Source organism: Sminthopsis crassicaudata, chromosome 1 (assembly GCF_048593235.1).
Source record: "Sminthopsis crassicaudata isolate SCR6 chromosome 1, ASM4859323v1, whole genome shotgun sequence".
In the NCBI taxonomy this organism is placed as follows: Eukaryota; Metazoa; Chordata; class Mammalia; order Dasyuromorphia; family Dasyuridae; genus Sminthopsis; species Sminthopsis crassicaudata.
Window position 1 is genome coordinate 390,427,271 of NC_133617.1, and position 72,089 is coordinate 390,499,359.

The 72,089-nt window shown below is 37.7% G+C and overlaps 2 protein-coding genes across 13 annotated transcripts in view; both read left to right on the plus strand.

Moving 5' to 3' along the window:
• Window positions 1-11,430: 11,430 nt before the first annotated feature.
• Window positions 11,431-52,450, plus strand: LOC141549777 (zinc finger protein 165-like). 6 transcript variants are annotated; one of them, XM_074279678.1, is made up of 5 exons: window positions 11,431-12,277; window positions 27,617-27,733; window positions 29,137-29,687; window positions 35,546-35,732; window positions 49,897-52,450. In XM_074279678.1, exons 3-5 carry the CDS (start codon window positions 29,265-29,267, stop codon window positions 50,862-50,864), a joined length of 1,578 nt encoding a protein of 525 aa, XP_074135779.1. In that variant the 5' UTR covers window positions 11,431-12,277; window positions 27,617-27,733; window positions 29,137-29,264; the 3' UTR covers window positions 50,865-52,450. The 6 variants fall into 6 exon arrangements, with proteins under 6 accessions (XP_074135779.1, XP_074135778.1, XP_074135782.1 ...); XM_074279677.1 differs by having other exon boundaries at window positions 27,617-27,701; XM_074279682.1 differs by lacking the exon at window positions 11,431-12,277 and adding an exon at window positions 24,915-27,432.
• Window positions 52,451-68,201: 15,751 nt separating this feature from the next.
• Window positions 68,202-72,089, plus strand: part of LOC141549779 (zinc finger and SCAN domain-containing protein 16-like) — an 18,144-nt gene continuing 14,256 nt past the window's right edge. For 2 of the 7 annotated variants that reach the window (XM_074279688.1, XM_074279689.1), the window contains exons 1-2: window positions 70,547-70,933; window positions 71,512-72,017. In XM_074279688.1, the coding sequence (XP_074135789.1) occupies window positions 71,592-72,017 (426 nt within the window). In that variant the 5' untranslated portion in view covers window positions 70,547-70,933; window positions 71,512-71,591. Of the gene's footprint in view, window positions 70,472-70,546; window positions 70,998-71,511; window positions 72,033-72,089 lie in introns of those variants that run through there. The other 5 variants (XM_074279683.1, XM_074279684.1, XM_074279685.1 and 2 more) reach the window with 5 other exon arrangements.

Below are 72,089 nucleotides of genomic sequence, written 5' to 3' on the forward strand. Positions count from 1 at the left end.
AAAGAAATGTACCCAGGGCCCAACTTGGGCCTTTCCAAATGCCATCCAGGCCTTTCCACATTACAGTGGAAACAAAGTTGTTGTCAAAAAGACAAAAAAAGTCAGACAAAGTTAGTCAGTCTGTCACTTAACTGCACTTTCTGTGTATGCCCAAAGTGCATTGCTGAGGTAAAATCCAAATAATTTAAAAATGTAAAACAGAAAGATTTTAAAAATGTAAAACCAAAATAACTTTAAAATATAAAACCAAAATAATTTAGGAATGTAAAATCAAAATAACTTTAAAAATATAAAATGAAAAGAGTTTAAAAATGTAAAATCAAAATTTAAAAATTGCAAGCAATCATATATATGTATTGTCACATCTTGTGCATATCCCAAAATTCCCTTCTCTTGTTTAGAAGAGAAGCTCTTGGGGATATAGTCTGTGCAGTAATGACTTTACTAGTAGGATTATTAGAAATGCCAATGGAATGGACAAAATCAAATTCAATGCAAAAACATCTAAAAGCAAAATATTTATAAGCCAATCCATAACCTGTCTTAAATGCATATGAAATTTCTACAATGGAAAAATGGTTGATCCCATGTCTAGCTGCTTCTCCAGATTGGAATAAAACTATAATGTCCATTGGTTTTAAAACATTAAATTTCAAGGTCCACTCTGAAAATGGATATGTAGGGTATAATATTTATCTGAGTACTTACTTACTCGCTCTCGAAGTTCTTAAAAGAGCTGGTACCTTTTCAGGGGTCTGCCACTCATACAGATGAGAAAAGGACACTCAGCTATGAAAGCTTCAGTCCCTGATATCCCTGAATTCTTTTGCCTAAAATCAAAGTTTGAATTTCTGATACCGAATTGTACTTCAGGAGTGTGAATCAATAAATCTGATATTACTTTTCCTCCTGGGTCAAAGATCACACATTGTCTATCTATTCTAGTGATTAAGACAGCAATTTTCCAAAGCATTCTAAACATTATAAACACTGTTATAAGTACTTGTAGGGGGTTGGGAAATCAAGCCCACCTGTGGAAGTAGAAAATCCACAAGGTAAGAAAAGAGGAGTTCCAACTCTCCAAAGACTATCCTAGTAGTTTTATAAGTATAAAACTCCACTCTCTCTAACTGCAAGGTCTTATCCTTGTAAGGTTTCTTAGAAATTAACTGAACTGTAGTTTTAAAATTTTTCTGATTATAGTCAATACACCACAATTCCTTTTTGCCTTTCCTCCCTTAGCTATGATCCCTTTCTTGCTTGGTTCCTCCTCCTTTTTCTCTAATCTGCACAGAAACTTCCATTTCTTGCAGCTAGATGGATGACTGTGACATCAAAGAGGAGGAACCAATCAGATTCATTGAGGAAGATACTGCACTTTCTCAATTGAATATTTAGTTTTCCTCTTCAGCATCCTTAAGCTCCCTTTGCTGAGAAATGGTGCAAGGTTGGTCACTTTATGCTTCCAGTCCAAGGATCAGCTCCATCTTGAATTCTCTTCCTCTGACAACCAAGACTCCATTCTCTATTCCCTTTGAAGTCCCATCCAGGTCCTACTCCTTCATACCCCTGAGTATCTCCAGTCCTTTTGAATTAAATGTTCTAAATAAAAGCTCTGATTACTTTCAAACTTTGTGAATCATCTGGACATAGAGCCTGTGCTTGGAGAACAAGGAATAAAGAGTTCGGGGCCTACACATGGCTATATCCCCTGAATACAACATTTAAGTATTTTGGAAGGAAAGGGGATACTGGATATGTCCCCTATCTTAAGCAACTAGATGTGCAATGGGTGGTAGATATGGAGTCAGGAAGACTTGAATTCAAATCCAGCTTATATACTAGCAGTGTGACCCTAGGTATGTTATTTATCCTCTACCTTCCTCTGTTTTCTCCAGTATAAAATAGAGATAACACAATTTATCTTGCAGGGTTGTGGTGGGGTCAAATGAGATATTTGTAAAATGTTTAGCATGTAGTATGCCCTATATAAATTCTGTTCTTTTCTTCTCTTTCCATTTTATAAGGAAACTGAAGTTCATTCATAGAGATCAAATGATTTTCGACTGCTTCCAAAATTGGCCTTCTCATTTGGAGATGAGCCTTAAGGGATAAAGGAAGGGAACAAAGCATACTTAAAAAAAAATTTTTTTTTTTAGTTTTTTATTTACAAACTATTTGCATGGGTAATTTTTCAGCATTGACCCTTGCAAAACCTTCTGTTCCAACTTTTCCCCTCCTTCCCCCTTCCCCCTCCCCCAGATGGCAGGTAAAGCAATACATGTTAAATATGTTAAAGTATATGTTAAATACAATGTATGGATACATATCCACAAATTTATTTTGCTGCACAAGAAAAATTGGATGTAGAAATAAGCTGAGAAGGAAAACAAAGCGAAAAGCATACTTTAGACAAAGACTAAAAGACTCCCAGTCTAGCAACACTCAATTTACTATGATATATTGCTAACCTATATGGTAAGAGCTGTAGTAGTTTTCCAGGGATTCATTACTGAATATAATATATGCTAATTGAGTGCTGTCTGTTTACAGAAATTTAATCCTAAGGATCAAATATCCAGGTAGAGTTCTTTGATTGGCTGGAAGCCCTATTTTGGAAAAGAGTTGAATCTCAAGGTTATACTATGGGGAACAGGGTCTGAGCAGATATTAAGTAGTTGTGTCCTGCTTTTTAGAGCTCCTAAGTTGGGGTGACAAAATATATTGTTGCTTTCTAGAGCCTCCATATCAGGGTGGTTAAAATATCCTGCTTTCTAGAGTCCCCAAGTTGGGGTGACATAATGTATTGTTGCTTTCTAGAGCCCCCACAGCGGGGTGACTAAAATATACCTTTCTAGTGGAGAAGTGATGAAACAAGACTCCTGAGGATGGTGAGAAAATGGAGTCCATTTATTTCAAGGACTTTCCCCTTTATATAATGTAACAAAAAAATTACTGTGCACATGGGACCACATGAACAACTTGCTATTGTACATAGTTTGCCACCTGGTATCACTTTACCTCCTGCTATCACTCTGCTTCAATCTCAACACAGATTGTCACCGCCCCCTGACTTCTCAGAAAGGACGAGAGCCCTTAGAGGAGATGGGGAGCCGAATCAGACATTGTCAGCAGGTTCCCTCTGGGTTGAAGGGTCTTATACCTTATCCAGAGTTCTCCCACTGATTGTGACCCTCTATATTATAAATAAAGGATCTCCCGAGAGACAACTAATATCCAAGGGCAATAAAGAGTGTGTGTTTGTGTGTGGGGGGGAACTTTTGGGACTACCCAGAAGATGGAGTTTACAATCCCAAATGTAGGTGTTTAGCAACCACATCTGCCAGTTCTGTCAGTTACCTGGCATGTTTCATCTGAGTCTAGGGATTAAAATATATCAAAGTGCACCTAGGTCACTTTTCTATTTAGAATTAGGACATGATATAAAAAATTAAGAAACGTGGACTATAAACATAGAAATATCTTTCCAGGAAAATATCTCAAATGAATGAATAAATGAATAAAAACTACTAAGTGCCAGACACTGTGCTAAGCTTATCATCTCTGTAACACTCTAGACATTCCCTTTTTTGACCATTACTCTTATATATGTCTGGTGTTTCCACTGATTATAATGTATACTTCTTGAGAGTGGGAATTGCCTGAATTTTATATTTGAATATTTAATGTTTATGAGATTGAGGAATCTTGTTTAGAGTAGTTTAGTTGTCAGGATTTATTACTACTACTACTACTAATAATAATAATGGCATTCTCTTCTGAAAAGAATAAAAGCTATTATTTAAATTTAAATTTAATTTTTTTTTGTTTCATCATCTTCTTTTTTTTTTCTTTTTTGCTAAAGCAATTGGGATTAAATGACTTGCCCAGCTAGGACACAGCTAGGAAGTGTTAAGTTTCTGAGGTCAGATTTGAACTCAAGTCCTCCTGACTTCAGGATTAGTACTCTATCCACTGCACCACCTAGCTCCTCCCAGCATCTTTATTTTTTAATAGTATTTTATTTTTCCAAATACAAATACACGTAAAGATAGTTTCAACACTCAACTGTGTTTTAAATTTTTTCTCCATTTCTCCTTTACATCCCTCCTCCCCAAGAGAGTAAACAATCTGATATAGGTTAAAGGTGCAATCATTTTAAACATATTTCCAGATTTATCATGTTGTGCAAGAAAAATCAAATCAAAAGGGAAAAAACCATGAGAAAGAAAAAGCAAGCAAACAAAAAGGTGAAACTACTAGGTTTCAATTCACATTCAGACTTATAGTCAGTCTCTCTGGATATGGATAGTGTTTTCCATCCCAAGTCTATTGGAATTCTCAATAAAATACGATTTTAAAGTATTATAAAGTATTAATGGATCACATCTTTAAATCTCAGATATTTAATCAAGAATTCAGGCAGGAGGGGCAACTAGGTGGCATAGTGGATGGAGCACCAGCCCTGACATCAGGAGGATCTGAGTTCAAATCTGGTCTCAGAAATTTAACACTTCCTGGCTGTGTGACTCTGGGCAAGTCACTTAACCCCAATTGCCTCACAAAAAAAAAAAAAAAAAAAAAAAAAAAAAAAAAAAAAAAGAATTTAGGCAGGAAGGGTGGCCAGGACAGTACATGCATATAGATGTATAGGTTTTTTGTTTTTTTTTTTTTTTTTCCTTTTTTCCCTTTATAATTAGTAATTTCATCAACAGGGCAGATGGGTAGCCTTTTGGATAGCGTGTCTATCCTGGAGTCAAGAAGACCTGAGTTCAATTCTGCGACACTTATAAGCTATGTGACTCTGGACAAATCACTTAATGGTGGCCTCAGTTTCTTCATTTGTTAAATGAGCTGGAACAAGAAATGGCGAGCTACTCTAGTGTCTTTGCCTAGAAAACCCCAAAAAAGGATTAAAAAGAGTTGAACATGACTGAACAATAAAAATTTCACTGACAGAGATTGTGGTTGGGGGTGGGGAATAAAAGACACATTTGATCAGATCAAAAAAATGTCAAAAGAGTAGTTGAGTTTTAAAAATTGCAATGTCAATACAAGTAGGCTGATTTCTCAAAATAAAAAATTAATAGATCTGAAGGGAGCATCCAATAGTATCTTGTTTTTATATACACATGCATATATAAACTTTGGAAACATTCAAAAATTTAGATGGAAGGCAATTTGGGAGAGAGGGCCCTACAAGTCAGGAAAGGTTTCATGTAGAAAACATACTTACATTCTCCGATTGATAAATGGTCAAAGGATATGAACAGACAATTTTCAGATGAAGAAATTAAAACCATTTCTAATCATATGAATGTTCTAAAAAACTATTGATTAAAGAAATGCAAATTAAGACAACTCTGAGGTACCACTACACACCTCTCAGATTGGGCAAGATGACAGGAAAAGATAATGATAAATGTTGGAGGGAATGTGGGAAAACTGGGACACTGGGGCACTGATACATTGCTGGTGGAGTTGTGAGCTGATCCAACCATTCTGGACAGCAATATGGAACTATGCTCAAAAAGTTATCAAATTGTGCATATATTTTGATCCAGCAGTGTTTTTACTGGGATTATATCCCAAAGATATCTTAAAGGAGAGAAAGGGACCCATGCGTGCAAAAATGTTTGTAGCAGCTCTTTCTGTAGTGTCTAGAAACTGGAAACTGAGTGGATGCCCATCAATTGGAGAATGGCTGAGTAAATTGTGGTATATGAATGTTATGGAATATTATTGTTCTGTAAGATATGACCAACAGGATGATTTCAGAGAAGCCTGGAGAGACTTACATGGACTGATGCTGAGTGAAGCGAGAAGAACCAAGAGAACATTGTACATGGCAACAAGATTTTGCAATTATCAATTCTGATGAATGTAGCTCTCTTCAACAATGAGATGATTCAAACCAGTTCCAATTGTTTAATGATGAAGAGAGCCATCTATACCAGAGAGAGGACTATGAGAACTAAGTGTGGATCACAACATGGCATTTTCACTCTTTTTGTTGTTTGCATTTTGTTTTCTTTCTCATTTTTTCCCTTTTTGATCTGATTTTTTTCTTGTGCAGCATGATAACTATGGAAATATGATAAATATGGAATTACACATTTAGCATATATTAAGATTACTTGCTGGCTGGGGGAGGGAGTGGGGGGAAGGGAAAGAAAAAAATTTGGATCACAAGGTTTTGCAGGGGTGAATGTTGAAAACTATGCACAGGAGACTTACATGAATTGATGTTAAGTGAAATGAGCAGAACCAGGAGGTCATTATACACTTCAACAACAATACTATATGAGGATCCTTTTTAAAAAAAAATTTATTATAGCTTTTAATTGATAGAGCATATGCATGGGTAATTTTTCAGCATTGACCCTTGCAAATACTATCTTAAATACAATATATGTGTATATATTTATACAATTTCTTTTGTTACACAAGAAAAATTGGATTTTTCTTGTGTAACAAGAGAACTGTATATGTATATGTATATGTATATATATATTGTATTTTAACATATATTTAACATGTATAGGACTACCTGCCATCTAGGGGAGGGGATGGAGAGGAGGGGGAAAGTTGGAACAGAAGTTTTTGCAAGGGTCAGTGTTGAAAAATTACCCATGCATACATTTTGTTAATAAAAAGCTATAATAAAAAAAGAAAACTATGCATATGTTTTGAAAAGAAAAAGCTTTTAGAAAATGATGCTTAAGCTATGTCTTAAGGGCAGAGAAAGATTCTATGAAATTTATGTGAGGAGGGGGTACATTCCAGGCATGTGGGATGTCCACTAAAAAACATGTTAGGAATCATGAGAAATTTTTTTCTGGATTGCAGAGTGTGAAAGGGGAAATCAGTATCCAATGAGATTGGAAATATAGGTCAGGGGCAGGTTGTTTATAGATTTATAAAAACTAAACAGAGAAGTTTTATATATTACCTTAGAGTCAATAAGAAGCCACTAAGGACTTCTTATTGTTACCCTTCACTACAGGAGGGGTAACAAATGGAGATCTCTAACAAAAAATTATTTTGACAGTGATATAGAGGATTGCCTGGAGTAGTAGGAGACTTGAAGCAGAGAGCCTATATAGGTAGCTGTGAGAGGTCTTAAGGGTGTGAACAGAAGAGTTGACCACTTCAATTGGCATCCAATCAATGGAATTACTGTGGAAGTGGAGAGATTGGGGTCATATGTGAAAGATGCTCTTAAGGTGGAAACTGCAATATTTGGCAACTGACTAAATATGTGAGTAAGGAGAAATAGAGCTGGGGTGATATCACAGATGATGCCTTCCATAGAAAGAGGGAAAGGAAGAGGGGAAAGTTTTGGAGGAAAGATAATAAGTTCAGTTTGTTGCATAAATGTTCTTTAGATTTGTTAATTTTTTACATTTTGTTGAACAAAATCCACGTATTTCAGGGGCTGACCAAATACACTAATAACTCATTTGCTTCAGGAATTGGATTTTTATTTTGCCCTTTAAAATTTGTGATGTTTTATGGTCTAAGTAAGGTATTATTTAGTTACCATAGCTGCAATAGGGTATAGTTTCTAAGGGAAATATAACAATAATTTTAAGTGCTCTTAGAGTGCTATTGTTTTAACATAATGTTTCTAAAGTCTTCTGGCTTCAGATAGTCCTACAAACATTGCTGACTATCAGATACTTAATCTGGTGGTCAGTGACAACCAAATTCCTGAGACTACTTCTCAGTTTCTATCTCTGGGCCATAAAATTGCTACAGTTATAATAAGCTTTGCCCCTTAACTTGGATATGGGTTTAAGCCTGAAAATTGATTTGAGAGATCTTGCAGACACTAGTCTGTGACCCCAACCTTTTAGGGTCTCCTTCTGAACTTCAACATATATGTGTGTGTGTCTGTGTCTGTGTATCTCTATGTGTGTCTACAGTAATTACAAATGCCAAGTAGACAAGCAAGTTCTTTTTCTTATTTGAGAAGAAGGTGAAGAAGCACAAGATTTGGATAAATCTTAGAACTCATTGGGGCATTTGCCCAGAAATAGATGTAGCCTTATTGAAATGAGTTTCCTTAGCCAAGCCCTTCATGTCAAGTCCTGAATCATGATGCCATGTTCATCAGGAGACTGATGTGGCTACTTCACTGAGTTCCGTCTTAGTGTAACAATTTAGGAGTTTTTTTTTTAGGTATAAGACAAAGTCACAAAGACAATACAGAATAAAAATACACAAAACACTGCTCTGTAGATCTCTCAATTTAGAAAACAAAGGTGTTAGACTGAAACATTATCACTTTTCTATTTCCTCCTCTCCACAATCTACAAATATGTAAACTAGCCTGGTGCAAGCTAGAATGTTCCCAGAGATAATGATTTGGAAGAGTCTGAATATGTAATCACTTCCCAGGGTTGTTAAAAAATTGTTACATGAGTTTTCGTTGGATACATTGGCTAGTTACTGCCAATTAAGCCAGCACAAGACAGGAAAACTGCTATTTACTAGCTTAGAAAGAAACACACTTCAGTAGTTGTTGATGGACTTGTGTGTGTGTGTGTGTGTGTGTGTGTGTGTTTTTAATATGTTCAACTAGCAATATTTATACTCTTTTACCATTCAGGTAGCTATCCCTTAGATGATGGAAAGAGGAATTGCACTCGTTACAAAAAAGGGCTCTCTAGGTAGAGAGGAAAAGTGTACTTGTTGCAACAAAAGAGGATGCTTATTGTTTCTAACAAAGAGGACTAAATATCCTTTGTTATACAAGATAAAGAAAAGGACCCACTGCTTCGGGCTACCAAAAATATTTTGTAGCCTTTGGAGGTAGAAAGGAAATATTGGAGGAAGTAAGTTTGTGTAAGCTGATCCTGCAGTACTCTTGAGGCAAAAAGGTGAATATAAACAAAATGGAGTTGTCATTTCTTGAAATACCACTCTTAAAAATCAATTTTTAACATGTTTCTGAAGTGTTGATTTTAAGATGTCTCTAGGATATCCAATCTGAAATGCCCAATAGGCAATGGGTTATGGGGGATTGACGCTTAGGAAGTTTTACATCTGTTGTGTGTTATTTACTTACAAATGATAGTTAAACTAAAGGGAATTAATTAAGTTACCAAGAGACAATCCCAATGGAAATTTAAGCCAAACTAAACAAAATTTTTGGGCAGCACAAAATTGAAGTAGGGGTGTGATATCGATGACGATCCAGACAAGAAGATTTCGGAGAGGTCAGACAGGCAGGAAGAAAACTAGTCAAGAGAGGTAATGTGATTTTTCTTGTGCAACTTGACGAATATGGAAATATGCTTAGAAGACTTCCATATGTTTAACCTATATTGGATTGCTTGCCCTTTAGGAGAGGGGGGAAGGAGGAAGGAGAAAGGGTACAGAGGGAGGGAGAAGAATTTGGAACATAAGGTTTTGCAAAGGTGAATGTTGAAAACTATCTTTGCATATAGTGGGAAAGATTAAAAAAAAAAGCTATTAAAAAAGAGTAGTATCATGAATAGTCAAGAGACTAGGGAACATCCAGGAGGAAAGGGTAATCCACCGTGCCAAATGAAGCAGATAGGTCAAGTAGGAAGAGGATTGAGGGAAAAAACCAAAAGATTTGGCAATTAACAGATAATTGCTGATTGGAAAGAGCAGTTTAAGGCATGAAGTTTAGAAGTAAAGGGTTGCAGGATTGAGAGAAGAGAAGAGAAGGGCAATTGTAGATAGTTTTTTTAAAAGGACTTTGAGAATTTTAAGAGATAGGAGATGATGATGCAAAAGAATTTGCAAAAATACAAACTAAAAGATTGGTCTGAAATTTACCACATTACTGCTAATTCATGAAAATGAAGAATTCACAAGGGCCATTCTCTTTGGCAAAAGGTAGGTGTATTTAGGGGAGGAGATTACAGACAAAATAAGAGGTATAATACCAGGAATGGTAAATATGAAATGGAAATGGCAAGTTCCTTAGTGCAACTTGTCATTTACCTGGAAAAAGGGAACAACCCATGAGGTTGGGGTGTGCCCTTATTGGCAGGCTAAATCAGCAAAGGGCTTAGCATCCTAAGAGAAAAGTGGGGTCTAGAGGAGAGATATACCACATGGCATGGGGGAGGGGGAGGGGAAAGACACCACAAGACAGTGTTCATGCAGATTGACCCAAAAGAGTGCAGTGGTCAAGCCCAAATCCTGGGCCATAAGCTGTTTTACAAAGAAAATTTAGCCTCCAGGATTTGACATAACTTGGATTTCTGACTGGATTACTTCCTCAGAGGGTAGGACCAAGGAACTAAATTGATCTCCATTATCAGAACTTTGTTTCCACCTGCCCCAGGGAATAATTTTTTAGAATGCTTTAGTTTCTCTTTGCCCATCACATTCACCATTTGGGATCTCATCACTGAGTTCAAATCTGGCCTCCCACATTTACTAGCTATGTGAACCTGAGCAAGTCACTTAACTCCATTTGCCTTAGTTTTTTCATCCATAAAATGAGCTGGAGAAGAAAGTGGCAAACCACTTCAGGGTCTTTGACAAGAAAATCCCAAATGGGGTCAGGAAGAGTTGGACATGATTCAAAAATACCGAACAAAATATTGAAAATAAGTTAATAATGAATTTTAAAAACATAATAATGAAATAACACTATTATATTAGATACACTATACTATTAATAACTTTGTAGGGAGGTGATATTGACCACTTTTTCTCAGAACTCATCTGAAGGACAATGATAAGCTGGAAAGAGTTCAGAAGAGGATGCTACCCAACCAGGCCTGCCACATCCCTGTATTCTCGCATAAGCTTAGCATAAGAATCCACTTAGTGTGCTTGTGTTGAGGGAGGGGAGATTTGCTCACTTGCTTTTGTCTTTGTAAAGATACCAGTAGACCAGAAGGGGCAGTCCAATGGTAATAACTTGTGTTTTTTGGCACTATGTCATCATTAAACTAATGTCAATAAAATGAAATGATGACATTACCCAAATTAATTTAGTTAACTCTATACTAATCAAACTAACCAGATACTTTATAGAACTAGATATAAACATAAGAAACCCCATTTCCAATCTGTGCTGCTCTAACTTCTATTTGATTCTGGGCTCCATCAAATAATAGGCTGCTTCACAGAATCACAGCGAGATTCACTGGGAATCCATAGGAAAGAGAATCCATAAGAAAAGCATTAATAGTGTGGAAGGGCTCGTATTTCCTATTACTCCCGTGGGTGTGTGTGTTGATTACAGCGCCTAGCCTGAGTGCAGATCCAGCCTCGGCCACTTCTTGGGCCGTCTCTTAAAGTCGGCCTGAGTTTTTGCATTCGTTAAATGAGTCAGTTAACTGCCCCACCATGCCAGAGTTACAGTGTACATGCAACATTAACTCTTTACAAGGGGCTTTCTTTGCAAACTTGAAAGCACCGGCTATTGCTTAGTTTCCAAACGTAAGAGGTAGGAAAGCTTCTGCTCCTGGTTGGGGGGTTGGGTGCAGACAGAGAAAGGCGAATGGGCGGCACAGAGAGCCCCGGCACTGAAGAGGTCGCTGTGGATGAACCCCGGCCCCCAAAGCCTGGAGAAAGTCGGAGGACCGCAGCCCAGGCCGCGATGAACCGCACCTCTGCTCCCGCGCCCCCAGGGAGTCCCGCGGCTTGGGCAGTGCACAGTGAAGGGGGGGCCCCCCCGGCAGTCGGCTGCTTCTCCTCGCCTTCCTTAGAGCCAGGCCGACAGCGACCCTAACACCACCCCCGTGACGCAGCCGGCGCGGAACTAACTGGCCCGATTCCTCGGGTCTCCATCCTGGGATTTCTAGGTTTCATCCCCACCGCCATCTTTCCCTAGGACTAGGAGAGAGGAGCCAAGACTAGCTTAACTAGCAGAGCTCCGGGAGGACAATTCCCCGAGAGGGAGGACAAGAGCAAGCATCCCCAGCAGCTGCTCACAGGATGTCACGGAAGCTTGTAGGAGGTGTTTCTGGACTACGATTCCCAGACGCCTCGGGGGCCTCGGGACGTCCATTTTCTCCGGACTACGTTTCCCGTGCTCTGGGACCTTGAAGGCAGCTTCCTTTCTCTGCTGGACCCTGAGCCTTGAGCTCCCTCAGTCAATGAAGTGTTTCAGCACTGGCTGCAGCGCCCGAGTAGTGTAGACTTACGTCTTCTTATGTGGAGGCAGCCCCCGGCTGGAGCACGGCCTCTGGCACGTGCCGCCCAAGCCCGTTTCTGTAGCAACCGCTTGACAGTGGTCCGCAGTCTCAATCACCCCGGGAAATGTAGTCCGGAAGTGTAGGTGAGACCAGAGTGTGGGCCGTGGACAAGGGTGGGGGTGGGGGGTGGTATCATCCCAGGGAAATCTTTACATCCGAGCTACAATTTAGGGGACTGTGATTTTTGCCAGTTCTGTTTTTTTGCTTCTAAATGATAGGTATGGGTATGGAATAACCGTACTCATTGATAAAGCGCCTATTGTGGCCACTTTACAATTACCTCCTTGTTTGGTCCTCACCGCAAACCTGGGATATAGGTGCTGTTATCATCCCCATTTTATAGTTGAGGAAACGGAGGCAAACCGGTTGAGTAACTTGCCCGGGGTCACACATCCCGTGTGAGTTCGGATTTGAACTCAGATCTTCTCACTCTAGGCTCTGAGCTCTCCATGCATTACAACAACGCCTGAGCGTTAACCACCCGAGACGGGATCTGAGCAGGCTTTCTGGAAAGCTGGTGCTCTCCACCTTACCAAATAAACCATCTGAATCCTACTTCCTTAAGTCACGTTGTGTTACGTTGACAAGTGGCCTTTCCTGTTTGGGCCTCAGTGTTACCCCCCCTCTTTAAAGTATTGCTATGAAAAAAACAAGTACTGCCGAGTTTACCACGAACACTGACAGTATATCCTGGCGCAGCGCTATTTGTTTGCAGGGAAGTGATCCAAAATTGCTTAGGAACAATTTTTTTAAACACTTTTTAGTGTTACTTTTAGTGTTTCTGTCACATTTTACAAGGAATTATCCTTCCAACTGACATGCATTGTATGGGATAAACTATGAAGAATTTGAGTAAAGACTTCTGATGTGAATATGGCCTTAAACTATGCCTTAATTGTGACTTGAGAGTTTACTTTAGCTGTAGCTGAAAATCTGCAGGTGTTCTATTGTCTTGGATGAACGTTTCCCCTGTTTCCCACCACCTCCTAATTCACATTTAAGCACTTCTTTTAGAGGCAATTATGCTTTTCGAATTCAGTTAACAGAATTCTGTCATCCAAGAATATCTGTTTGTATAATAGTTCTCTAGGGAAAATTTACATTAAGATTTTTTTTATTAATGATAGGCTGCAACTTTTAGGGTAAATATAACAACAATTTTAAGGTCCCCAATCTTAGAGTGCTTGGGAATTCTTGCAATTTTTGGTTCCCTCGGAACCTTTGCTATCTTCCACCTTCGCTGGAATGCCAAAGGAGATGAAGTGTTATAGGATGACTTTTGGCAAAGATGAGGCAGTTCTCGTTCATGTCATTTTTGTCTGTATCTGCATCTGTGCAGAATGTCCACGTCATGTTTGTTCTGTGAATTAGCTTTTGTTACCTGGAAAAATTATAAATGCAACCAGCAAAAAAAAAAAAAAAACCCAAACCAAACTTCTATGCTGTAGTTAGAATGCTGGGAAAATTTCTTTATATATATTAAAGCTTTTTATTTACAAAACATATGCATGGGTAATTTTTCAACAGTAACCCTTGTAAAACTTTCTGTTCAAATTTCCCCTCCCCACTCCTTCCCCTACATGGCAGGTAGTACAATATACTGAATATGTTAAAATACATGTTAAATCCAATATATGTATATATATATATATATATATATATATATATATATATATATATATATATATATATATATTCAGTCTTGCTACACAAGAAAAATTAGATCAAGGAAGAAAAAAACCCAAGAAAGAAAACAAAATGCAAGCAAACAACAACAGAGACAGTAAGATTGCTATGTTGTGGTCCACACTCAGTTCCCATGGTCCTCTCTCTGGGTATAGATGGCTGTCTTCATCAATGAACAAGTGGAATTGGTTTGAATCCTCTCACTGTTGAAGAGAACCACATCTATTATATAGTCCTGCTGTTGCCGTATATAATGATCTCCTGGTTCTAGCTCATTTCACTTAGCATCAGTTCTTGTAAGTTTAGGACTCTCTAAAATCATCCTGTTGATCATGGGAACTTTTTTTTAATATCCTGTACTCTCACATTAAAAAGAAAAAAAAAACCCAACTTTTTCCTGGGGACTGCAGCTTTGGCCAAGCTGGGAGCTACAGAAATAAAGTTAGCTAATTAAAAAATAAAATAACATCTTAGCAGATTCTCAGAGTTTTGAGGGCAATGATTAATAAGTTTGGCAATTAGTCATTTTAAGATTGCAAGAAAAATTCTTGAAACATTGGGGATAATTCTAGGAATTTATACCATTCTGAAAGAATATAAAAAGAAAAAAACAAACTAAGTAAACAGCAACATTTTGCTAACCCTTCCTTGACTCCTGTCTTGTCTGGAGTCGTCTTCTGCTCCTTGAGAAAGCACCCCAGAAGGTATTAAGAGATTCTCTCCATTCTACTTCCCAGAGTCCTGAGTCCATCTCAATTGTGGGAATTACTAACAAGATCAATATAGCCCAAGTTCCTCTGTTTGCTAATTCCTTTCATCTCAGATAAGATTTTAAAAAGAGAATGCTAAAGAACTGTAGGAAAGTCAAATTCTACCTACCTCCCCTAAGGGGAGCAGCAATAGCTTTGGGGGACCCCACACAGTGTTGCCCAAACACCTCCCCAACCCAGCCTGGGGGACTGGAGATGGAGTCGGGGTCAGGCTCCATGGTCAGCATTCCTTGAGCCCTGGCACCTGAAACTATCATCAAAGGGAGATCCTGGCACTAGTCACTCCAGCCTTCAGCAGATTCTGTCCAGCAACTGCCTGGGAAGAATCTGGGTGCCCCTGGCAGCAGCCAGCCTGGCAGTGTGAGGTGAGAAAGCCATCAGACTCTTCATTTGGTAAGCCCACCATTCTCTGTTTCAATTGGTGATATTGCTTCTTATTTGATGACTTTATGGGTTTTTAGATGTGACCAATATACAATGTCATACAAAAATATACAATGAGATAAATGATTTCTATATGTATGTAAAGTAATTTGGAAGCAAAATCAACTAAATTAAGGCCTCCCCAGGACTAGAAAGATGGTGCATAGAAAAAAGAGAGTCCCTTTCTCTTTCTTCTCTCTTTTCCTTCCCTAATTTTGCAGCAAAGATACATGGATAAAGGGGTGAGAGAGAGAGAAAGAAAATATATTCAATGAAATTTGTTATTTGAGATATGATAGTAAAAGCAGTTTTAAAGAAGCACTAATCAAATTCCACTAAAGGGATATATAAATTGTAACCCATTTGCACTGATAGTGTTAACAGAAGATTTAAGAGTTTGGAAACTTTAGGAAAACAAAAAAGCAGTTTGCTACTACCTTAGAGACTGTCAACAAACAGCCTGCTTTTAAGTTATTGAGTCAGACTTCTGAGGGCCATGTCAGTTTAAAAAAAAAAATTGGCACTTTAACCCTTTCCTGGCTCATAAAAGAGAATTCCTTTGTGTAAATTGGAAAATAACCAAGTGGCAATTCAGTTTATCTAGAACATTTCATTAGAATTTAAGGAATCTCATTAACTAAAGTTGTAAATTTAAAAATCTGTTTTATTTGAGTTTTAAGAATTGTCTTGTTTTCTCCCTAAAAGAGAAACTTATTTGTTAGGATTACAAGGTGAGAACTCAGGTTCTCTGGGCAATTCTCTAGCTCAGAATTCATACTTTTAGTTCGGCCTTTAGGGGGAGTTACATCTTTGGACTTCTGAGGAGGAGTTTACATGTTAAAGAAGTTTGCACCTTTAAGAGGAGCAAGTTCATTGGTTGAAGTATTTCTCCAGGCCAGTTGAGTTCTCACATGCCATTCTCTTCGAGGATAAAGAGGCAACATAGAGCTGGAGAACAGTCTTGCTGGGAGATTGAGTTGAGATGGCATTCTAGAAGGATAACTTAGAGACGACAGGACCTTCTCATTTTGGCGCCCAACGTGGGGCAAGGACTTTTGCTTATCCTGACAAGGATTGATTCTGAGCCCTTCAGAGGAGCTAGCCTGAACCTTGACATTTTGGCACCTGAACAGGAACAGATAAGATCCAGATCTCAGTGGAAAAGTCTCTCTGACCCAGAAGTGTGATTAACAAGGAAACTTTGTTAAAGAGCTAAAGTAGAATTTCAGTGAAATGGGGCAAATGCCTTCTGTTCAAGGAAAATGTTTAGAGAGCATTATCAAGGTTATGAAAAGCCAAGGATTGATTATAATTTTGGAGGAGATTACTGAACTTTTAAAAACTGTGCAGGTCATATGTCCTTGTTTTGCTCTGGAAAAAGATTTGGATCCAGATGAGTGGAAATTAGTAGGAGAGCAATTAGGTGAACACTACAATTCTAAACCAAACTCAATTTCCAAAGATACACTTCATACCTACAATTTAATCCAAGTGGCTTTAAAAATTGTTATTCTAAAGGAAAAGAAGAAGGAGTAAAATGGGGATGTGTCAACTAAACTAGATGAAAAGGATGAATCATATAACAATGAAGTTAAGTACAATTCTGAGCAACAGGAGCATTTCCTGTCTCCTTCCTCAATTAACCCTTCAGGGGTGGAGCAAGAAGGAGGAGGGAAAGAGGCAGAAACACAAACAGAATCGCCTGTTAAGCAGCCTAGGAAAAGATTAGAAAAAGCATTGGTTAAAGCTAAGAGAGAAGGACAGGACATAAGTGATTTTATACATGCATATCCTGTGATTGAAGATATTGACTCTGTAGGTCAAAAAAGGAGAAGATATACACCTTTAGATTTGAATAAAATTAAAGATTTGAAAAAAGGTTGTACCCTCATGTTAAAATGTTACTAGATGGTTTATCTTATGAAGTCTTAACCCCAAATGATTGGAAATCCATAGCAAGGACATGTTTAGAACCTGGACAAAATCTGTTGTGGCTTGAGGAGTTTCATGAATTATGTAAGATCCAAGTCAGATGCAATTTGGAAATAGGAGTTAACACAAAATTCACTTTTGAGCACTTAGCTGGTGAAGGTCTGTATGGAGAGAATTCAGAACAGATTAATTATACCATGACAATATATGAGCAAATTGCTAAGGCTGCAATAAAAGCTTGAGGTCCTCCCTGGACAGAAAGATCGGGGAGAGGCTTTCACTAAAATAGAGCAAGGTCCCAATGAACCTTTTGCGGATTTTGTGGGATGTCTGCAAACTGCTGTCAAAAGAACTATTGGAGAAAATGCAGCTACAGAAATAATGACCAGATATCTGGCTAAGGAAAATGCCAATGAGATTTGCAAAAGAATTATATGGGGATTAGACAAAGATGCTCCTTTAGAGGAGATCATAAGACAATGTGCTACAGTGGGAACAAATGCTTTTTACACTGGGACTATGATGAACATGGAAAGACAGGATCCCTCTTGGCAAAGGACTTTTAGAGAAATTCGTCAATGTTTCCAATGTGGAAAAATTGGACATCTAAGAGCTCAGTGTAGATATGGAGATAGAATGAGAAGATAGGATGAGAGAAGACCTAAAACGCCATGTCCAAAATGCCACAAGGGTCTCCACTGGGCCTTCGGATGTAGATTGACCCAGGGAAATGAGAAGTAGGGCCCAGCTCCAAGATATCAATCACAAAATAGGTAGGGCATGATGGCAGCTGAGGTTACACCCAAAGAGTTTTTAGAAGGTCAGGACTCTGATTTGATCAACCAGCAGAAAAGCAATCACATGGCAGAAAGGAATTACCTGATCAGTCAGCCAAAAAGCAATCAGATAGCAGAAATGGATTACGCTTGGGGAGAATACAGGCCTTTTAAATCAACAGGGCTGTGTCCAGTGCAACCAGCTCTAATGTAATTGCCAGATGATGAGAAGAGATTTAGAAAGTGGTAAATAGGAGGAAATTAGATAGGTTAACTGCCTGGGAGAGAGGGTTTGCTTGTATTTCTTCAGATGGAGAAGGAATCAGATGGGTGCCAACGAGTCGTATTTGCCTTGTCCATCAGAGAGAGATAGAAAAAGAGAAAGACCTTAAAACAAAGGAGAAAATCTAAGAAACATCTGACACTGAAAGAGCATGGCTAATAAGAAGACTATTAAAGAACCTTAAAACCAGCAGGAATCATTGGATTTCCTAACACAAGATGAGACTAATGGACAATGGACTTATGGACATTTATAAATTCTGAATTTATGCTTATTTGATCATGTTATTTGTTACATCACTTCTAGCATGTGTTATGTTACTATGTGTTTATGTAATTTATGTAATTATGTGTAATACCTTCCATATTGATGGATTTATGTTTCAAGGCCACAACCACCCTGTGTTCTAAATCAAAAGAAAGGGGGAGATCCTAGGATTACAAGGTGAGAACTCAGGTTGTCTAGGCAATTCTCTAGCTCAGAATTCATACCTTTTAGTTCCGGCCTTTAGGGGGAGTTTACACCTTTGGACTTCTGAGGAGGAGTTTACATGTTTAAAGAAGTTTGCACCTTTAAGAGGAGCAAATTCATTGGTTGAAATATTTCCCCAGGCCCAGTTGAGTTCTCACATGCCCATTCTCTTCGAGGATAAAAGAGGCAACATTGAGCCTGGAGAACAGTCTTGCTGGGAGATTGAGTTGAGATGGCATTCTGGAAGGATAACTTAGAGACGACAGGGCCTTTGCACTTATTTAAGGGAATAGAAATTACAGCTCAGATTATTTGGCTATTAGGAAAATTCTAAAATTGTTAACTAAATTATTTGGAGTCAGTCATCATGTTAAACCTAATTCTACTCTGTGTGTGTGTGTGTGTGTGTGTGTGTGTGTGTGTGTGTGTGTGTGTAACAAGAGGGATGAGGTGAAAGCCTTATCAGTTTACCTCCAAGTATGAGTTGTGCAACAAGAGTGAGAGGAGGTATCAAACAGTACAGCCAATGAAAACACTAAGAATAGTTGGGGTGGGTAACAACAAACTCAGTCCCTCCCTAGGGTCTCTGTCAATCCCCTCCTCCCCTTAATTTGTGAGCTTTCCAGTTTTCTTGAAACCATCAGAGTAAGTAAAGTCATCAGCTCTGAAAAATGAGCCTGTTTAGGATATATAGTTCCTAAACAAAAAATGTGTTTACTACAAATTTGTAATAAGCTTGTATAATGACTTATCCTTTGTATTAGGATAAGTTTAAATATATAAAATATGTTAAACAAATGTGTATTAGTCTTGGTAAACTTTTTTTTTTAATTGAAGCTTTTTATTTTCAAAACATATGCAAGGAGGGGCAGCTAGGTGATGCAGTAAATAGAGTACCAGACCTGACGTCAGGAAGACCTGAGTTCAAATTTGGCTTCAGACACTTATCACTTCATAGCAGTCTGATGTGAGGAAGTCACTTAACCCCAACTGCCTCAGAAAAAACAAACAGAAATCATATGCAAGGATAATTTTTCAACATTGACCTTTGAAAAACTTTGTGTTCCAATTTCCCCACCCCACTCCCCATAGATGGCAAATAATCCAATATATGTTAAACATCGTTAAAAATATGTTAAATCCAATATAGGCATATATATTTATACCATTATCTTGCTTTAGATAATAAGAAAATCATATCAAAATAAGAAAAATCAGATCAAAAAGAAAAAAAATAAAATAAAAATACAAGCAAACTACAACAAAAAGAGTGAAAATGCTATGTTGTGATTCACACTCAGTCCCCACAGTCCTCTCTCTGAGTAGAGATGGCTCTCTCCATCACAAGATCATTGAAACTGGCCTCAGTCATCTCATTGTTGAGAAAAACCAAGTCCATCAGAATTGGTCATCATATCGTCTTCTTTTTGCTGTGTATAATGATCTCCTGGTCCTGCTCATTTCACTTAACATCATCAGTTCATGTAAGTCTCTCCAGGCCTCTATGAGATCATCCTGCTGTTCATTTCTTACAGAACAATAATATTCATAATATTCATATACCACAATTTATTCAGCCATTTTCCAATTGATGGGCATCCATTCAGTTTCCAGTTTCTGACCACTACAAAGAGGGCTGCCACATCTTTGCACATACAGGTCCCTTTCCCTCCTTTAAGATTTCTTTGGGATATAATACCAGTAGAAACACTGCTGGGTCAAAAGGTAGACCTGGTAAACTTTTAAAAAATAATGTATCTAGCTCTAAACTGTGATTAATAGAATTTGCTATTAGAGATAAAATCTCTATAGGACTGTAACTGATATTCTTTTGAGGTTTGAATTTCATTGCTTGATCATTAAATCAGTAATCCACCATTTGAGAGAAATTCCATGTTACTCAGTGGGAGGATGCCTTTCTGAACTGTCATAGGTGGAAGTCTTACCTGGGCAAGAGTTGGGAGGACAACCTTAGCCTCTGCTTAAGGTGAGATTCTTCTGACTCAGTTTCTCAGTTCTGTTTCTTTGTTTCCAATCCGATTATTCCTGAGTCTGACTATAAGTTGGAATTGTTACTGCATAATTGGTTGTCAAACAGAACTAAAGATGCTTTATCCTGTCATGTGTGTGCTTTCAGGTTGAAGCCTGAAGGATCCGTTTTGATGCTATTATAATCACGTCCCTGCTTTTTCCTCTTATAGCAGCAAATTTCTATAATCAGAGCAAATGGTTGGTAGAAGCCATGAGCCCAGTACAAGTATCCCAGGGGACACAATGGTTTTCTACCTTAGATCTTAAAGATGCTTTGCATAAAAATTCACAATTTCTTTTTGTCCTTGAAGGAGCAAATTTAGGAGAACGTAACCCCATCAATTAACATGGGCAGTCACTTCCATACCCTGGGACAGCTCAGGGCTCCCATGACAGCCCCCACATCTTTGGACAGGCCCTGGCTATCCAGTATGGAGATGATATCTTGATCTGCAGCCCCACCTGAGAGGCTTTTCTGTCTGTAGCCCCTCACCCCCCACCCAAGGCTATGGAATTTCTTTGTCTAAAGGCCTACATTGCCTGTCAGTTGGTTAAACATATGGACAATGCATTAACTCCCACCTCCCTTTTGCTCACAGAAAAGGAGAAACAGCATTCTTATCACTGCCTAAACCTTTCCCTGAAAAACAGCTGTGTACTTTCCTGGGCATGGCTGACTTTTAAATCTAACTTAGGCTATTGCCAAGCCCCTCTGTGATTCTAGTCCAGGTCCTGACACAATTCCCCTCGAATGGGACCCCTGATCAGGCCAAGGCTTTTAAGACCCTGAAAGCTAAACTGACCTCTTGCCTCGGCCTTAATCCTACCTAAAGCCTTTCCCACTGTATATTGATGGAAGGCGGGTCAGGTTCTAGGGGTTTCAGCTCAAACTTTCTGGAACCCCATCCAGACCCCTTGCTTATTTCTCAAAGAAACTGGGTGCTTCTTTGCCTCCTGCCTAATTGAAGAAGCCTCTAAGCTTACCTTAAACCAACCTTTGGAGGTTCTAATCTCCTGACAGGTGCAGAATGTTTTTGCCTTTACCAGATCTTTATAATTGGGGAAAGGAATGAGAGTGGACATCTATACTGACTCCAAATATCCCTTTCATATTTTGCATGCTCATGGGGCTATGTGGGAAGAAAGGTGATTTTTGATAGCCAAACATTCTCATATTAAGTATGCAGGGGAACAATTAATGCAAGCTGTCCATTAGGTTTCTGTTATATTTTATAAAGGACACCAGAAGGAATTCACCTCTGGCCAAGGGAAATAGCCGTGCAGACTCAGCTGCCCGTTTACCCCTTTAATTCCCCAAACTCTCAATTCTAAGCCCTCTCATAACTCCTAAGAATAAGCCCTTGCTAAATACCCCCTTTCTCCTTCTGGGTGCTTTCAAACACTTCAGGCCAACTTTCAATCCTAAAGGCCAGCCAGTGGAAACTTCTTTTTGGCCTATACCAAGTGTGCTTGGGAAAAAATGCTCTCCAATTTCTTGTGAAACCTATTTTCACTGGTCACAAGTTCACAATCAAACAGGTCTGTCAGGCCTGCCCAGTTTGTGCCCAAGTAAATCCTGAAAGGGTTTTTAAACCCCCCCCTGCTCCTGAGGCCCATCCAGAGGAGAGGTACACACCCAGCACAGGACTGGAAGATGGATTTTACACATGTGCCACTTCTCTGGGGCTTCAAACTACTTTTGTTTTTTGTTGCATATTTTACAATTCCAATAAAGCTTTCCCTTGTAAGACTGAAAAGGCTTAGAGGTTTTTGCTAAGGAGATCAAACACATTTAATATTAATTATTATCACCATTCTGCATGTCATCCTCTCTACCCAATGCTTAATATCTTTTAAACATTATGGTGCTTGCACCCTAGGCCATCTGAGCACTTCTTTCACTGCATATAATGCCTTTATTCTACCCATTAACCTATTCTTTTGAGGAAACAAAAGCAGGGATATTGGGGAAATGTTCTTTGGTATTCATCCTAGGAAAAGCTGTCTGGATATGAGACATTCATACTAGCTTCATCTACCCCCCAGTCTTCCTCTGGATGAGGTTCCTGGTTACTCTCCCTAGTAACCCCCATACTAACTTCACTTTGGTTCATTCTTTTTTTTTTTTTTTTTTCTTTTGCTCAATCTACTTGTAAGATTTGTTTCCTCCAGACTCCAAGCTATTAACTTCCAGCTACTCATTCACCCTGAATACCATGGGCTAACTGATTCTGACACTCAGCACCCCGGATTCTGCTGATGTCATCTTCAAGTCATGTGCCTCCATTCCTTATTCTGGACCCCACTAGGCAAGGACAGCTCTACACCCTTATCAGCCTGAAGCAGCTCAAGATGAGATCTCTGTCCCTTTGTCCCAAATAAATTGGGGGGTCAAACTGCTTGAGAGGGGGAAAATATAGCAATAATTTTAAGGTTCCCCAACCTTAGAGAACTATTATTTTAACAATCTGTCCGTCAATGATTGTAAAACTCTTTTGGCCTAGAAATATAATATTTCTTTCTTTATACTTTAGGGAAGATGTATTAAAAATACTGAGGCCCTCTGACCTTAGAGTGCTATTGTCCTAACAATTTGTCAAGGATTCTAAAGTCTGGCCTTAGCATAGTCCTATATACATTGCTGAGTGTCAGATAGGTAATCTGCTAGTCAGTGATAACCAAGTTTTTGAGATCACTCCTCAGTTCTTCCTCTGAGGCATAAAATTAGCATATCAAGGACATGAAGAACTAGATAAATTTGTCTCTCTCTTCCTGGTTTTTTGCTAAATTCTTTTGGAACTTAACCTGCTTTAATTGGTGTTACAATAAACTTTGTTCCTTGATTTGGAGATGGGTTCAAGCCTGCAAATTATTCTTCTTCTTCTTTTTCCCCTGAGGCTGAGGTTAAGTGACTTGCCCAGGGTCATACAGCCAGGAAGTGTTAAGTGTCTGAGGTCACATTTGAACTCGGGTCCTCCTGAATTCAGGGCTGGTGCTCTATCCACTGTGCCACCTAGCTGCCCCAAGTCTGCAAATTCTTTTGAGATACTTTGGACAGTAGTCTGTGACCCCAACTTTTCAGGGTCCCTTATGAACCTCAACACTAATATCCTTTTGTTTCTGGGATAGATTTCCTTGTTTATGATGTAAACCTAAAATCCCTCAGACAATGAGGGATAAGATCAGGGGAAGGAACTTCTGGTCTTTATAATCTTGTATTTTGCAGTTTGTGCTTTGCACTCCTACTGACAGCTTGTTTGTTGGAAGTTGCCTTTTCTCACGAGATCTTAATAAACGCCTTTTTGCCTTTTTTTTTTTTTTAATATCTTGAGAGTGTCTGATTTTAATTTGGATAAGAGTCACTGTCCCACATAGTTTGGTGGCTAGTTCCAGGATATTTCCCGTTCATGAGTGGTCTCTCCCATACCAAATCCTTGGGTCTGTCGTCTCAGGGAGTCCTCCATCAGTCCTTGGATTCAGTTTGGGAGCTCCCACTCCAATAGGGTAAATTCCTGAGGAGAGTTATTGGGAGAATGCAAAAATGGAAGTGGGCTAGCAAAGATTGAGGATTAATTCAGCCCAGGAATTAAGTTAGCTGGGAAAAGTTTGAAATCAGTCAGGTAAGGGAACAACCCAAGTACACAAGCAAGTGGTGATGGGGGGGACAGAGGGGAAGAGAGAGAAACTCTAAGTGGTTAGATCCATAAGAGAAGTGTCTCTCTAAAAAGAAGTGGTGAGCAGCCTTCATGGCTGGGATTGAAATTGGGAGCATTTAGGCGTTAGAATCAGTAAAAGTTTCCCATTTCCCTTAGATATTGGAAAAATTCTAAGTGGGTCAAATCTGTCAGGAATCTTCCATTTTCCTTTGGTAAGAATGGGTGAGGTCCTCCATAAAAAGCACAAGATACTGTGAACCTTGGAAAAGGAACCATCTAGCTGGCTCTATGAAACACCAAAATGTATGGGGATCAAATACTGTTTTGTTTGGGCAGGTGCCCTACTTGGACAAAACTGTTCATCCCCTGGAGGCTGAGTGTAAATTCAAAGGAGCTTTCTATACCTAGCCTACTGGTTCCTAATACTTCTGCTCCAGAACTCCTCTCCCCACATCCACCCCAAGGTGGGGAGGGGGAAGAGAGAGAGAGAGAGAAAGAGAAAGAGAGAGAAAGAGAGAGAGAGAGAGAGAGAGAGAGAGAGAGAGAGAGAGAGAGAGAGAGAGAGAGAGTGGCCCGTGTCTTTGTTTTGTACATCATGTGACTTAAACAAATAATTTTTAGCTAGTTCTGAGATAGGGAAAGTTTTTTTAACTGCCACCATCACAAGGGAAAAAAAAACCACTGACATTTCTGTGGACCTAGAACTGGCCAATTTGGGTCTTTAGAAATCGTTAGCATTTTTGAACTGCTAAAACATTTTAGCAGATTCTGGGGTTTTTGAGATTAATTATTATGTTGTTTGGCACTGTCTCACTATCAGCTAAATTGAGTTAGTCTATTGTATTTTTAAGTAGGCCTAATTTATGTGAGCAAAAGCCTTCTGAGGGCCAGATGAGGCTCACAGAAAAGTAGATGAAGGGAAAAAAACTGTTCTCGCTGGGATTTTCCAAGCTTCTCAGGTTTGTGGAATCTGTCCTGGCTAACCTGGTGTCCCTCACTGGCCTGGATTCTTCTGGGTTTTGCACTGGTACCCCAATATGTTTGACATGCTCGCCCCCATTTCTGGCATGGTGGGTGGGCTAGTCACTGGGTCACAGGTCTGCATCTGGACAGGTGGGTCCAAATTTTTCCAACCCTTTCTTTCCCCTAGAGTCCTAAAGTCTGCCAATTTCTTAAAGTCCTGTAGATGGATTTGAAAGGGCAGTTTTCTGCTAACTTAAATTTTGGAGCTCTGTGTGTATGTTTAAATTGGAATTCTGATTCTGAAATTGTATGAAATAATTACTATTAACTAGTTTGTGCTAAATTGTGAACTTGTTTATTCTGAAATATGTGTACATTGATATTGAAGTATAGATGATGATGTTTAGAACTGGGGTACCTAAATGAAATTAGGTTTAATTGAGGTCTAGTGGCAGGTTTGGGGTACAGGGAGTCAAATAGAGCTCCCCTGCAACCCCTTTGGATTTGGCGCAAGAATACAGAGTTAAATGAGGTCTAGTGGCAGCGCAAGAGTTCTCTGTAAAGGAATTTACAGACCTGAAAACCTAGATTGATAAAAGAGGTTTATTGTAGGGTTTAGAAATAGAGTCTAATTAGTAAAGTTGAAGGTAGAGATAAAAGGGCACCGGAACCAGGGTTCCAGTGGGCAGAGATCCTGGGCATGCCAGGCATAAGGTTGCCTTGTTTGGGATCTCTGCAAAGAGAAGGCTCCAGCTTGGCTCTTTTATAATGAGAGATTTAGCTAAAGGGGGCTGTGGGTAGAGTCCCAGGTTGCCTCCTGGCTGGGTTTCAGCCAGGGTTAGAATTTGAATTGAATTCAGTGGGTTTTGGACTGAGCCAGATAACAAAGATGAAACTATTTGTGCTTAGGGTGGAGTCCCCTCCCTTGAGCCAGAATCCAAGGAGGTTTTCTCCTTTAAGGATTTTTTCAGAGTTTTAGGGTTTCCTCCTCATTGCTACTAGAAATTTAAATCTGTATTTGATTTTAAGTTGAAAATTTTGGTTCTCCAGTAACTTACCTAAAGAGGTCACATATTTGTATCTCCTAATTAGACGAAATATATTTAAGCTACTATGTTGTTTGATAATTTGCACATTGGGCAATTGTAAAATTGTATGAGCTATGCTTTAACATTTTGTCAGCCCAGCTGGATATGTATTATAAATTTTGTGAAATTTGGTCCAAAGCTACTTAGAATATTGATCAAAATTGTCTTGCTTTCTCCCTTTAACAAAGAAGTAAAAGAAAGAAAATTTGGTTCTACAGTGATATGTGTAATTGCAAAACAAATTATATCTGAAAGGTGTGTAATATGTGTGAAGGTATTGAGGAGGTGTCCCTCCTCATTTTGGAGTCTGGCTCCAAAATATTCAGGTTAGGTTTTAATGAAGTGACACCAGCGGGGTATTTTGTTTCTAAGATTTTATAAGAACTAATGGGGAGAAATTGCAAATTAAGTGGCAATTCCATACACCCGGGCATCTGCCCTTATCAGCGAAAGTAGAAAGAATTATGTGGGATAAATTGTGAAGACCTCTCATGGGAATATGGCCTTGAGACTTTACAATAACAAGTTGAGATATAGCTAAAGAAAAAAAAAAAGCTGCAGGTGTTCCATTATCTTAATGAACATTTCCCCTCCTGTTTCCCACCACCTCTTCATTAGCATTTAAGTACTTCTTTTAAAGGTGATGACAGCTTTGGGAATTCAGGCAACAGAATTCTTTCATCCAAGAATGAGATTATTTGCTTTTATAGCAGTTCTCTAGGGAAATTTGAATTAAGAGTTTATTATTTACTAATGTTCTTTTGTTTCTGGGATAACTTCCACGTTTAGAGACCAAGCCTGGACTCCTCCAGACAATGGGAGAAAAGGCCAGGGGGCAGATGTGAGCTTCTGGTCTATTTAATCTTGTGCTTTGCAGTTTGTGCTTTGCACTGCTCTACTGAAGCCTTGTCTGGTGGAAGTTGCTCTTTCTCTCCAGATGGTAATAAATGTCTTTTTGTCTTTTTTACCTGGAGAATGTGATTGTTTTTGTGGTCGTTATTGCCCCACACAGTTTGGGGGCTCAGGAACTCCTGCTCCAATCAGGTAAACCCCCAAGAGAGATGCCCGGAGAAAGCAAACACAGAAGTGGGCTAGCGAAGATAGGGAATTAATTTGGCCCAGGAGATAAACCGGCAGAAAAAGTTTGAGATTGGGTCAGGTAAGCTGGGCACAACCCAAGTGGGCAAGAAACGTGAGGGGGGGAGAGGCTAAAAAGAAGCTGAGATACTGTGAACCTTGGTAAGGTCAGGTGAGTCCTAGCTCACCTAGCTCGTGTCCCTAGGAAGAATTGGGATGAAGCACCAGAATGTATAGGGATTAATAAAATTGTTTTGTTTGGACAGGCACCCCCTCCTTTGGAAGAACTATTGATCCCCCAAGGACTGGGTGAAAATTCAAAGGAGTCTTCAATACCTGGCCAGGGGACTGGTATGACTGCCCCTCCTCCATTCCACCCCTAGGTGGGGCCGAGAACTTGATTAATTTAGGAAATTTAAGAAAGCAGTTTGCGTGTGTTTGTGTGTGTGAGCCTGTGTTTTGTTTTCTGTGTTTAAGTTAAAAGTTAACAGTTAAAAACTTTCCCCATCTCAATTAGTCAATTAAAGGATCTGGCTATTTGGGATTTAAAAGTGCTTATTTTGTACATATTTGAATTTGTGTAAATAGCTTTTAGCTAGAAAGTGGAAAGACTAATTGAGATGGGGAAAATTTTTAACTGTCACACCAAAAAGGAAAAAACTGACCTTTTTTTTGTGGACCTAGAAGTGGCCAATTTGGGTCTGTAGAAATAAAGTTACAGAACTGCTAAACATTTTGGCAGATTTTGGGGGTTTTGAGACTAAGTTTTAAGTTGCTTGGCACTATCTTTCAGCCAGCTAAGTTGAGCTAGTCTATTGTATTTTTAAGTAGGCCTAATTTAAAAGCTTTCTGAAGGCCAGAACTTGATGCTTATAGAAAAACTGCAAAAAAAAACAAAAACAAAAAAAAAACAAAAAAAAAAACCCAAAAAATGTCCTCTCTGGGATTTTCCCTAGAAAAGTTTGTGGAATCCAGCATGTCTAGGGGTATCCCTCGCTGAACTGGACTCTACTGGGGTTTGAGCTGGTGCCCCAACATCTTTGGCGCTCCCCCCCCCCAATTTCTAGCATGGATGGTGAGCTAGTCACTGGGCCACAGGCCATACAGCCAGAGACACCTGGGTCCAAATTTCTCCGATCTTCTCTTCCCTTATTAAAGTCTGCCAATTTCTTAAAGCTCTATAGATGGACTTGAAAGGGCAGTTTCTGCCACTTTAAATTTTGGAACTCTATGTGTTTAAGTTGGAATTCTGATTCTGAAATTGTATGAGGTAATTACTATTAACTAGTTCGTGCTAAAATTGTGAACTTGTTTATTCTGACAACATTTTAGAAATGTGTGCATTGATATGGAAGTGTTGCTACTAGAAATTTAAATCTGTATTTGATTTTAAGTTAAAAATTTTGGTTCTCTGGTAACTTACCTAAAGAGATTACATGTTTGTACCTCCTAATTAGATGAAATATATTTAAGCTACTATGTTGCTTTCTAAATTGTATATTGGATAAATTGTAATAATTGGGGTGGGGGGCACTTCTGGTCTTTATAATCTTGTGTTTTGCAGTTTGTGCTTTACACTTCTCTACTGACACCTTGTCTGTTGGGAGTTGCCCTTTGTCACAAGATCATAATAAACCCCTTTTTGCTTTTTTTTTTTTTTTTTTAAATCTTGAGAGTCTTTGATTTTAATTTGGGTAAGGGTCACTGTTCCACACATCATTAATTTATGTAAGTTCTTAAATAGCATTTATTATTTCTCAGTGTTAACAGTGGTTTCTTATCTTAGGAATGGCCTTGAGGAGCAGCCCAAGAAAGTTTTTTTGAGTCATAGATATCTCTGGAGAGCACACTAAAAAAAAAAAAAAAAAAAAAAAAAAAAAAAAAAAAGCCTGCAACAAACTTATATGCGTTCAAATGGCTCTAGAATCCAGAGAGACTGCAGCACTGAATCCCCAGAAGCCAACAGGAAAAGAGAGATTTCAAGTAATAAAGATAGAGAAAGAAGAAGATTACACATGGGGGAAGAAAGGTAGCCACCAAAAGAACAGCCCTCCTAGACAGGAGATCTTCCGCCTGAGATTCAGGCAGTTTGACTACAGTGACACACCCGGACCCCGAGAGGCTCTCAGCAAACTCTGGGAACTTTGCCATCAGTGGCTAAGACCAGAAGTACATACGAAGGAGCAGATTCTGGAGCTGCTGGTTCTAGAACAGTTCCTGACCATTTTGCCGGAGGATCTGCAGAGCTGGGTGAGAGAGCAGCATCCGGAGAGCGGAGAGGAGGTGGTAACGGTGCTGGAAGATTTGGAGAGAGAACTTGGTGAACCAGAATGTCAGGTGGGAATGAGGCAGGTGGGATTTACTGTGGGGAAATGGGCTATGTTATTAGATTAGATCTATTAGACTGTGAGCTTGAGAGCAGGGTCTGTTTTTTGTCTTTCTTTGTATTCCTAGCACTTACTTTTGTAGGCACATAGTACCTATAAAATGGTAGAAGCTTAATGGATACTTGTTGATGATCAGAGTTGAAGAATTGCAAGTGTGATAAGCTCAGCAAAAGAAAGTAGCAAAAGCTGAGGGCCAAGGTTAGATCCTATTGGGGAGACATCTCACATATTGAGCAATGGTTGTTAAATTACAGCTATCTGCTTGCCTTTTTAGATCCAAGATATAAACTGTGGCTTATGCATTTTTAAAATAAAATGCTATTGTATTTTAAAATGTAAAAACTATTGTTTGCTCAAAGTGCAGGCCATAGTCTGCTGCTCAGCTCTGAGGAAGAAGAAGCTCAAAGGAGAGAGAGGAGGAGGATTGGCAAACAGAAAAATGTATAAGTACAATGTCTAGAAAGTCAAAAAGGAGAGGAGAAAAGGAGGAGGGAGGAAGGGAGGGAGCAGGTTACTAGTGTCAGAAGTTGCAAGAGAAATCAAGGCTAACAAATTGGACGTACGTGATCACTAGAGTGGTGAGTACAGGAATCAAAATAATGGAGAAGCTCCAGTAATGAGGGAAAAGAAATAATGTAGTTTATTCTTTCTAGAAATTTGACTCTACATAGGAGGAAGGAAGGTAGAGTGGTCACTTGAGAAAGGTAGAAATGTCAGTAGAAAATTTTTGTTTTTAGGATAAGGGAGGCTAAACATGGCTTGTAGATGGGAGGAAGGAGCTTGCTGAGAGAAAGGGGTATTTAATCATAGCTTATTATTTACAGATTGCTTGAAGCTTTTCACCTGTCATCTCATTTTTGTATTGACAACAACTTTCTTATTAGTGACTTTCCCAGATAGCTAGAAGTATCTGAAACAGGATTCCTCTTCATCTCTTCTTGATTCTATTATGGAAAGGATTATCCTGGGAACAAAATCCTGGGAAAGGCAAGATCGAGTTAGTCTTGGCAAAGAGGAAGGTCAACTGTTGTTTGGACCAAGAGGGAAGAAAAAATGGGTGATAGAGAGGTTTGAAGTGGGGAAGGAGAGAGAAGTTGAGGAGGTCTAGGTCAGGTGACTTCAGGACAAGTAGGACAATCTGTGACTGGGGAAAGGACTAGAAAATAAAATTGGGGATTTTGGAAAAACAGAAAACATTTGAAATCTGAGGAATGTGATAGAGAGCAAATTATATTGAGGGACCCAGCCTGATGTTGGCAGTTATTTTGGACCTCCTTACCCTCTGGGTACAGTGTGTGATTTTCTATTAGCCAAATGTTATTCAGGTTTGAGGATGGATCAGTATGGAGAGTGAAAGGAGCAAAGGATTCTTGGGTGAAACTTAATGTCCTTGAAATAGCTGACCCTTGGGGATCAAGACTGGATAGAACGGAGCAGCAGTGAAGGTGGAGGGGACTGGTCATTAAGGTTGTGGGGAACAAGTTTGGTAGGAATGGAAAGGAGGAAAGTTAAGAGTGTGACTAGAGAAGAAATTTGATTTGCAGGCTTTGGAGCTGGAACAGTGGGAAATGCTCAGAAATGATTCATCTAAACTGGTGGATAAATAAGAAAATGAAAATGTATGTAATTGGGGTTCCAGAGTATCAGAAATAGAAAAGGTCTTGGTTTCCCTTCTTACTTATCCAAGTAACTTTTATCTCCACATTTAAGATCCCATTATTCTATAATGCTTACAATCAAATGCAGGTGTATGTAAACATAAAAATATGAACATATGAGCATCAGAAATTACAATATATGTTACTTGATTAATTCCCAAATAAATGGTAATCTGAAATCCAGAGTGCTTCTAGAATTATTTTTATCTTATTTATTATTATTATTATTTTGATTATTAGTTCTATCAAAATGCACCCTGTAAGGGGTGGAGGGATCCATAATATGGATATATGTTTTCAAATTCAGAAGACTATGGAATATCAATTAGTCTGAGAATGTTTTGTGGAGGATGATTTTAAGTCCTTGAAGTGGTTCTTATAGGAGAAATATAAATATATTTATGTATATACAGGTATACACATAAATGTCTATACCTACATACTCACAATCCAGGAGAAGGAATAAAATGAGCAAAGGTAGGAAGACAGATTCCTGCATATGGTATTTAGAGGATCCTGACTAGTTTGGGGTGGAAGATTCTGATAGTTTATTTTTTTTAAGAGAAGGCTATAAAGAAGGGTCTTCCATGACAGACTAAGGAGTTTGGACTTTATCAATAGCATTGTTGAGCTGATGAAGGTTTTTTTAAACCAAAATGCAATTCTGGTGATGTTATTTTGTTGCTTTAGTAAGGGAATCTAGAGACAGAAAACCATTTTAGGAAGCAACTTCTATTGTCCATTAACAAGTGTTTTAAGTGTTTTCCATATTCCAAGTTTGATGCTAGGTGATTGGGATACATAGGCAATTCCTCTTCTAGGGAGGAGGGGAATGACCAGAATCTGAATTAGGGTGGGGGCAGAGGAAATTAAAAAGGAAAAAATATATATTAGGAAGGAAAAATCTACAGAAATTGGTAAATGACTAGAAATAGGTTGAAAAATCAAGGATAACTGACATTTTTAAAGTGATTGATTTAATTGCCAATATATATGAAAATGAATGAGATCTCTGGAGAGAGAAAGAGTAGAGGGTGAAAACTGAGTCCTGGGATAACTTATTTATAAGCAAATAGAAAAGAGCCACAGAGGAGGGGTCAGAGAGAACAAGGATAGTGTGGAGTTATTGGAAAATAAAGGAAGAAAGGGTTTTAGAAAGTCGAAGGTAGTTATTAGTATTAGATGTGATAAAAGGTCAAAGAAGGTGAAGACTGAGACGGAGGGAAGTTGGTAGAGAATAAAGTATGTCGAATTTAGAATCAGAAGCTCTGGTTTTGGAACCTTTTTTTTTTTTTTTTTTTTTTTTTTTACTTAAAGATCATTCTCTGGTCCTCAGTTTCCTTATCTATAAAACAAAAGGGTTGGCTTAGATGACTTTTAGGATTCCTTTCAGCTGTTATCTTTTGTCATCACCACAGGGAAAGTGATCAGATTTTCCCAACTTTTATTTAGTCTGTATTTTCTAAATCCTATTTTATAGGGTGTAATGAGAGTTTATGCTTAAGAACAATTACTCTGTGTTGTCAACATGATTTTTCAGTTTCCAAAAGTTACAGTAACATTTTAGATATAGAAAATTTATAGATGGTTTTATTGTGTAAATTTTTGTAAATTGTGCCAATTTTATAATTTTTTTGAGAGGTAATTGGGGTTAAGTGACTTGCCCAGAGTCACACAACTAATATTAGAATAAGTTATCTGAGGCCAGATTTGAACTTGGGTTCTACCGACTCTAGGGCCAATGCTCTATCCAGTGCTCTATCTAACTGCCCCATGATTTAATTTTTTTTAATTAACTTTTTTTTTTTTTTTTTGCGGCAATTGGGGTTAAGTGACTTGCCCAGGGTTACACAGCCAGGAAATGTTAAGTGTCTGAAGCCAGATTTAAATTCAGGTCCTCCTGACTTTAGGGTTGGTGCTTTATCCACTGTGCTACGTAGCTGCCCCCACAATTTATTTTTAATTGGTAAAAATGGATAAATATGAACAGGAGTTTTTCACAATTGCTTGAATTTTCTTGTATATTCATCTTGTTAAATAATGCATCATTAATTTTTCAAATAGTAATATAGTAAAATTAACTCAAATTTCAGAAGATATCTTGTTTATCAGTAGCAAAAATTTCTCCTGAAGTTAATTGTTTAATGTGCCAATTCAGCTTTTCTTCAAAAAGGAGCTGTTTGTAATAAAAAGGAGCCTCCAAGGTTGTTTTTTTTCTCTATTTTTTTTTTTTTAATTATAGCTTCTTATTTACGAGATATATGCATGGGTAATTTTTCAGCATTGACAATTGTAAAACCTTTTGTTCCAATGATGAGAACTAGGTAATGAATGAAATTAGATTTAATTGAGGTCTAGTGGTAGGTTTGGGGTACAGGGAGTCAAATAGAGCTCCCCTGCAACCCCTTTGGATTCGGCGCAAAGATACAGAGTTAAATGAGGTCTAGTAGCAGCGCAGAGTCCTCTGTAAAGGAATTTATAGACCCCAAATCCTGGATTAATAAAAGAGGTTTATTTTTGTTTGGAAGTAAGGTTAAAGGTAGAAGATGCCAGAGCCAGGGCTGGCACCAGGCAGATAGGAACCCTTGGCATAGCTGTCATATGCTATGTTTGGGGCTCCTGCAAAAAGTGGGCTCCAGGGTTCCCCTTTTTATAAAGGGGGCTTTTGGTAATCTTGAAGATGGGTAGAGTCCCAGGTTGGCTCCTGGCTAGTTTTGGCCACAGTTAGAATTTGAATAGAATTCAATGGGTTTTTAGATAAAGAGGAAGCTGTTTGTTGGGGAAACCTGAGCAGGTGGGGACTGGGACAGCCCAAGTTAGCTCAGATCAGATGGGGGCTGGGAATTAGAAAGGAATCTTAACCCACATCACCAACTTTCCCCCTCCCCCCCAGACCAATACATGTTAAATATGTTAAAGTATAAATTAAATACAACATATGTATACATGTCCAAACAGTTGTTTTGCTGTACAAAAAGAATCGGATTTTGAAATAGTGTACAATTAGCCTGTGAAGGAAATACAAAATGCAGGTGGACAAAGGTAGAAGGATTGGGAATTCTATGTAGTGGTTCATAGTCATCTCCCAGAGTTCTCCCGCTGGGTGTGGCTGGTTCAGTTCATTACTGCTCTATTGGAACTGATTTGGTTCATCTCATTGTTGGAGAGGGACACGTCCATCAGAATTGATCATCATATAGTGTTGTGACTGCGTTAGTACCTCGTATACCTTAAAGTCAGGATAAGCAAAAGTCTTTATTCTTGATCTTTTGGGGTCCCTGTCAGGGGACTAGATATAGGAATCTCTACACCTCCTTTGTGTCTCTCAACCAACAAAGAATGATCCCCTTCTCCTACTCTACCCTCTGATCTATCTCACCCTTCTCTGTCCATACCCACAGATGGAGCCAGCACAGAATAATGGAACAGGGTCATCCTTCAAGCATATGCTAATAGAGTATTGTCCAATTGGTAATTAGCTTAAAGTGCTCAGTTATCTCCATTAAGTGCATCTGCTCAGTTCTAGCCCTTTACATATAATGATCTCCTGGTTCTGCTCATTTCACTCAGCATCAGTTGATGTAAGTCTCTCCAAGCCTCTCTGTATTCCTCCTGCTGGTCATTTTTTACAGAACAATAATATTCCATAACATTCATATACCACAATTTATTCAGCCATTCTCCAATTGATGGACATCCATTCATCTTCCAGTTTCTGGCCACTACAAAGAGGGCTGCCACAAACATTCTTGTGCATGTAGGTCCCTTTCCATCTTTAAAATCTCTTTCGGATATAAGCCCAGTACTTATACTGCTGGATCAAAGGGTATGCACATTTTGATAGCTTTTTGAGCACAGTTCCAAATCGCTCTTATGATTAATCTTAATAGAGTTTCTTTAAATGTGAAAAACAAGACTGTGATTCTTCCTTTACTGTTCTGTATCCCTGGGCTCTGTCTCTCTTTGTCACTGTCTGTCTCTGTCTCAGTCTCTCTCTGTGTCTCTCTGTCTCACTCTGTCTCTCTGTCTCACTCTGTCTCTGTCTCTCTGTCTCTGTCTGTTTGTCTGTCTGTCTGTCTGTCTGTCTGTCTTTCGCTGTGTCTCACACACATACATAGTCCTCTATTTATATGATATTTTTGTTTTCAAGGTGACTGCTTTACAAGACCAAACATCTTATTATCTTCAAGTTGCATCAAGTGTGCAGAAAGAGGCAGAAGCCTGGGAGAAGATGGAACCCTTAAGAGAAGTACAGGATGCACTGAATATCCAGCTTCAGCCTATGAATGCTCAGATCAAGTGTGGGTCTTTAGAGCCTCAGTTCCTACAAGAAAGAGGTGAGGAGCAAGGGGAAAGGAGAAAATGAAGGGAATCTGATGAAGAAATGGAGGAGGTTTTTCAGTCAGAATAGCATCTGGCTTCTCAGTTTCTTGTCTACAATGGTTAAGAAGTAGTGTGATTTACAGGATTTGCTATCAAAGGACATTGATTTAAGTGCTAGCTTTGCCAATTCCTACTAGTGTAATTTTGGGCAAATCATGTAACTTGTCTGGATCTCGATTTTCTCTTCTATAAAGTGAAGAGATTGTAGTAAATTATCTTTCAAGTCCCTTTTCATTTAAAATGGATGCGTCTATGAAGCAGTGGAGAGATTTTATATTAAAGACCAGTCATCTCAGGTGTTTTGGTATTTTGTAAATTAGGTCAGAATTGTCACCATCTTTAACTTTTCAGGGATAAGAGAAAATTATTCTCCTGATTGAATTATCCACAGAAAATTTTGCTTTTTGTGGTTTTATTGACAATCTTAAAAAGCTGTTATAGGAGCAGCTAGGTGGTACAATGGGTAGAGCACCAGCCCTAAAATCAAGAAGACCTGAGTTCAAATGTGACCTTAGACACTTAATACTTCCTAGCTATGTGACCCTGGGCAAGTCACTTAACCCCAACTGCCTCAGCCAAAAAGAAGAAAAGCTATTATAGTATATTTGGTCTGTGCTTTGTTGACAAGCATTTATTAAGGCCCTACTGATGGCAAAAACTAGGCATGGACCCACACTTAACACCACATACTAAAATAAGATCAAAATGGGTCCAAGATTTAGGCATAAAGAACGAGATAATAAATAAATTAGAGGAATATAGGATAGTTTACCTCTCAGACTTGTGGAGGAGGAAGGAATTTGTGTCCAAAGAAGAACTAGAGATCATTATTGATCACAAAATAGAAAATTTTGATTACACCAAATTAAAAAGGTTCTGCACAAACAAAACTAATGCAAATAAGATTAGAAGGGAAGGAACAAACTAGGAAAACATTTTTACAGTTAAAGGTTCTGATAAAAGCCTCATCTTCAAAATATACAGAGAATTGACTCTAATTTATAAGAAATCAAGCCATTCTCCAATTGATAAATGGTCAAAAGATATGAACAGACAATTTTCAGATGATGAAATTGAAACTATTTCCACTCATATGAAAGAATGTTCCAAATCACTACTGATCAGAGAAATGCAAATTAAGACAATTCTGAGATATCATTACACACCTGTCAGATTGGCTAAGATGACAGGAACAAATAATGATGAATGTTGGAGGGGCTGTGGGAAAACTGGGACACTGATACATTGTTGGTGGAGTTGTGAAAGAATCTAACCATTCTGGAGAGCAATCTGGAATTATGCCCCAAAAGTTATCAAACTGTGCATACCCTTTGATCCAACAGTGCTACTACTGGGCTTATATCCCAAGGAAATACTGAGGAGGGGAAAGGGATCTGTATGTGCCAAAATGTTTGTGGCAGCCCTTTTTGTAGTGGCTAGAAATTGGAAAATGAATGGATGTCCATCAATTGGAGAATGGTTGGGTAAATTATGGTATATGAATGTTATGGAATATTATTGTTCTGTAAGAAATGACCAACAGGATGAATACAGAGAGGCTTGGAGAGACTTACATCAACTGATGATGAGTGAAATGAGCAGAACTAGGAGATCATTATACACTTCAACAATGATACTGTATGAGGATGTATGCTGATGGAAGTGGATTTCTTCAACATAGAGAAGAGCTAATCCAATTCCAATTGCTCAATGATGGACAGAATCAGCTACACCCAGAAAAGGAACACTGGGAAATGAGTGTAAACTGTGAGCATTGTTTTGTTTTGTTTTGTTTTGTTTCTCTTCCCAGATTATTTTTACCTTGCGAATACAATCCTTCCTTTGCAACAACAACAACAAAATTCGGTTCTGCACATATATATTGTACCTAGGATATACTATAACATATTTAGTATGTATGAGAATGCCTGCCATCTAGGGGAGGGGGTGGAGGGAAGGAGGGGAAAAATTTGGAACAGAAGGGAGTACAAGGGATAATGTTGTAAAAAAAAAATTACCCATGCATATGTACTGTCAAAAAAGGTTATAATTATAAAAATTGGGGGCAGCTAGGTGGCGCAGTGGATAGAGCACCAGCCCTGAATTCAGGAGGACCTGAGTTCAAATCTGGTCTCAGACACTTAATACTTCCTAGCTGTGTGACCCTAGGCAAGTCACTTAACCCCAGCCTTTAAAAAAAAAAGAAAAAAAAAGAAAAAAAATGATAAAAATTAATAAAAAAATCTAGTAAAAAATAAATAAATTGATTTACCAGGTTGAAGGTAAATGAAGAACTAATTAAGAATCATGAGTATAATAGAAATCATTTCTCATTGTGACAGTTTGTCAGGCAACAAGAAAACTACTTTGAAATTTCTAGAATAAAATATTATGGTGAACCTAAAAAAAAAAAAAAAAAAAAAAAAAGACCCTACTGTGTTCCATGCATTGTGCTAAGTACTAAGTATATAAAGTAAGTAAAAAAACCAATCTGTCCTCTCAAGAAGCTCAATCTAATGGGAAAGGCAACATGCAAATAACTTTGTACAAACAAGATAGTTTATATGGCATGAACTGCGGTAATCAACAGAAGGAAAGCACTGGCTTCTTGTAGAAAACGAAGGCATAGAAATCAGAAGATAGAGTTGGGAAGGGGGAAACTATTTTAGTCATGGGAGATAGCCAATGAAAAAATGCAAGGAGTGGGAAATTCTTTGTTATATTTGAGGAAGAATAAAGAGGCTAATGTTACTGGATCACCAGTCTGTGCAGGGAAGTAAGAAGACTAGAGAGAGAACATTGTACACAGAAACAATAGTTTGTTGACAATATAGTCAACTATGAAAGACTTAGCTGCTGTTACTGTTGATCAATACAGTGATCTCTGACAATTCTAAAAGATTTGTGATAAAAAAATACTGTCTACTTCCAGAGACAGAACTGATTAACTCTGAGAGCCTATTGAAGCACATTTTTTTTTCCTATTTTTTTTATTATCACTTTTTATTTACAAAAGATATGCATGGGTAATTTTTCAACATTGATCCTTGCAAAACCTTCTGGTTTTGCAACTTTTCCCCTTCTCCCCCCTAGATGGCAAGTAATCCAATACATGTTATTTTTTTTCTTTTTTATAGCTTTTTATTTATAAGATATATGCACAGGTAGGTTTTTTTAGCATTGACAATTGCAAAATCTTTTGTTCTAATTTTCCCCTCCTTCCCCCATCCCCTCCCCCAGATGGCAGGTTGACCAATATATGTTAAATATGATAAAATACATATTAAATACAATATATGTATACATGTGCATACAGTTATTTTGCTGCACAATAAGAATCAGACTTTGAAATAGTGTACAATTTACCTTTGAAGGAAATCAAAAATTCAGGCAGATAAAAATAGAGAGATTGGGAATTCCATGTAGTGCTTCATACTTCTTTCCCAGAGTTCTTTTGCTGGGTATAGGCAGTTCAATTCATTACTGCTCTATTGGAACTGATTTGCTTTGTCTCATTGTTTTCAATACATGTTAAATATGTTAAAATATATGTTAAATTATACACTCACACACACACACACGCACATATTTATACAGTTTTCTTGCTGCACAAGAAAAATTGGATCTAGAAAGAAAGAAAAGAACCTGAGAAGAAAAACAAAAATGCAAGCAAACAATAACAGAATAGAAATGCTATGTTGTAGTCCACAGTCAGTTCCCATAGTTCTCTCTCTGGATGTAGATGGCTCTATTCATTATTAAACAATTGGAACTGGTTTGAATCATCTTTTTTTTTCCACTTTATTTTTCTTGCTTTTTTTTTCCCAACATGGCTATTAAGGAAATATATTTTTTATAACTTTTCAACTTTGCGTATATAATTTGTATCATATTGCTTGCTTTCTCAACTAAAGGAAGGGATTGAATTTGGAACTGAAGATACAAAAAAATAAAAATAAAAACCATAAACAAAAAATATCAGAAAAGGGGGAAGAGACCAGGTTATTAAAAATGTTTTAAAGCTAGATGGATGATTTTCATGCTTTGTCCAGGAGGAGCCACTGGAATTTATTGAATAGATTAGTGTAATAGATATATGCATTAGGAAGATCAATCTGACAACTTGAGTGGAGGATAGATTAGGGAGGAGAGAGGCTTGGGAGAGGGAGATCCACCAAAAGGTCAGTGCAATAATTTAGACATGAAGTGTTGAAAACTTATTCCAACATAACAGCAATGATTTTGGAGAGATAGAATCATGTACTAGATATATCATGAAGGTAAAAAGCATAGGTCTTGATATTCTTGATGGGGGTGAGCGAGTGAGGAGTCAAGGATGATCCTTGGGTTTTGAGCCAGGGAAGATGGTGCTTTGGGCAGCAGTAATGAAATTAGAAAAAGGGAAGATCTAGGGGGAATGATAATGAGTTTAGTTTTGGGCATTATGAGCTTAAGATGTCTGAGGAACATTGGGATGGCTAACAGGCATTTGGAGGTGAGACACTGAAGGTCAGGAAAGAGATTCGGGCTGGCTAGGTAGATTCTTGAGATCAGAGATGATGATTAAGTCACCAAGAGAAATAGTGTTGAGGAAGAAGAGAAGAGGGCGCAGAATAAAGCCTTGGAGGACGCCTGAGGTTAGTGATGACTTGGACAAATGTCCCACAAAGGAGATTGAGAAGGAACAGTCCGATAGGAGGCAAAGCAGGAGAGAGCATTGCGAGTAAAACCTAGAGAAGAGAGAGTGACTGACATTGTCAAGACCATGGAGTTCCAGAAGGTTGAAGACAGATCAGTCATTAGTTCTGACAATTAAAAGAACCTTTGTTACTCAGGAGAGAACAGTTTCAGTTGATGAGTTGATGAGGTCAGAAGCCAGAATGTAGAGCAGAATGCAAAGAGGAAATTGAGGCATCTGTTGTAAAAGAGCACCCCAAGGAGTTTAGCTAGGAAAGGGAGGAGAAATATAGGATGATAGCTTGTGAGAAGGGACATATCAAGTGAGGTTTTTTGAGGAAAGGAGACATGGACAAGCTGGCCCAGAAAAGCAGCCAGTAGACAGGAAAGAATGAGGATGGCTCAGGGGACAGTCTGTTACAGGAGAAAAGTAAGAATGGGACCCCTTCAGAAAGTAGAGTGGTGAGCCTTGGTAAGTGGAAGAGCTGTCTCTTCATGAGAGCTAGCAATAAATCTAATGGCAGAAGACATCTAAGTGGTCTGAGAGGAGGAAGGAAGGCAAAAGGAGGTCGTGACAATTGGCCTCAATTTTTTCCCTTTTTTTATAATGGCTTTTTATTTTTCAAAATACATTCAAAGATAATTTTCAGCATTTACCCTTTTTATTTTTAATAATTTAAAAAATTTTATTTTAATTAATTAATTTTTATTAAAGCTTTATGTTTTTCAAAACATATGCATGGACAATTCTTCAACATTAGCCCTTGCAAACAAAACCCCTGTATTCCAATTCCCTCCCTTTCTCCCATGCCCTCCCCTAAATGGCAAGTAGTCCAATATATGTTAAATATGGTATAAATATATGTTTAATCCAATTAATGTATACATATTTATGCAATTATCATGCCACACAAGAAAAAAAGAAGCAAAATAAAATGCAAACAGCAACAAAAAGAGTGAAAATTCAGTATTCACCCTTGCAAAATCTTGTATTCCAAATATTTCTCCCTCCCTCCCCACCTTCTCCCTCTCCTAGATAGCAAGTGATCCCATATAAGTTAAACATGTGTGATTCTTCTAAACATATTTTCACACTTATCAGGCTACAGAAGAAAAATCAGATCAAAAGAGGAAAAAAAGTGAAAAAGAAAAAAAAACAAGCCAAAAAATATCCAAAAAAAAAAAAAAGGTGAATATATTATGCTCTGATCCTCATTCAGACTTCATACTCCTTTCTCTGGATGTGGATTGCTCTTTCCATCCCAAGTCTAATGGAATTGCCTTGAATCACCTCATTGTTGAAAAGAGCCAAGTCTATCACCATTGATGATTGCAAAATCTTGTTGCTGTGTATAATGATCTCCTGGTTCTGCTCACTTCACTCAACATCAGTTCATGTAAATCTCTCCAGGTCTTTCTGAAGTCCTCCTGCCGGTCATTTCTTATAGAACAATTATATTCCATAACATTCATTTCCATAACTTATTCAGCCATTCTCCAACTGATGGGCATTCATTCAGTTTCCAGTTTCTTGCCACTACAGAGAAGGCTGCCACAAACATTCTTGCACATACAGGTCCCCTCTCCCTCCTTTTAAGATCTTTTTGGAATATAAACCCAGTAGAAACACTGCTGGGTCAAAGGGTTTGGGTATTTTTTTTTAAATTCATTTTTCTAAATTATCCCCTCCCTCCCTCCATTCCCTCCCCCCGATGACAGGTAATCCCATACATTTCACATGTGTTACAATATAACCTAGATACAATATATGTGTGTAAATACCATTTTCTTGTTGCACATTAATTATTAGCTTCCGAAGGTATAAGTAACCTGGGTAGATAGACAGTAGTGCTAACAATTTACATTCACTTCCCAGTGTTCCTTCCCTAGGTGTAGTTGTTTCTGTCCATTATTGATCAACTGGAAGTGAGTTGGATCTTCTTTATGTTGAAGATTTCCACTTCCATCAGAATACATCTTCATACAGTATTGTTGTTGAAGTGTACAGTGATCTTCTGGTTCTATTCATTTCACTCAGCATCATTGATGTAAGTCTCTCCAAGCCTCTCTGTATTCCTCCTGCTGGTCATTTCTTACAGAGCAATAATATTCCATAACCTTCATATACCATAATTTACCCAACCATTCTCCAACTGATGGACATCCATTCAACTTCCAGTTTCTAGCTACAACAAAAAGAGCTGCCACAAACATTTTGGCACATACAGGTCCCTTTCCACTCTTTAGTATTTCTTTGGGATATAAGCCCAATAGCAGCAATGCTGGGTCAAAGGGTATGCACAGTTTGATAACTTTTTGGGCATAATTCCTAATTGCTCTCCAGAATGTCTGTATCCCTTCACAACCCATCAACCATGTATTAGTATCCCAGTTTTCCCACATCCCCTCCAACATTCATCATTATGTTTTCCTATCATTTTAACCATTCTGAGAGTTGTGAAGTGGTACCTCAGAATTGTCTTGATTTCTGTTTCTCTAATCAATAGTAATCTAGAACATTTTTTCATATGACTAGAAATGGCTTTAATTTCTTCATCTGAAAAATTATTTGTTCATATCCTTTTTCCATATATTTTAGAAATGATGGCCTCAGTTTTTCATTGAAATATCAGCCAAGATTCTCAATTGAGAGTCAGGGTCCAAGAGTCACTGGAAATTTGAAGAGGGATGAAGTTTTAACTAAGATGATGTTTGTGAATGGGATAGTGAATTAACTTAGGAAGTCTAAAAGTAATCCCTTAGTGTAGTGAGGGCCCGATTGAGGTTATGTAACATAAATTTGAGGCATCTAGGTAGCACAGTGGATAGAGCACTGAGCCTGGAGTCAGGAAGCCCTGAATTCAAATCCTATCTCAGATACTTGCTGCATGATCCTGGGCAAGTCACTTAATGACTGTTTGCCTTACTCCCCCAGAGAATGAAATGGCAAACTGCCTTGGGATTTTTGCCAAGAAAGCCCCTTATGAGGTCATAAAGTTAGATCGATAACAGACATAATTTTGTAGTCAACCCAGGCATCTTAGTTCCATGATTTTTTCCACCTTCATTTAGCAGTGGGAGTGAAGGCAGAGATGGAAATCTAAAGCCAACCCTTAGATAGGTCAAGATTAGTGATAAGATGAAACTTCAAAAGATTTGAGAAAAGAGAGAAGCTAATCTGGTTCACCAGGAGATCAAAATGAGTGAGGCATCCTGAGTTTCTCTCCTTCCACCTCCAACTTTCTTTATGCGTTGTCAATCCCTTGAGAGCAGGGATTGTCTTATCTGTATGTATTTGTCATCCCACCATTTAGCAAAGTGTGTTCTACTCTGAAGACTCTTAAATTCTTATTGACTTGGGAATCAGGCAGATGTGGGCATTAAATTTTCCCACCTACAAAAGGCAGGCCTTTGAGCTAGGGGCACTTTATTAAAGGGTCCATGGTCTTATTTTTATATCGATGTCTATCTATGTATATATCAAAACAGCTATTCTAAATACAGACTAATTCCATCAGTTGACATATGACAAAAAAGCTAAAATAAGCAGAATAAGATGTCAGCAGGTAATGAGTTGGGTGACACAAGGAATATCTTGACACAAGGTGTCTGCTTAGGTTAGGCAGGAGATGATCTAAGTTATCTCAGTCAGTGATGTAAGTGGTCATAAGATGATCATCTGCTCCTGTTGGATAAGAGAGAATGGTCTAGAAGTACAAAATATCGGAGCATTTCCTTTTTTTATTATAGCTTTTTATTTACAAGATATATGCATGTGTAATTTTTCAGTATTGACAACTGCAAAACCTTTTGTTCCAATTTTTCCCCTCCTTCCCTTCCCCCCCTTCCCCCAGATGGTGGGTAGACCAATACATGTTAAATATGTTAAAGTATAAGTTAAGTACAATATATGTATACATGTCCAAACAGTTATTTTGCTGCACAAGAAGAATCGGACTTTGAAATAGTGTACAATTAGCCTGTGAAGGAAATAAAAAATGCAGGCGGCCAAAATAGAGGGATTGGGAATTCTATGTAGTGGTTCACACTCATCTCCCAGAGTTCTTTTGCTGAGTGTAGCTGGTTCAGTTCATTACTGCTCTATTGGAACTGATTTGGTTCATCTCATTGTTGGAGAGGGCCACGTCCATCAGAATGGATCATCACATAGTATTGTTGTTGAAGTTCACAACGATCTCCTGGTTCTGCTCATTTCACTCAGCATCAGTTCATGTAAGTCTCTCCAGGCCTTTCTGAAATCATCCTGTTGGTCATTTCTTACAGAAAAATAATATTCCATAATATCTGTATATCACAATTTATTCAGCCATTCTCCGATTGATGGGCATCCATAGTTCTCTTTTTGGATGTGAATGGGATTTATTGGGATTGCCTAGATCATTGAATTGTTGAGAAGAACCAGGTTCATCATAGTTGATCATCCCAGAATTTTGCTATGTGCAATGTTTTCCTTGTTTTTGCTTCTTTTACTTGTTTTGCTTGTTTTACTCAGCATCAGTTCATGTAAATCTTTCCAGGCCTTTCTAAAATATGCTTGTTCATCATTTTTTATAGAACAATAAAATTTCATTATTTTTCTTTCTTTTTTTTCTTCTTTTTTTTGCAGGGGGAGGGGGAAAGTTTAAGTGACTTGCCCATGTCACACAACTAGGATGTCTTAAGTGTCTGAGGCTGGATTTGAATTTGGGTCCTCCTGACTCCAGGGCTGGTGCTTTATTTACTGTACCAGCTAGTTGCCCCCTATTATTCTCATATACCATAACTTACTCAATTATTTCCTAGTTGATAAATGTTTACTCATTTTCCAAGTCTTTGCTACCACAAAAAGAGCTGTTACAAACATTTTTGCGCATGTGGATCCTTTTCCCTTTTTTATGATTTCTTTGGGATACAGGCCCAGTGATGACACTGCTGAATCAAAGAATATGCACAGTTTGATAGCCCTTTGAGCATAGTTCCAAATTGCTCTCCAGAATGGTTGGATCATTTCACAATTCCATCAAAAAGGCATTAGTGTCCCAGTTTTCCCACAGCCCCTCTACTATATATCATTATCTTTTCCTGTCATCTTAGCCATTCTGAGAGTTGTAAAAGTGGTACTTCAGAGTTGTCTTGATTTTCATTTCTCTGATCAATAGTGATTTAGAGCATTTTTTCATATGATTAAAAATGGCTTTAATTTCTTTATCTAAAAATTGTCTGTTCATATCCTTTGACCATTTATCAATTGGGGAATTACTTGTATTATAAATTTGACTTGGTTCTTTATATTTATTAGAAATGAGGCCTTTATCATAAATACTGGTTATAAAATTTTTTCCCCAGCATTGTTTTCCTTTTAATCTTGGCTATATTAGTTTTGTTTGTGTAAAACCTTTTTTAATGTAATGTAATGTAATCATTTTGCATTTCATAATGTTTTCTAGTTCTTCTTTGGCCATAAATTTCTCTCTTTTCCAAATCTGATAGGTAAACTATCTCTTGTCAACTATATCATTCTTAAAGAAAAAAACCAAAACAAGCCCTATTTCAACATTCTAGACTTGTGATCTGTTTTCCAAACTGCTTATTTCATTCTTTCTGTCCAGATAGTTTGTAGTATACTCCAATGACAATATCAATGCTGTTTTAACCTGCCTTTGTTAAAGAAAAAATATTCATAATGTATATTCTGTGCTTTTAGTACAAATCTTCAAGAAATAGTTTAATATTAAATATAATATCCAAGCCATTTTGCCACTAGTTGCTGAGGGATGGGTCAAAAACCTAATTAATATAAATTCTCCTGTTCTAAGTTTTACTATCCTTAATCCTTTTCCTTAAGAAAGGCTTTGACCTAACCTTCCTTAAACTTGTTTTTCATCTTATTTCTCTTCAAAAAGGAAGGTCTGAAAAAGCTTTCTTTCTTCCTTCCTCTCCTCTCCTCTCCTCTCTCCTCTCCTCTCCTCTCCTCTCCTCTCCTCTCCTCTCCTCTCCTCTCCTCTCCTCTCCTCTCCTCTCCTCTCCTCTCCTCTCCTCTCCTCTCCTCTCCTCTTCTTTTCTTTTCTTTTCTTTCTTTTCTTTAAATATATGCTCTCGCATTTCTCTGTGTCATGTTTTCCTCTTTTGGTTTCTGGATTTTCTCACCCAAGTGTATCTTGTTAATGAACCACTCTCCCTCTTCCCCCACACACACATACTCCCCCCACCTCCCACTTTGCCCCAGTCTCTTTTCTGTCTTGTTGCTTTCTGATAAGATGTATGTACCCTTGTAGAGCCTATGGCAGACCTTGGTCTCATCCAGACAAGCTTCACTAGTACCTGAGAAGTCAAATTTGCCTCCTGGAAGTATGGGCTGTAATCTGCCTGGCTTTGTAGTTGTTCATAAGACAGTGGAGACTATGGAATTTTTTCCTCCTCTTTTGGATTTTTTTTTTCTACGATATTCTGGTCATTTTTACTTCTTCCTAAATTGTAGTTAATCTCCTTGGTCTCTAATTAATCAGCAGTTTTCTCTCCCTTCTTTCCTCTTCCACTTAAAGCTCTTTTGATTAGATTTACAAGAAATAGGGCATCTGTATACTTAGTAATCCTTGTTAGATGTATGTACCCCATTCCTGCTCATCTAGTGACAGCTGCTGAACCCCATGAGCTACCATGAATTGTAGAACTGAAGGGTTTTCATGAATGTGTTCTAAGGTATAGGACTGAGATGTCCCTATTTGCCCAGTCCCACTGGCATGGCAAACAAGCATTCGTGAAGTCTTTACTATATGCTAGGCTGTGCCAGGCTGGGGAGAGAAATACAAACACAAATACATTCTATGGTGGGTAGGGAATGGGGAAGAGAACACAGAAGCTTGGAGAGCAAGCCAAGTGACCCTGCTAGGGTACAGGTCTAGGTCCAAAAAGCCTTTGGAGGAGCTTTCCAGGAGAGAAGGAAACTGGCATGGTGGAGGGATGTTCCCGGGTGAGGAGGCCCCAAGGTTAGCTGGCAGCTGAGGCATGGTAGGCAGAGACCAGAGCATCAAGGGCCAGCTGGCCTGGGCTTCTCTCTATAATGAAGGCTCTAAGAGGAGCTTGGGAGTGGAAGAAGGAAGCTGGTATGGGAAACAAATATTCTAGGGTAAGAAGACTTCTGGGCAACTACAAATGAATGGAAGTTCCAGTCAGCATATGAAGAAATGGTCTGGTCACAACATTGTATTTTCTCCTTTTTTGTTGTTTGCTTACTTGTTTTTTTGTTTTTTTTTTCTTTCACCTTTTCCCCCTTTTTCAAATGATTTTTCTTGTGCTGCATATAAATGTGTAAATGTGTTTAGAAGACTTGCACACGTTTAAACTATATTGGATTACTTGCTGCCCAGGGCATAAGGGAGGTGGGAAAGGAAGGAGAAAAATATGGACCACAAAGTTTTGCAAAGGCGAATGTTGAAAACCAACTTTGCATATTTTTGAAAAATAAAAAGTTGTTATTAAAAAAAAAGAAAGAAAAAAGTCATGAAATGGAAACTGATTCATTATCCTTACTACCTCTCTGTTCAGTCTCTTGTCTTACATCCCCTCTCCCCCCCATATTTCCCACCCTTGGAAAGTTCATTTTCACCAAACTCCAGTTTTTTAGTTCTAGTTTGTAATATTATTCCTGATTCACATTCGTATTTTCTCTCCTCTTTAATGTTTTGTTGATAATCTTTTTTTCGTCACACTGTTTCTAAGTCCTTCACTCTCTACCCTCCCTTGTAACTTTAAGTATGCAGATGAGCAAAACACATTACACTGCCCTTGCCTAACAATATGTGGCTCATTCCATGTCTATTATTTGCCAGCTCTCTGCTGAGAAATGCATGCCTTTATCAGCCATGCTCTCAAGTTAGGTCATTCTACTGCTCAGAGTTTTGAAATCCTTGAACATTATTTTTCTTTACATCTTGGTGATCATGTAAATTGTTCTTTGGAGTTTGCTTCATTCTTTTTTTTTTTTTTTTTTTTTTTTTTTTTAATTTTAGGCTGGGGTTAAGTGACTTGCCCAGGGTCACACAGCTAGGAAGTGTTAAGTATCTGAGACCAGATTTGAACTCGGGTCCTCCTGAATTCAGGGCTGGTGCTCTATCCACTGCGCCACCTAAATGCCCCCCAGTTTGCTTCATTCTTTATGAACTGTTATTTATAAAAGGCTTCTCAAGATTTTTCTGAGTGCTTCATATTGATGATATTCTATCATTTTCATGTGATGAGTACCCACTTCCTTCAAATTCTTTGTTATAATAACATGTACATTATAAAAATATGTTATAAATATTTTTATATGAGACCATTTCCTCTGTCTTTGGTTTCCTACATTCCCTGATTTTTTTTTTCGTATTGTAGACTGGTTCATTTTTTTTGTGCTATACTGTCCTCTCTGCCAAATAAATACCTCTTGCCTGACTCTCTCACTTGGCACCTATATTTTCACTCTTGTTTCCTGTTGCTATTTCCTCTAGATTGAGATGACTATTTGTAAAAGCCCACTGAAACAGGTATAGACTGTACGCATTTTTTACACAGAATAAAATTTAATTTTAACTACTCTGTTTCTAAGAGGCAATGTGATTTTGTTGAAATGTTGGTGGATTTAAAATCTGGATTTTCGTCCCAGCTTCACAACCCACTGATTGTGTGACGTTGATCAAGTTATTTAATCTCTCTTGGCCTGTTTCCCCATCTGTAAAAAAGGAAGTTGGAATAGATTGCCTCTAAAAACTCTTCCCACTCTAAATCTATGATTTTATTGTTGAAGTTGGGAAGGGGATTCCAAAAGTTTGAGGCCATAGACCAGTGTTGCCAAGTGTCTCAAAAGAATTTGCAGGCTTGAACCCATTTCCTGGTCAAAGGGCAAAGTTTTATTGTAATTATGACGCCATCATAAGCAGACTAAATTCCAAGAAAATTTTTAAAAGTCCTAAAAGAGAGGAGACAGCTTTATCCAGCTTTCTATCACAAACATGCTAATTCTATGGCCCAGATGTAGGGCGAGGGCCAGGGAGTGATCTTCATCTTTGGATTTTGTTTTTCACTGACCAGATTTATCAGTCAGCAGTGAATTGAAGAATGGTCTATTCAGAATCAGACAAATTGTTGTTCTTAGATTGGGGATGTGGGAATTCTCTTAGGCAGACTCTAAAGCCAGAAGATTTAGGATTACTGACTTATTGTTAGAACAGAAGAACCCCGCCTCCCCCCTCTGCCCCTGTCTAAAACAAGGGAACCTCAAAATCATCGTTATATTATTATCCCCTCTTATCCTTTTTTTCCTATTATATAGAAATAGTTGTAATAACCACAACAGGTAATTCATATAAAAGACCTTGGAGATATGAAACTTTGTTAATATTCCTTTTAATAAGGATCCTTTCTCCCAGCATACATGACATTTGTATTTTCTATTGATCATTTCAGATTTTGAAACTTGTACCAAATGGTCCCTTCCAAAGCAGGAATTTTCTGAAGAAGGGGAGTCACAGGAGAGGATATCTGGAACCCTCCCAATGGATGTTCCCAAGAGAACCAAGATTGGAGAAACCTTTGAATGTGAAGGCACTTTGGACACGCAGCAATCCCTTTCCCAGGATGGAAATTTTATGGTAGCAACCTTCTCTTCTGGAAAAATTCCTTTAGGAGAGAATGGTCATAAATATGAGTGTCTGACTAGTTGCCGGATGAACTCAGATCTGGTTATACATACAGCAGAGAAACCCTACATATCTGCTACAAATGACCAAAACTTTAAACAGAATTCGTCTTCTAATGTGCATCAAAAAGATCCAACTTTCAAGAAGCCTTATGAATGTAATGAATGTGAGAAAACCTTTAAACAGAACTCAGGGCTTAGAAAACATCAAAGAATTCATATGGGAGTGAAACCCTACAAATGCACTCAGTGTGGGAAAGCATTTAGACAAAGCTCTGATCTTAGGAAGCATCAAAGAATTCATACAGGAGAGAAACCCTATTCATGTGGTGAATGTGGGAAAGCTTTCAGGGGAAGCTCAGACCTTATTCAGCATCAAAGAATTCACACTGGAAATAAACCTTATGAATGTAGTGAATGTGGAGAAGCTTTTAGTAGGAGCTCACACCTTGTTCAACATAAAAGAATTCATACTGGAGAAAAACCCTATCACTGTAGGGAATGTGGGAAAGCTTTCAGTCAGATCTCTTCCCTTATTCAACATCAGAGAATTCATACTGGAGAGAAACCCTTTGGATGTAATGAATGTGGGAGAGCCTTCTATCACAGCTCTAATCTTACTCAGCATCAGAGAATTCATACTGGAGAGAAGCCCTATCAATGCAGAGAATGTGGGAAAGCCTTCAGGCATACATCTGGCCTTGTGACTCATCAGAGAGTACACACCAGAGTTTAACCTTATACACATTTTGAATTGAGCAATCTTCCTACATCTTTGCTGTTACTGAATATTAGAAAATGCATCCTGCTGTCAAAATCCCCAAAAGTAATTGTGAGCTCCTCAAGGACAAAGCCTATGTTTGTCTTACTATGTGTGGTTGTCACCTGAGTTCCATGTGCCTATGAAACCTTTCTTAAGGTTTATATTATGATTTTAGTAATCTATGTTTCTTGCTATTTGGTATTTGCTGTTGTTTTTGTCAATAGTTACCTTACAAGGAAGAGTGTGTAGTATTTTTGTCTTTTCAGAAAGGATGGAATTCATATCCCAGGAAAATGAAGGTTGCACTTCAGAGGATCAAGACAGGCTTTGGTGGTCAGTGCCCTCTCCTCAGGATGTATAATATAAATGATAACTGAGTTCTCTGAAATGAATTGGGGACAACTTTTTAATAAAGTCTAAGTAGATAGTTATTGGTCTAGAAGATAGTAGGATGCCAGCTATTTATGGTTCACAGTGATTTTGATCTCTAGGAAGAAGAGTGTGGATCTTGAGTCAGATAAAAATGATGTTCAGCATAATAAATAGTCCTGATATCAGTTATTGATTACTAACTCCTTTCTTCCCTTAGCTAGAAATTATCTTGTACCATGACCACTCAGGCCTTGAGGTCTCAGTCCTGAGAACCACATCCCTCAGTCTACCTGGCCTACTGGGACCTCTTACTTCCTTACTGGGCTTCTTCAGGGAGACAGTGATTAAAGTACTTCCCATTTTCTCTCAGGTTAATGTTGGAAAATCATGATTTAGAAGAGGAGTTACTGCTCAGTTACTGGCTCAGTTCCAAAAAGTAGGTACCCCCATCTATGGATAGTCTAGGTGCCAGTTCTAAGAAGGCAGCTTCTTTGTCCCTGGAAATCCCAGTTGTCCATGGTATTGTGGGTTTGGCTGGCGTGACTTCATTTTTTTTTTAAATTTGTGACTCTATAGACTTTTCTATACTATGGTGTTTGAAAGAGATTTTTCTTTATACCTTTCTTTGATCAGCCAGTGCCCTAAAAGCTGTTGCTTCAGAGAAATGGGTCTTAGGAGTGCTGTGTGTATGGATGCATTGTGAGTACATGTTTATCTTTGTTGCCTACCCAGTATTTTTTTCCTTTGTGGCCTCCTTTCCGTAGCTTGCCATAAATAGTTGCCCTTATCCTTACTCCAAATAAAGCAGAATTTGCTTTGGGATGGGTGTGTGTATTAGTAGCTTGAATTGTCTCCAGACATCAGAATATGTTACTGCCTTTCAATCCATCCTGTTGGGGGATGTTGCCCTGAGAATTTAGAAGAAGGTGCTGGTAACCTATCGGCGGAGCTCAGCTTGGACAAGCTCAAGGATAGGCCACTAGTGTGGATACATTGGCAACTGAGCAGTCCTGAACTCGGCTGTGGAGCATCCCTTCCACTAACTTAGGGAACTGGCATCATGGCCATTTTGTGATGGAGTAGTCAGCAGTCTCTGGATGTAGAACTATTTCTTTTAGGTCAGTTAAACAATAACATTAGCACTTGTCTAGGATATGAAGATATCAAGCCGTGAGCCAAAATAAAAATACTAAAACCCTAAAAGGATTATGACCCCATTCCTCAATCATTATAAATTCTTATTCTAACAACGGTGTTTTTGATAGTGGGATACAGGATTGCTGGCAGTTGGAGTATATAATCAGGACTGTGAAGCCTAGGATTGAGATGGGAGGTAAGGCAGTTTAATTCTAACATCTATTAATCTAGCTCCTGGGCATAAAATGTTTTAATATGTATTTTATTTTTATTTCCTTTTTTGGAAAATTTTTTATTCATTTTAAACAGAGAAAAGAAAAAAGAATATTTCCATGTATTCAGCAGACAATAAATTTCCATCTCAAGAAAGACTAATAAATACTACATATTATTTTTAAAGTTACCCAGCTTTTCTCTGCCTCCATATATGTATTCTTTTATTTTTTGTTGTACACTTTTTGTTTTATTTTTTCTTCTTCTCTCACCCGAAAGAAGTATATACATATATACATTTATCTATAAACTTACACATATATACACATATGTGTGAGACTGTGCTATGTACATTCCACTTGTCATCTCTTTCTCTGGAGGTGGATAGCATTTTCCTTCATAGGTCCAAGCCTTCCCATGGTTTTTCTAAACTAGCTCATCATTTCCTACATCACAGTAGTATTTCAACACAATCACATCGTATTTAAGATCGTCCATCCAAGTTTTCCCTCCAATTTTCTGCATTCCTTCTGCTCTTGGTTACATTGGTTTTATTTACACAAGAAAATTTTAATTTAAAATCATGAAAATGCTCTCACCTTATAATATAACTTAAGGTCTGATACTACTGAATTTCCTTCCTTTGCTTTTTTTTTTTTTTGTATTTAGTATTTTATATTTTTTCCCAGTTAACATGTACAAGCAATTTATAACATTTTTTTTTTAGAACTTTGAGTTCCAGATTCTCTCTCTTCTTTCCTTCCGATCCTCTTTTATTGAAGAAGCAAGGAATTTTATAAAGGTTATACATGTATAGTTATGCAAAATATTTTCATAATAGCTGTAGTTTAAAAAGATAGACAAAAAACCCCAAGAGAAATAAAGCCAAAAATATGTTGTAGTCTGTTTTCAGTCACTATCAGTTCTTTCTCTGAGGATGGATAGTATTTTTCATCATAAAAGTCCTTTGGCATTATCTCGGATAATTGTATTGCCAAGAGTAGCTAAGTTGTTCACAGCTGACCATCTCACATTATTGCTGTTACTTTGTACATAGTACATTTTTATTTTACATCAGCTTAAATAATTCCTTGCAGATTTTTCTGAGGGTATCCTGCTCATCATTTTCCCCTGGTATTTCTTCTGACCTTTCTTTTGTTTTTTAATTTATTAGTTTTTGACATTTATTAGATTTTTATTTCCATTTTTCTCTCCCTTCCCTTATCATCTCCAAGATGGCAATCAGTCCGATATAGGTTATACATTAGTCATATGGTGAAAGAAGAATCAGAACAAAAGAGAAAAACCATGAGAAAGGGGGAAAAATGTGGAAATAATAGTATGCCTCGATCTTCATTCAGTTTCCACAGTTTTTTCTCTGGGTTCAAATGGCATTTTCTGTCCCAAGTCTGTTGCAATTGTCTTGGATGACTTTATTTTTTCTTTCAGGTGTATAGTATTTTATGCTTTTCCAAGTATACACCATACATGATCTCATGTGATCCTCAGTGTAACTGTGAATCCAAGAGAGCAGGAATTGTAATTTACATTTCATATATGATAAAATGAAGTCATAGAAATGATGTAGTTAGTGGCAGTGCAGAGAGTTGTGGGAACCCCTTCTGGTCGGTGCAGGTTCAAAGTGAAAGAATTCATGAATCCAAAAAGTTTGACTGGCAAAAAGAAAGTTTTATTGGCACTGAGAAGTTAGCTTTGCTAGGAAGACTGACTTCTGAGTGACAAGGTGTTGGCAGAGAAAACAAAAGGTTTTCACTGAGAACAAGGTCTCTTCACAGCAGGCAGGAGTCCTGGCAGGCAGCTGTGCCAAGGAGAGAGGTTCCTTGACAAGGCATAATCCTGCTTCAGACATTCTGCAAAAATATGAGTTTAAAATTGTGTTTTTTATAGGAAATCTGAGAATGAATTTTCAATTGAATGAGATTCTTTCAATGTTGTCACTGGCTAGGCCTAGTCTAGGCCTAGATTTACATTGAATGAGACCACTTAAGTTCCAGCTACTAGGAGTGGTCCTAGACTAATCTTAATGAAACCACTTAATTTCTCTGAAGAGTGGGTCCCTGTCAGAGGAAAGTTTCAGGGCTCACCCCAAAAATCAAGAAGGACAGTTTCAAGGAGGACAGTTTCAGGATTCACCCCTGTCAGAAAAATTCAATGATTTATCCCCAGGCCCAAGGTTATTAGATGGTGGAAGTTGTAATTAGAAGCTTAAATATAAATCTTCTGACCAATATCTCCTTATACATGTTGAGGTCACAAGTAGATTTTCTTTTTAAAAAATTTTTGTTTTGAATTTAAGAAATAAAACTAACACTTTCAAAACTTGAGTAGAAAAAAGATTATTTTTTGTGGAACTGCAAATAAATTCTGTACAACTTGCTATTTTTGAAAATATAATAAAGTTATTATGTAGCTTCCTTTTCCCCCTATTTTTTCCATCTATATCCCCACCTTAAAGATAATTATCACTAGGCAAATATGTTTGTATGTGTGTGTATGTGTGTGTGCATAATATATATATGTATGTATTCACACATATAAGTAAAAAATCCTTCTATATATCTATTTATCAGTTCTTTCTATGGATGCAAGTGTCCTTTGTAATTAACCTAGGTATTTTTAGTAGTCAAAATGATTTCTTCACTCAGTCCTTTTTAAAAAATATTCAATAGTATTTTATTTTCCAAATACATGTATAAGATAGTTTTCAACATTTGTTTTGGCAAGACTTTGTGTTTCATATTTTTCTCTCTCACTTTTCCCCTCTCCAAAACAGCAAGTAAACTGATATAGGTTAAAAATGTTCAATTCTTTTTTTTTTATTAAAACTTTTTATTTTCAAAACATATACATGGATAATTTTTCATCGACCTTTACAAAATCTTGTGTTCCAGATTTTTTCTCTGCTTCCCCCCTCCCCTAGATGACAAATAATCTACGTTAAACATGTTAAAAAATGTTAAATCCAAGAGATGTATACATATTTATACAATTTTTGTGCTGCACAACAAAAATCAGACCAAAAAGGGAAAAAAAATGAGAGAACACAAAATGCAAGCAAACAACAAAAAGAGTAGAAATACTATGTTCTGATCCACCCTCAGGCCCCACAGTCCTCTCTCTGGGTGTAGATGGCTCTCTTCATCACAAGATCATTGGAACTAGCCTCAATCATCTCATTGTTAAAAAGAGCCACATCCATTGATCTTCCTATAATCTTGTTCTCATACTCATTTCACTCAGCATCAGTTCATGTAAGTCTCTCCAGGTCTCTCTGAAATCATCCTGCTGATGGTTTCTTATAGAATAATAATATTCCATAACATTCATTTCCATAACTTATTCAGCCATTCTCCAATTGATGGGCATCCACTCAGTTCCCAGCTCCTTGCCACTACAAAAAGGGCTGCCACAAACACTTTTGCACATGTGAGTCCCTTTACCTCCTTTAAGATCTCTTTGGGATTTAAGCCCAGTAAAAACACTGCTGGGTCAAAGGGAGCCCTCACAGTTTGAGAGCCCTTTGGACATGGTTCAAAATTATTCTCCAGAATAGTTGAATCAGTTAATAACTCCACCAACAATGTATCAGCGTCCCAGGTTTCCCACATCTCCAACATTCATCATTATCTTTTCCTGTCATCTTAGCCAATCTGGGAGGTGTGTAGTGGTACTTCAAATTTGTCTTAATTTGCATTTCTCTGAACAATAGTGATTTAGAGCACTTTTTTCATGTGACTTTTTCATATGGTTTCATTTCTTCATCTGAAAATTGTTCATATCCTTTGACTATTTATCAGCCATTCGGCTTGAGTTCTTATAAATGTGAGTCAATTCTCTATATTTTAGAAATGAGGCTCTTTTCAGATCCATTATGTAATTCTTTTACACATATTTCCATATTTATCATATGCAAGAAAAATCAGACCAAAAAGGGAAAAATATATGAGAAAGAAAAAAAAATGAAAATACTATACTTTGATCTATATTCAATCACCATAATTCTCTCTCTGGATACAGATGGCATTTTCTTGGATCACTTTGTTTCTGAGAAGAGCTAAGTCTATCATAGTTGGTCATCACACAAGATTATGTGTATAATGGTCTGGTTCTGCTCACATCACTCAACATAAGTTCATGTGAAGCTTTCCAGCTTTTTCTGAAACCATTTTGCTTATATTTTATAGAACAATTATATTCTATCACAATCATATGCCACAGCTTCTTTAGCCATTCTTCAGTTGATAGGCATCTCTTCAATTTTAAATTCTTAGCCACCACAAAAAGAGCTGCTATGAGTATTTTTGTACATATAGGCTTCCTTTACATCTTTTTTTCCTTTGTTTCTTTGAAATTCTTGACTTTTTCTTATTCTAAATGAACTTTCCTAAGTAAGATACTTTTTTATAGTAATTTAATTGGGATAACATTGAATAAATTTGAATTGAATTGAATAAAATTGTAATTTTTTATTATATTGACTTTACCTACCCCTAAACAATAATTTTTACTCCAATATGATACATATTAACTACTGGGTGAATCCAGACTGGCCAAGGCTTTCCTCCAAAGGAATGTGATTTTTTTTCCTGCAAAGAGACTAGGTAAAACATGAGATAAGAGTAGGATTTGAAACTGAAAAAGGCAAGGGACCTATAAATCTCACTGAGCCTAAGAGTCTGGCCCTTTAGAAATGCATCTTACCTATATTGGGTTGAGAATCTTTACTACAATATCCATGACAAATTTCTGAGGACCTTTGGTCTGATGTCTATTTCTACTTTGGTTCATCTCTAATGACCAAACTGATTAAACCTGATCCCTTTTCCCTATGATAGGCCTTCAGATACTTGAAGACAATTATGTTATTTCAGCAGATCTTCCTGCTGATCCTCTCCAGTTTTCTTTTTCAGGTGCCCTCTTCTGGACATGCTATATTTTACCTGGGTCCCCTATTGTGTCTTCTTGCCTCAGCAGAGGAAGGAGCTTAGGCTGGCAAGCCTTCATCCTTGATCTGACAAACCTATGCTGGCACTTGGAGTTGAGCATAACGCTCTAGATGTGGTCCAGTAGCAAAAACTTTACTCTCTTGATCCACGCTGATCTTGTTAGTAAAGCTTAATACAGCATTGGCTTTTTGGACTGTTATCACTGTGCTGACTCACTTAACTTGTGGTCCACTGGAACCTCAGATTTTTGTGTGTGAGAATTAGTGCTTCCTCTTCATCTTATTTGACTTGGGTGATTGTTATCTTGACAAAGGCCATTTCGTTAAAAAACCAAAAAAAAAAAAAAAAAAAAAAACCCAAAAAACAAAAAACTTGCCCAACAGGTTAGTCCTCTGCCATCTACAAATTTGACAGCCGTCCCATCATTGTCTTATTAGAAAATATGTTTAAGAATGTTTAAGAATTTAAATGTTTAAGACAATGTTTAAGAATTTAAGACCCAAAACAAATAGCTGATGAGACAGACCAATGGGCATTAATAGATCATTAATGTCTTCTCTTTGGACTGATCAGATCCACTTGATTATACTATTACATAGCTCACAATTTACCATCTTTTCTCCAAAAATAATGTGAGACCCACTGTTAAATGCTTTGTTCAAATCCAGCAATTCTAGTAAACTGCATCTACACCACCCCTGATCTACAAGTCTAATTACTTTCAATGGAGACAGTAAGTTTAGTCTGGCAAAGTTCCATTTATTCTAGATGAAGCTATTCTGGCTTTTAGTGATGTTTGCTTTTCCTTTTTAGTGCTTGCAAACTGTCCTTCTAATAGTGTTTTAGAGTATTATTAAGAAAAAACCAAGCTCCCAAGGTGATTTCTGCAGACTCCAGTCTCATCTTTTTTGAAAATCAGGTAAATTTGTTCTTTTCTTGTCCCATGGCACTCATTTACAATTTTGCAAACAGGTAAAAATCATTGTTGTCATGAAAATTTAGGGTAAGTTCTGGTGAATGTAATCATAGGACTTATTAAAACATTTTATGGTACTGCCCAGCACAAAAAGTTTGGGCAGATTTACAATAATTTAGTCAAAGATGGAATCCCTCCAAAAATTATGCCCCTCCCTTGGGCAATTTGCCATCTGGTGACTCAGATAAACAATGTGAGTCCTGGTCAAAGGCATACTACCTCTGAAACCTGAGTTTATATAAGTTCTTTGGACAAAATGCTTGCTGGGGCAGCTGTTACATCGCTAGTGGGGTGATAGGGTCAGGAAACATGGGCCAGTAGTAAAAGTAGAGTTTCTAAAAATTAACCAGGAAGGCCAACTCAGGGTGAAAAAGATAGAATTACAACTGCATCAGGCTAGCTTATGGAAATTTCAGTGGCCAGTTCTAACAAGAACTTTGTGCAGTTCAGGTTTAATCTTATTAGTATTGTGTAACAGGTTTCAGGCCTTCAAGAATAGAGTCTGCTGTCCATTTGGGGATCCATTTAGTTGTACTCCCAAAATGGTAAAAAAAAAAAAGGCAATTGCATAAAAACATTTCTAAGAATTATTGAAAAAGGGATAGGCTGCATAACAGACTACTGTGAGAACAAGAAATGATTTTATAAGCAATAAAGTCAGCTATCAAGGAGCCATTCAAATTAAATACCTTTTTTTTTTTTTTTTTTTTGCTGAGGCAATTGGGGTTCAGTGACTTGCCTAGGGTCATACAACTAGAGTGTTGAGTGTCTAAGGTCATATTTGAGCTCAGGTCCTCCTGATTTCAGGGCTGGTGTTCTATCCACTGAACCAATTAGCTGTTCCTTTTATTTAAGATGAGACTAGACAATTATATCAAAAATCATGGGAAATTGCAGTAACTCTTGTACTATTAAGTTGCACTTTTTAAAAAAGGTTCCCTGCTTCCTAAAAAGAGTATTCAGGAATTTACAACTAATAATCTGCCCTGGAAAAAGCAAGCTGCCTTTGAGATTTTGATATGCAGAGCTTCCCAGAAACAGAACTTTAATAGGTATATCCTTGGAAAAAATCACCACTATGAATGACAATAACAATGTAAATTCTATGTTGGGTTAGCCAAGGCTATCGTATTCAATTTTTAAAACTTCAAAAAAATTCTCCTTGTGTAGAATGGCCAGAAGAAAAAAGGTCCAATTTGCTTTCAACCACTTATGTCAATTAGCACAAACTAGGCTCTAAGCATACATTCATATTATGAAGAGTAAAAATATGCTCCTGGAGTACAGAAACAGTTTCATTTGTATTTATATTTTTTAAGCTTGTTATTTTTAAAATATATGCACAGTTTTCAACATTCACCCTTGCAAAACCTTCTGTTCCAAAATTTTCTCCCTCTCTTCTTCCCATCTCTTCCTTTAGACAGCATGTAATCTAATATATTTTAAACATGTGAAATTCTTTTATACATATTTCTACAATTACTATGCTGCCCAAGAAAAATCAGATCAAAAAGGAAAAAACAAAAAGCAAGCAAGCAAACAACAAAAAAAGGTGAAAATACTATGTTGTGATCCACATTCGGTCCATAGTCCTCTCTCTGGATGCAAATGGCTCTCCATCACAAGTCTATTGGAATTGTTCTGATTCGCCTTATTGTTGAAAAGAGCCATCCATCAGAATTGATCTTCAGATAATCTTGTTGCTGTGTACAGAATTCTCTTGGTTACTCACTTGACTTAGCATCAGTTCATCTAAGTCTGTCCAGGCCTCTCTGAATTCATCCTGCTGATTGTTTCTTACAGAACAATAATATTCCATAAAATTCATATACCATAACTTATTCAGCCATTCTCTGACTCAGTTTCTTCTTCCTTGCCACTACCAAAAAAAATGCTCATTTGTGTTTGCATTCATGTTGACTGGCACATAGCAAGTGGTTAATAAATGCTAGTTGAACAGGATTTTTAGTTTCTCGATTATCACAAGGTAGAGGGATTACTTTGGGAGGGGACAGAAAAATAAGTATTGTCATTATGAAGAAAAATTCCCCAATTGCAATCATCTCAGGGGAACTTTAATGTAACACTAGTTTGAATTTGATTACCAAATACCTTTGACCCCTGATGGGGTGAGGACACTGAAGTAGCGAAGTCTTTTGTCCAATAACCTAAGGTCATACCTGCTTAGGTGTGCTGGGAGGAAAGATAAAGGTATAAGTACTCAGTAACAAAAATGTTGAACAGCATTTGACATTTTCCTGGAGATTTTCCTTTCAAAGTGATAGTAAGCCATTCCTATTATTTTTTGGGTCAATTCACTCAGCTACTTCTGAATCCACCAAATTGCTCTTATATAGTCTCTTACCTTGCATTTTGTGTACATGAGTCACTTTGTTAAACACTTTACTAAAATCTACATATGTTACCAGGATATCATTCACTTAATTTGTTGTTGTAAAGCCATTTCAGTCATGTCCAACTTTTTGTGACCTGTTTTGGGGGTTTTCTTTCAGAGATACTAAAGTGGTTTGCCATTGCCTTCTCCAATTCACTTTTCAGATGAGGAAATGGAGGCAAATGGGGACTTTCTCAGTCACACAACTAGTAAGTGTCTGAGGCTGAATTTGGACTCATCTAATTCCAGGTATGACACTCTCCACTATACTACCCAACTGCTCCTTGTTAAAAAAGGAATTTAAGTTAGTCGAGTATATTTTACTCTTAATGAAGCCATTCTAGCTCCTAGACATTACTGCCTTCACTTCTTTTTTATGATTATCTTTTAATTTAAAATTTTTATAATAGCTTTTTATTCTAAAATACATGCAAAGATAATTTTCAATATCCATCCTTGCAAATTCCAATTTTTTCCCCTCCCTTTCCTTTCCCCCCTTCCCTAGACAGCAAGTAATCCAATATATGTTAAACATGTACAATTCTTTTAAATATATTTACATAAATATCATGCTGTACAAGAAAAATCAGATCAAAAAGGAAAAAATATGAGAAAGAAAAATACCAAGAAACATTGTTTAAAACTAGCGCAAAGAAGAAAGACCATGGTCTCCCAACACATCCAGGGTCGTCTCCTGTGGTCCCAATCTATATCTGTCCACTGGCCCCAGGTGGCTCTGAAGGAGCGAGTGAGGCGGGGTACCTTCCATAGCCCTCCCTCACTTCAATCCAACTTACTTGCATGTCACAGCATCACTTCCCTGATGTCATGGTCCTCTTTGAGAATGAAGGACAAACAATCTCCATGAGTAGGAGCTGTCTCACTGTGGAGTAGGCAACAGAACTAGTTTCTGTTCTTCCTTCCTTCCATCCTTCTTTCTTCCCTCCCTTCTTCTTTTCTCAACTACTTGGACATCATGGGCTAGATTTCTTTCTCCCCCCCCCCATTTAATAGTATTTTTTCCAATTATTCAATTTTTACTTTTTTATTTTTATTTTTTAGTTGTTAACATCTGCTTTTATAAGATTTTGGTTTTCATGTGTTTTTTTTTTTCCCTTCCCTCTTCCCTCCTTAAGATGGCAAACAATCTGACGTGGGTTATATATGTACAGTCATATTAAACACATTTTTACATTAGTCTTGTGAAAGAAGAATCAGAACAAAGAGGAAAAACCTAGAGAAAGAAAAAACAATGCAAAGAAAAAAAGTGAAAATAGTGTGCTTCAATCTGCATTCCGACTCCATAGTGTTTTCTCTAGATGTGGATAACTTTTGCAATTGTCTTAGATCACCATATTGTTCAGAAGAGTACCTGTTGAGAGCTTTCTATGCCCACTCCTCAGCTTAAACAAAACAAACTAATTTATCTTCCTTGAATTGGTAAGATAAAATAAAATCTCCTTGATCTTCTGCAGTCTTTTTTCAGTCTGTCTAAAAGAGGGAGGTAGTAGGAGCCTAGGACAGGCTGACTATGGAGAGTATGCACAATAGGCTTAACTAGTACTAATTCTCTAGGACTCTGCTTCCAGAGATTAATACTGAATGGATTCTGTCTCTCTAATTCTAGGGATTTGCAGGTAACTTGAGACTATTTCTTGTTAAGTTTATTGTATGGTAACAACATATCTATTTAACTGGCTGCTAAACCACAATCAAATGTTTAGACAAAAGAGTCCAAGAAACTTGTTTTTCTCCTGGTGGGCAAGAAATGTGATAAACTTTTGGATGGAGAGAAGGGCAGCAATTATAAAAATGGTAGTGGCTTGCTGCCTTTACAGGGAAAAGCAACAACAACAAAATCCTAGCTTAAAAAATAGAAATGAAAGAAAATATAAGCCTTTCATAACTTTAAATGCAAATGGATTAAATAGTCTAATGAGAATGACAGATTGGATAAGAAAACAAAATCCCCCAAATCTGTTGCTTATAAGAAATATTTAAAAATAAAAATAATAATAAAAAAGAGGATAGAACAAAAGTGATGAAGCATAGGATAAATTCAAGAAACCAGGAGTTGCAATTGTGCTGTTAGATAAAAGAGGAACAAAATTTGTCATAAAAAGAAGTAAACCACATTATGCTAAAAGGAACTGTAAAAAACAAGCCAATAATCCTCTAAAATTACGTTCCATGGCTTTAGTATCTAAATTCACCAAAAAATTTTAATAACAAAAATATTCTGAATGACATATTAAAGAGTGGAAGATTTTACTATTCTTGGTTTTGGGTCAATCTTAACAAAGATAAGCAAAAGAAAATATGTAAAATTGAATAAATTGTTGAAGAAAATATAATTGAATGATTTGTGGTGCTTTCTAAATAGGAATCCTAAAGAATATACATGTTTCATGTATACATATGTTGTATTTAACATATAATTTAACATATTTAACATGTATTGGACTACCTGCCATCTAGGGGAGGGGGTGGGGGGAAGGAGGGGAAAAGTTGGAACAGAAAGTTTTGCAAGGGTCAATGCTGAAAAACTACCCATGCATGTTTTATAAATAAAAAGCTATTAAAAGTATATACACATTTCTCAGAACCACATGGAACTTTTACAAAAACAACTGACCCTTTGTCAGGGCACAGAAATATTTAAAGTCAATGTAAAATGGCACAAATAATAAATGCATCCTTTATAGACTATAATGAAATAAAAATGAGTCAGTCGGAAAGCATCAGCAAAGGGCAGAAACACAAATGGAGACTGAATGATGGAATTCTAAATAATGAATGAAGCAATGAACATATCCTAGAAAAACTAATTATTTGAAAGAAAATGATGAAATAGCACAACAAAAGTTCTGAAATGTAGCTACTGCATTCCTTAGGGGAAAAATTATATCCCTAAAAATGTATTACTAGGAAGTTAAAAGGTACACAGGACTTAGAGTTTGGAAGTCCTAAGTTAAAATCTGTCCTCAGGCACTTAGATACTATGTAACCTCAGCAAGTTATGTAGTCCTGTGGTTTATCTATAAAAGCAGCAATAATAATAGCATCTCTCTTGTAGTGAGAATAAGGTGAGATAATATTTGTAAAATTCTTTTCAAATCTTAAAAAACAAACTAGAAGAGGCTTCATTAATAAAATGAATAAACCTTCTAAAAATAAGAAAGCCAAGATTGGCCAATGACCAAGTCCCAAAATAAATCCAAGAGGAAACATTTAAAATAAGAGGAGACTATGTAAACTGGAAATCAAAAAACCAATAACGATGATAAAGAAAATAATAATAAAATTGACAAGCTTTTAGCCAATCTGATTAAAAAGAAGATGGCAGAAAATCAAGTCAATAAAGTAACATAAGCATAAAGTGAAAGTATATTAAAATTGGAAGGAAAAAAAAATAAGAGCTGGCTATATATAGTAATATGCCAACAAAACAGACACAAAAGAGAAACATATCTTAAAAATATAATGTAACAGATCAAAAGTAGATCTTAAATTATCCAATCTCAAAAAAGGTATTAAAACTATCGGTAAAATAATTACTGAAGGTGTAGAAAGACTCCTAATTATGATGGATTCACAGGAGAATTCTATACAACTTTTAAAGAATAATTTGTACCAATACTACAGAAATTATTAAAAAAATTTTAGAAAGAAAATACTTTACCAGACTTCTTTTACAAAGTGCTGCTTTTCAAGGAAAGACAACTATCAAAAGCAGAGATGTATGTTGGGAAGTAGCTATGTAGAAGTATAGATCACTATAATGAATTTGTACAGTTTGGGATTCCCAAGAAGAAAGATTATCTTGGGTTCAAAGTACTCTGAGGGCCTACTTGCCTAAAATTTAATTCCTTAATCTCCATTTGTGTGTTTACCTTGTCTGTAGAAAGCTAGAAGACACTATTAACTCATAAGAGTAAGAACACAACATCTCCCCCATAACCTTGAGGTGTTCTCAAAATGTACACTAGTTATTAGTTGCAATACTTCAGGAGTTTATGATTCATAGAGTTCTTATGTACAGAGTCCTTGTCATCACAGCATATTCAGAGAGAGGTAATTCTCTTTGGATTTTACTATTAAGGCCCTGCTAGCTTCTTATTCTGATTATCCTCAGTTCCAGTGGACTTCTCACTTTGGAATATCCTTCCAACCACATGATCCCACCCTTTCATTAATGAGTTCCTTCTAGGGTCTCCATGCTGGGGAAAGGCCTAAGCTAGTCAACCTTAATGCTCTTCCAGGTTTTAGTTCTAACTCTCTCTAGACACCTTGTCATAGGAAGGGTACCATCCTTTCCTCTTTTGGTTCTCTTTTATATATTATTTTTTCCCATTAGGATATAAGCTCCTGGAGGACAGAAGCTAGCTTTTTGCCTACATTTGAGTTCCCAGCCCTTAGCACTGTGCCTAGCATATAGTAATTGCTCAGTAAATGCTTACTGACAGACTGAACTCATGCTTTTGATATTGCTGTTTTCTCAATTCAATTTCATTTTCACTTATGATTTCTGTCCCTTCCCCTTTATTGTGTTTCACTTATTGAAGTTTTAAAAAAAATTACATATATATAATCATAAAAAAACAAATTCCCATGTAAGCTATATCAAAAAAAAAAAAGGAAGAAAAAAAAATATGCCTTATTTTGCATTTTGAATTCATCAGTTCTCTTATCTAGAAAGTTTCATCCTGAGTCCTTTGGAATTGTGATTTGGGTCACTGTATTGGTCTGTGGTACTAAGTCTTTCAAAGTTGATAATTTTTACAATATTGATGTTATTTTATAAATTGTTTTCCTGATTCTGTTCACTTTCTTTTGTATCAGTTCATACAAGTCTTCCCAGTTTTCTGAATTCATCCCTCTTCATTTCTTACAGCATAACAGTAATTAATTACATTCATATATCACAACTCGTCTAGCTACTCCTCAATTGATGGGCATTTCCTCAGTTTCTAATTCTTTGGCATTGCCAAAAAAAATTACTATAGATATTTTTGTAGATATCTTTTTTTCTCTTTGATCTTGGAAGTGTATTTTGGAGAGAACATAACTTACTTCATTTTGTCCTATATTTGATTTAAAAAATATATACATATACATATTTTTTTTTCTTTTCTGCCTCATGCCTCTGATGAGTACTAAATGTTTACTTCAGTACCTTCTTTCTCCCATCATTTAGGATTACAAAAGAAAACAGGGTCAGCTGTCAAAGATACTATGAAGGTTGAAACTGCAAGATCTGGAAACCTTTTGGATATTTTGAATAAAGGAGAATAAAGAGTCCAGGATAACACCAAAATTAGGAATCTAGGACATTGGAAAAAATATGAAATTTTCCATAGAAATAGGAAAGTTTGGAAGAAGGGAAGGTTTTTACAGAAAGATATCGAGTTCTGTTTCAGCCATGTTGAATTTAAGATATGTCTGGTATATGCAGTATGAATGTTCAATGAAAGGAATTGAGTCAGTTATAGTTAGAGGGTCTATTATAGAAGATGAGCAACCAAAGAGAATGAAGAACGGTTAGACAAATAGGAAGAGAGTAGTGTCATGATACCAAGGGAGTAGGGAGCATCCAAGAGGAAATGGTGGTCAATTGTTTGTTTTTCCTCAATAGTATTTTATTTTTCCAAATACCTGTAAAAACAGTTTTCAACATTAATTCTTGTTTTTCTTTTTCTCTTCCTTACCTCCTCCCTCCCCAAGACAGTAAGCAATCTGATAAATAGATTATACATGTACAATACTTTTAAACATATTTCCACATTTGTCACATGTAAGAAAAATCAGACCAAAATGGAAAAGACAAGAATGGCCTATTGTGTCAAATGCAGCAGATAGGCCAAGCAGGAAAAGACCAACAGAATTTGGCAATGAGGTGTAAAAGTCAGGGTTCCTGCAAAGGGTTGAAGAAATGAAAGGAGAGGAAATGGAGAGCAAGTTGTAAACAGTTTTTTTAAACTGTTGATAGTTTGGTTGAGAAAGATAAAAGATAAAAACTGATAATGCAGAAGGATTTGCATAGATGCAAACCAAAAGGCTAGTGGAAATTTATCATGCTATGTCTAATTCATGAAAATGGCACAGATGATATCAGAAAAAGTTGAATTCAAATCAGGATATAGTGAAAGAAAAATTGAGGACAATATAATATGCTAAAGAATTCTGTTAAAAATGAGAACACAGAAATTTTATTATTTTAACACAAATTTTAAATACACATCTCTAACAATTTTATAGTAAGATTTATAAGGGAAAAACCAACTAATAAATAATCTCACAGTCTTGCAAGATATCTCAAATACTGCTATAAAAATAAATAAGAAATTACTGAGTTGAATAAGAGTATCAAAAAAACTAAATCTGATAGATGTAGAACATTCAATGGGAAAAGCTATTTTACTTCAAGCATACATGGGATGTTTAGAAACTTATTACCTGCTGTGTCAAAAGAAGATATAGAGAAATATAGAGGAGCAGAAATCTCATATTCTGCATTTATGGATCATTATGAAATAAAGTCAGTAGTAGGTCACCATGATAATAAAAAAATTATTAACCTCTAGAGAGGTGATAGTTTCATTGTATATTCCTTTTCTCAGAACTCATTTGGAGGGTTGTTTAGTTCTAGTCCTACTGTTTTAAGGACATTGTTAGGCTGGAAAGAGTTTAGAGGAGGACACAACACATCCTCGCCTGTCCTTTCTGTTTGACTCATTCCATGTCCTCCCATAAATTTAGCAGCAGGATCCATCCAATGTGCTAGGGTTTTATTTTTAAATAATTTTTACATATCTTTTAAATGTTGTGAATTGAGGACAAAAGTTTCCTTAGGAAATTTATTGTTTTGTTTTGTTTTTTTAAAGCATAAACGAGTATGGCATTTTGTTAAAGGCTTTTTCCAAATCTTTTGAGATTTGAGGTAGTTTTGGTTGTTTTTGTTTTTAATCTAATTGTTTTCCTTAAATCCCTAGTAAAAATCCAATTTGGTCATAATGAATGATTTCTTAGATAAATTGTTATAGTCTGAGATTTTATTTAAAAGTTTTTAAAAAATCTATATTAATTATATTGGTCTAGAATTTTCCTGTGTTTTCTCCTCCCATGATTTAGATATTTCTCATGTTTTCTTATAAAAAATATTGTTTTTGAGGAATATTTTGTGTAATGTGGGTCTCAATTGTTTTTTTAAAGGTTTGATAATTCTGTTAATTCTCCAGTGAATCCATAAGTACTAAGATTTACTTTATAGCAAGTTCATTTTCCTATACTTTTTTTCTTCATGGAGACAATTGGGGTTGTGACTTGCCCAAGGTCACACAGCTAGTATTTAAGTGTCCAACCTCAAATTTGAACTCAAGTCCTGCTGATTTCAGGGCCCTGCTCTTTATCCATTGCGCCATCTAGCTGCCCACATTTTTCTATTTTGTTTTTGAATTTTAAGATCTCTATTTGGTTTTGTTTGTCTATTTTACATATTTTAAAAGTTTTCTGTTTCTTTTGTGTGTATGTTAATATACAACTCTGATAAATTCTAATAATTTTTTTCTTTTGGTTTTGCTGTGATTTCAACTTTCATTTGTTATTATATTGATTTTTCTGCCCCCTTTTAAATCATATTGGCTTAAAGTTTATCAATTTTATTAGTCTTTAAAAAACCCAGATTCCTTTCTAGATTTTTTTTTGTTTCCTGTGTATTTTTCTTTTATTAAAAAAAAAATTCTCTCTTTTGTGTTTATCTAAGATTTGTTTATTTGTTGGCTTTCTAACTTTTAAACACATTTAAGTCCTCTCTCGTTCTATTTTATTCATTTTATGTTTGATTGGATATGCCTTTTTTGCAGAGAACTGCTTTAAGTGCATCTCAGAAATTTTGGCATGTTATTTCATCATTATATTTCCTTCATATAACTATTGTTTCTATGATTTGTTTTTTTGATCCTCAGTATTGATAATTGCCTCTCTTTTTCTACATGACCAACCAGCTTTATTTTTCAACAATATATTTCGTTGATGATATCCTTTATTCAATGAGTAACTAAAATAATTGGAAGAACATTCATTGCTACTATTTGAAATGTGTCAATGCAATTAAAATGACAAAACTAGCCAAATTAATTTATAGAGTTCATGCTGTACCAAAGTGCAACGGACATAAATTATAGAATGAGTTAAAAGAATTCATTTGGAGGATCAAAAAGTCTATAATTTTAAAGGAAATATTGTGGGGGAGGGAAGGCAGGAAGAAAAGGATAATGGCATTTCTGGGCCTCAAATTAAATAAGGAAAAGTGAGAAACGATGGAATTGTTAGTGTCTGTTAGGTGCAAGAACGCAAATTTCTTAAGAGCAATAATTTCCGAGCTGAAATGAACAATAAAGATCAAGTCAATATCAACCTTATTTGGTTTTGATTCCTGAGAGACTCTGGGGCTCTAGCATTTGAAGCCATGCTACGTCACTAGTAGAATATTGGAATTAAAAAATAGTCCTACTTTTCAAGAAGTTTAGAGTCATTAGAAGGCAACTAAGTGACTCAGTGTTTAAAGAACGGTCCCTGCAAGCCGGAAGACCCGAGTTCAAATTCGATATCAAACTCGTTGCCCTAATCCGTAGAAGAAGGTAATAGCAAATCATACCAGTATTTTTTTTCCAGAGAAAACTCCATGGACAGTTTGGGCCACGGGGTCGGGAAATTCAGAAATGCCTGAACTCCCGAAAAAGAAGCCTGGCAAATTTCCCATTCCCAGCCTGTGCTGCTCGGCCTTATTTTTGATTCTGGGCTCCATTAAATAACGCAATCACAGCGAGATTCACTGGGAATCCATAGGAAAGAGAATCCATAAGAAAAGCATTAATAGTGTGGAAGGGCTCGTATTTCCTATTACTCCCCATGGGTGTGTGTGTTGATTACAGCGCCTAGCCTGTGCAGATCCAGCCTCGGCCACTTCTGGGGCCGTCTCTTAAACTCTGCGAGAGTTTTCGCATCCGTTAAATGAGGTGATGACAGCCCGTCCGCGCCAGGGTTGCAGGACATATGAGACACCGTTTACAAGGGTCTTTCTTTGCAAACTTGAAACCACAAGCTATTGTTATTGCTGAGTTCCGAAACATAGTAACAGAGAGGAAAGCTAAGTGGGGGGTTGGGTGCAGACAGAGAAAGGCGAATGGGACCGCACAGAGAGCCCCGGCACTGAAGAGGTCGCTGTGGATGAACCCCGGCCCCCAAAGCCTGGAGAAAGACGGAGGGCCGCAGGCCAGGCCGAGCCCCAGCAATGAACCGCATCTCTGCTCCCGTGCCCACAGGGAGTCCCGCGGCTTGGGCAAAGCGGAACGAGGGTCGCCTCCCGGCAATCGGCTACATCGCCTCCTCCCGAGCCAGGCCGACCCCGACTCCCCCCAGTGACGTCACCGGAGGGGGACCGGCCCGATTTCCCGGCGCCAAACTCCATCCTGGGGTTCCTCAGCCTCATCCCCACCGCCATCTTCCGGAGGGCCAGGAGGTAAGGAGGCGGGAGGGTGAAGGGCCCGCCCCCTTCTAGGTGGAGAAGCCGGGACTCGTTTAATAAGCAGAGCTCCGGGAGGACAATTCCCAGAGAGGGAGGACGAGAGCAAGCATTTCCAGCAGCTGCTCATAGGATGTCATGGAAGCTTGTACTTGTCGCTGGACTACGATTCCCAGAGGCCTTCGGGTCTCGGGACGTCCATTTCCGTGGACTATGTTTCCCAGAAACCCGGGCGGCGCCGTTCTCTGGGACTCTGATCCCGTTTCCTTTCTCTGCTGGACCCTGAGCCTTGAGCTCCCTTACTCAGTGAAGCGTTTGAATAGCAGCACTGGCTGCAGCGCCCGTGTAGTGTAGACCTATGCTCTCTTGTGCAGAAGCAGCCCGGAGCCCGAGCATGGCCTCTGGGGGAATCACGTGCCGCCCGAGCCCGTTTCTATAGCAACCGTTTGACAGTGGTCGGTCTGTTTCAATCAGCCAGAGAAGGGCGGAAACCTGGCTTGGAGGTTTCGGGAAATGTAGTCTGGTGCGGGGAGGGTCGCTGTGGTTAGCGGAGGGTCGGGGTTGAAGTGCTTTTGCAATGGGAAGGAACTAAACCACTAAAAGAGATCCGAGATAATGTGATTGCAAGTCCCGGTGTCAACTGCAAGCCCTTTGTGTATGAAGTCTCTGAGTTTGGCGCTTGTTTCCTGGCCCCTGAATGGTTGGAGGGCTCGTTGAGATAGGAAAAAATAAATTACTGGGGCTAGCGGCGAGCCGGGGGCGAGGTCGGCTGCCGGGATGTTTGTACGGGCTTGCGGGCATTACAGCGACCCCCTGCAGTGTGACCTCAGTGAGGCCCGGTGACCACTAGGGGGCGCACAAATCCATGATTATTTCTATTTTCCCCCCCAAAAAAATATCCAAAATTGCTTAGGAATTACTTGTTTAACTTTTGTCATAGTTGCGTTCAATGAATCTCCCTTGTGGCTGACCTTCAGTAAGTTGTTTAAGGTCTCTTAACTTAATAACTCATTGTTGACTGGTTTCTTACATCTTAGCGGTGTTCTGTAAGAGCAGCCAAAGGGGACCGGCGCAGGCACAGACCCTTGGAGGGGTGTAAAACTTTGCACCAGCTCAGATGGCTTTGGAACCCAGAGAGGCTGAAGCCCTCGAGCCTCAGAACCCCGCGTGGAAAGAGAGGCTTCAGGGCGTCTCAGTGAAGGTGGAGGAAGAAGAGGGCTGCACATGGGGGGAGAAAAGTAGCCACGGGAGCAGCCCTTCCACCCAGGAGGTCTTCCGCCTGAGGTTCAGGCAGTTTGGCTACAGTGACACGCCCGGACCCCGAGAGGCTCTGAACAAACTCTGGGAACTTTGCCACCAATGGCTGAGGCCAGAGATACACACGAAGGAGCAGATTCTGGAGCTGCTGGTTCTAGAACAGTTCCTGACCATTTTGCCGGAGGATCTGCAGAGCTGGGTGAGAGAGCAGCATCCGGAGAGCGGAGAGGAGGTGGTAACGGTGCTGGAAGATTTGGAGAGAGAACTTGGTGAACCGGGACGTCAGGTGGGAACGAGGCAGGTGTGATGGCTTACAGTGGGAAATGGGCTATGTTGTCTTCTCTGCTAGATGTAAACT

Coding starts and splice junctions, on each gene's coding strand:
- LOC141549777 (XM_074279678.1), top strand. CDS start 29,265: ATGGCTCTAGAATCCAGAGAGACTGCAGCACTGAATCCCCAGAAGCCA. Junction 29,688..35,545: donor TTGGTGAACCAGAATGTCAG/GTGGGAATGAGG, acceptor TTTGTTTTCAAG/GTGACTGCTTTACAAGACCA. Junction 35,733..49,896: donor TCAGTTCCTACAAGAAAGAG/GTGAGGAGCAAG, acceptor TGATCATTTCAG/ATTTTGAAACTTGTACCAAA.